The following is a 72089-nucleotide window of genomic DNA, read 5'->3' on the forward strand; positions in this document are numbered from 1 at the left end:
TGCTCTTGGTATGCTTTAAGGCTTGGGATTTAATGGGAGGGAAAAATGGTCATTTGATTGAAAAATGATAAGTGTTATATTGCTTGTTAGTTTTAGTGGATGCTGTAGAAAGTTTCAGAAGTTAAAGGAAAGAAAAGAGAAGGAAAGAAAGAAGAAAAACAGGGACTCTTTCTTCTCCATTCGGTTTGCTCTACTCCTCACCATTCTTTGTGAGTTTTGGGGCTGGAATCTCAGAGTAAGCTCAGGCTGGAACTTAGGGCTAAAGACCTTGGTGAATTTAAAAGAGTTAGCATGGATTAGCTACTCAATTGAGGTAAGTTTCAAGATTTCTGATGAGTTTTTCTGAGTTTTATTGAGGTGATTTCTAAGCTTGAGTTTTGGATGGAATTAGGGGAAATAAGCTTGAGTAGTTGAAGGGCTTAAGGCTGGAAGGATACTAGAGATAACCTAGGGTCGAAATTCTCCATGGAAGGTAACAAATTCTGGTCTTGAAGTTCTAAGTTTCTGAGTTTCTGGTTGAATTTTTGAGTTCTTGAGTTCAATGTTTGTTTTCTTAGTTTGATGATGCATGTGGTTAAGTCTTGTGTTATTGGGTTTTGTGGGGTGAGATATAGGTGATGGTAGACACAATTTGGTGTGTAGTTGAGGTTTGGAAGGGTTCCAAGGGGTTTTGGTTCGAGGAAAATCGAAGGAAGGAAAAACAGGGTGTTGCTGGTCTGTGACTAGCGCTGTAGCGCTAGCCTTTGGGCGCTACATCGCTAGGCTTGGGTTTCCTGGTGCTTATGGCTCTGCTTGTAGTGCTATAGCGCCCTCTTTGAAGTGCTGTAGCGCCCTCTTTGAAGCGCTGTAGCGCTACCCTGTTTTAAGAAGAGGGTTTTTTGGTTATTTCTTAGGGTTTTTGCCCGGGGGTTCGGGGTTTGATTCCACCACCCCGTTTGGTGGAATTAGGGATTCCCGAGGGCTTGGGATTGGTCCTGAGGTTAGGTTTTGGAATTGAAGTTTGGTGATGATTCTAATTTGTGGCTGTGACTAGGTGTATGCTAGGGCTCGGAAGGGATCGTGCTTGAGAGTTGATTTCATTGAACAAAGCTAGCGGAATCAAAGGTAAGAAACTGCACCCGGTTATGTGTTAATGATGGGACTAAGAGCTCCCTATATATGTATAATGTCATAGATGGTATTATGCCATGGGACATGTGATAATCGGCCTAAGAGTGCCAGAATCAATACTTGCGCACAGGGCGCAGCTCGGCCACTGGTAGCTGAGGACAACTTAATATTCACTGAGCTCGGTTTAAGCGGGTCGGAGTCAGTGGGATAAATAGGGGGTGCGACCTAAGGGTGTCGACCCTGATTAATATGTGATTTGATTATTAATGTTAATTGATGAGCTTGGTATGCTGAATGCCTGATTATATATCTGTTGTGGATTGTTGAGCATGTGGTTATGCTTATGAGTTGTTTGATTGTTGATTTGTAAATTGACTGCTTAATGGTTATGCTTTGTTATCTGGTTTCTTGCTGGGCCTCGGCTCACGGGTGCTACGTGGTGCATGTAAAGGCAAGGGCAAGGTGGACCAATCCTGAGTTGGAGAGCTTTAGGGTTGAATGTACATAGTCAGCTGTTTGGCTGCCACGACCGAGGAGTGATACAGGACGGGAAAAGCCTAAATGTCTGTTTTGCCCTTAGAGTGGCTAGTAGCTGTACTTTTGTTCTGAATTTTTGTAAACTGTCTTTTAAACATTATTACTTTTGGGATCCCATGTACTAAAATGTTTAAATATATGGAAAGCGATTTTTGTGACCAAAATCTTTTAACCTTAGCTCAATTATAGTTTCAGTAACACGTTTTTAACTAAATGACTTGATTAGCAAGTCTTGCACTTTTATAAACACACAGTGTAACGGTCTTGGCTATCCAGGGCGTTACAAATTGCATGATTTATATGATTTTAACCTGAGATCTGAGAAGTGAGTGATAAATATGCTATAGTCAAATGATCATAGATTTATATTGGACAAAAGTACTCGTATGATTTTTGTAGCTTAGGGATTACGTGTTTAATGTCTGCAATATATTAGTTTACCATAGAGATGTAGGAAATTGCTTATTGTAGAGAATTATAAGTCCTAGTAATAATATAATTTAAAACTGTAAATAGCTATCACAATAGAGATAGAAATTTTTAAATTCACATTAGAGAGGCATAGGTGGATAGTTGATGAAGTTAATAACCATAATTCTTATTCCATTTAATTAATATTTTAGTATTGAGTTCTCTATTGTTCTAATGTTTTAGTTTTATAAATTCGGAATTTATTATTTGTCAATCAATTAGAATCATAGATTAATTTTTTGTAGTTAATAACAGTCTTCGTGGGAACGATACTTGATTTATCACTTTATTACTTGTTTACAATTGCATATACTTGTAGTACATCATTTCCACAACAATTGTTAGCTTGGAAAACAAAACATATATCATCATGTATAAACCAAAAATAGAGAAAACCACAAATAATCACAAGAGACAAATTATATGTTCTCATCACACCGTCCACTAGATCCCTAGTTCCCAATACCCATCATAGAAAAACGACATCCTAAACCAAGTAGTCGTGTTTGATAACCACCACAAGGGGTGGCCCAGATCACTTCTTGTATAGGTCCTAGGTCTTTAAACAACAATATGCACAAATCATGATCAATATGGATCTTATCACTATAAACAAATGCAGGCAATTAGATTAGCAAAAGAACATATTCCTCTTATTTTAGAAAATTGGGCAGCATAACGGTTACATGTGAATAAAATCAAAAATCATAACCTGTATAGATAGGTATACAAAAACATATTTGGCACTCGGTGACCTCAGAACAGTCCAGAAAGGCATGGGAATATGTCTAATCCTATTCGATATATATAGAACAAGTCTGATAACCAAGTTGAGCCCTACCTCCTTAAGATCGTTATCCTCTATCTAAAGAGACACTAGCCCCATATTCTAAGTGTCCAAGTAGCTTAGTCCACTTCAAAGTTACTTTGTCCTACAATCCTCAATTGAAAAAATAATTATAATCATTGTAATGTACTCTTCAAACTGAGTTTAATGACATATAGCATGATACCAATAAAAGATTGTCCAAAATATAACATCAGCTGCGCATAGTGGCGGTTCGCGGTGGCCAGTGCGGTGCTTTGGAATCGGTGATGGAAATTGAATTTCAATATATCAAAATGATCATCTCGATGAGTACATTACGGAAGTACAACCCATTTTTCCAAACAACCACCAGTGTCGCAGGGAAATGCTTCCAAAGTGGCAGAGATCCAAAAATCTCGCTGAAGAAAAACGACGAGTTGGCTGAAATGGCTTAGTGGCCAATGTTTCCTTCACGACACTGATTCCAATGATACCAACCACTAGGGGTGGCAATTTGGGTCACGACACGATGACATGACACAACACGACACGACACGACACAAAAATAAATGGGTTTGGGTGACACGTTTAATAATCGTGTCGTGTTCGTGTTTACCTTAATCGTGTCGTGTCATAATCGTGTTGACCAGTTTAATAATCGTGTCGTGTCATAATCGTGTCAGACACGATAACACGAATAATTTTCATAGGTTTTATGATTTTTTTCATATAGTTATTATTAATCGTGTCATAATCATGTTATCGTGTCGTGTCGTGTTGATTCGTTTAATAATCGTGTCGTGTTTGTGCTTACCTTAATGGTATCATAATCGTGTCGACACAAATTTGACACGTTTACACGAATTGCCAGCCCTACTAAAATTCCATATTTTATGATTACCAACTTAATTATTCAAATTAAATAATTAATTGTTGAACTGTTACAGAAATATTTAAACAGACAGAAAGACTGTTTGAACAGAAACCTGATATGTTTAAACAGTTTGTGACCAGAAGATAAAAATGAACATAAGGTAAAGAACACACGAATTTTTACGTGGTATCAGCAATCTTTGCAGATTGCTACTAGTCCACGAGGCCACGCCCAGAGAATGAAATTTATTAGAAGAACATCTAAACGATTACAAAACCAAATTGACTTATACAAATAAAGACTCCCTCTTGAATTTGTCGCAACTGTTGTAATCTAAACTCCTAATCAAATTTCTGAAGTGCTAAGATCTTGAACTCCCTTCAAATCATAACACTTGCACTTTTCCTCCCGAAAAGTGACTCACGAACAAGACTTCTCCTGAAGCTTGATGACCAATGTCCAAGTGTGTTCAACCTGCACAATTAACACAAAGAAAACAATACAGAAGTACACTGTAATAAACCACTAAGAACTTGCTGGACTCAAGTTCTTCACATAATAAAAAGTCTCTCTAAAACTTGAAAATATTTGGAAAATAATACACCAAGAGATATAATAAAAAACCAACGACCTAAGAATGAATATATACTTTTTAGAATCCCTTTAGGTCGTGGAAAACAAATCAGAAATCAATCAGCCAATAAATGGAAAATCTTCCAAAACAGGAAAGTCAGAATATGTTCAAACAGATTCATTGAACCTGGACAGTTTTTAAACCAGTTTCCCTAAATAAATAAGGAAACTATATATACTTTATCACTGCAAGCTGTACACGATTTCTGGACAAATAAATCAGATCAAAAAATAAATACCAATAATTTCCATTAAAAGATATTCTTTTATAGGGAATTATATATTTATTTTATTAACATATGTATAATAATCTGATTATAAAAAGACACATTTCAACAAAACAGGAAACTACCCATTTTCGAAATTTACCACTCAATATTACAAAATAGAAAACTACCCATTTCGAAAATACTCATTTAATTAATTTTGTCAATATTGTCAAATATGCCAATAAAGGATTTTACAATCTCCCCATTTGGCAATTTGATAGACAAAATTAATTCAAAAACCTGCAACACAAATGTTAGTGATAATTAAAGAGAAATAACTCCCCCTGAAAACATGCATTAACTTATAACAAACATGTAAAGAGACTAGACTTAACTCCCCATCAAAATAAGAAGGTCCAGAGTTAAACAAAACAACAAACAAGCAGGTTTTGGAAAGTATATACTCTCCCCCTTTGTGTCTTTCAAAGAAGCCAAAGAACAATAAACCATAAAACAAAAGAGAGTATCAATGTTTAATTGACAAAAACTAAAATAAAACTAAACGACTGGATCTTTGGACAAAGATTGAACAGCCTCCAACACAGAACGTTGCAGTCCTTCAATTGACATCACTCGAACAACCAAAGAATCAACAGAGGCTCGAACAGCAGCTATTTCTGTTGCAACAAGTCCGAAATCTGCGGCAACAGAGGAGGACGCATGAGGAATGTCATCCGAGGCAAACTTCAAAGATTGGGGCTTGACCTTCTTGGTTGATGGAACATTAGTGGCTTCAGAAGGAGGAGCAGAGGCCTTGTAGGAAGCAGCAGTAGTGGGAGCACCAAGTCTTCTTGATCACGTTGGAGATCTTTTTTCTGCATACTTAACACTTTATAAATAACTTGAGGAAAAGGAAGATTCAAGTTTTTCCTATTACCTTTGCGAAACCCAATGATTTGATCATGAATAACCAAAGCCAAATTTATACCAAGACCGGTCCCCACCTTGTACAAAAATGAAGCCATATCAAAAGAGATAGTGGCGGTGTGAGAAGTGGGCTTCCAATTCGTTGTGGCAAACTTATGGAGGACAACATAAGTGTAGGTGAGATTAGAGACCGAGATGACTGTATTAGATGGCCATACCATTTTTTGCCCTACCAATTCAGTGGTAACCGTATCCTTGTCAAGAGAGGCAACATCATCATCATCCTCGACATCAAGGGGAAGATGCAAAGCAAGGGCAATGTCTTGAGGAGAAAAAGAGAACCAATGGCCCCTAACAAACACTTTATTATACAGAGAAGATTTAGGTTCTATAATTTCATTAGTAAGATTGGCATAGAATTCCTTGACTATTCTATCCACAAAACCAGTAAATTTAACCAAAGAACCTGTCCATTTTCGATCTTGAAGCATTGTTAGCACACCATAAGGCCGATGATTACTCAAGACATAATTTCTCTCAATGATAAATTTCCTTTGAGCATAGAGAACCATATCACGAGCATTATCATTATAACAAAAAGTTGAAGAATAAGGTTTGAAATTTACACCTGAACGTTTAGGAGAAGGCGGATGATCAGAAAATGGCCTCTTTCCTTTAGCCTTGGATGACAAAGGAGTTGCAATTGGTTCTGAGTCAGATTCGGCTTCTTGTTCAGAGGGGACAATGTCTTCTTTTTCTGGCTCATCAGACTCAGCCTCTGATTCTGCATTGTCAGGAACCGTTTCATCAGACAATGTGGTATCACGGGTTGCTTCAGATTCCGACTTTTCTTCCTCAGGGTCAGATTCGGAGGAAGACAGAGATGGGGGATGAGCCTTCAATCTTTTCTTAGCAGCAGTCAAGGGGGAAGAAGACGTGGCCAACCCCAATTTCCTTTTGGGAGTCACACAATTTTTCTTGGACTGGCTCGACTTCAAGGGCAATTTGAGCAACCCAGCAGCAGCAACTTTGGAAGAAGATGAAACAGATTTTGATTTTGCCCTAGCCGCCAGAGAAGAATCAATCAGAAGAGGAGATGGGTCTTTGGCTCGAGAGGGCACCACCACTTCAGATGGTGGTGCAACATCGACAATGTCAGCAAAGATATCTGGAAACACCATGGGGTGTTCTTGAGAGAGGGAGAATACCTTCTTGCACGCCTTGGATTTGCAAGTCTTTCCAACAGATGAGGCAGGTGTTGGAACAGATGGAGCCGCCGTTGACACAGATGGAGGTGGCGATGGAGAGGGCACCTTCTTGGATTGAGAAGCATGAGTCTTCTTAGAGGAAGCACCACAAGTTCTCACCATTTTTTCTTCTCTGAAAAACAGAAAGCACTTACAAAAAAAATGAGAGAATAAAAATAGAAGAAGAAGAAGTGACTTGGAGAGATCGTGGGTGAGAAGAAAAAGGGTAATGGCAAGCTTTTAAACACAACACTTACCCAATTTGGACACCCACGGCAAAAAGAGGTTTCCTTTTTTTTATTAAAAAATTGTTTTAATTAAACAAGAAAATAAAACAATCTTGAAGACACACGATCTACATAAAACCTTACCCTTTTTTTTATGATATAAAAGGAAATAGATATAAAATGACAATCCAAAAAAGGTAACCAAAAAAACACCCCACACGATTTTCTTATTAACCTTTTCCTTTTTTTTTTTAATTAACAATTCTAAACAAGGTACAAGACAATAAAGATACAAATCATGGTATTCCAAATTGAGAAAGATGACAAAAATAAATTCCTTGGAGACAAAGAATATATTAAATCACACAAAATAAATGCATAATTTCACATAATTACCACAATGATTCGGTCCACCATGAATTTCCTTGTCAGTTTTTTTTTATTATTATTTTCATTTTTTTATATATGCACAAAAATAAAAACTCAACCCAAAAAAAAAAAAAATCTGCTTTGATCAATGTGAGTCATCCTGATAAGAATAAAATCAAGCAAACGAAAATAAGTGTTAGTGTATACAATGGATAAGAACACTTGAGAAAACAAAAAATTAGAAAGAATATTCGAGAGAAATAAACCACAATTCAGTCACAAGCACATATTCTTAAGTGAATCAATCAACATGTATGAGACTTACACACATTTTTTTAATTTTTATAAACTGTGTACAATTTTTTTTATTGCATTGTTTCAAGCATAAGTGTGTGATAGTGTAAGCAAGGGAACATTGCCCAATGACAAATAAGTCTTTTTCGAAATTAAAAATAATTGTAACCTATGAAGACGCTGTCACACTATACCAGTGGTAGCCTTTTTCTATGGTAGCGTATCCTCTTCATAACTCTGAATTACAAAGTTCCAACTTACTCAAAAGATGGCTTTCACACACTGATGTAGGTAGCTCTATTCTTTCATAGGAGCTTGAAACAATGCTACACAAAAGGAAGCTCAAACATTAAACATTGATTAATTTACTCGAATATGCCTAGGAGGAATTGATTAAATTTCTCTCAAGAATATACAACGAAATGTTCATAAACACAAGTCATATTATCCAGCTTGACACACAACAAAATTTTCAAATTGATTGACAATTTTCTTAACCTTAAATAACACACATTTGATCAAGCGGATAACACCATAACAAGACAATTTAAAGAGAACAAACCCCCAAAGATTTTCGGAGGAAATCAAAGCGAACCGAATCAAGATCTTTAGTGAAAATATCATCAATTTGTTTATGTGTTTCAATATATTCCAAGACAAGAACTTTATTTTCAACTAATTCTCTTATGAAATGACGACGAATATCAATATGTTTAGTACGAGAATGTTGCACAGGATTTTTTGAAATATTAATTGCACTTGTATTATCACAAAAAATAGTTAAAGTGTCAAGATCAAACCCATAATCCATCATCATTTGCTTCATCCACAAAAGTTGTGCACAACAACTTCCTGCTGCAATGTATTCGGCCTCAACCGTTGAGAGAGAAATAGAATTCTATTTCTTGTTGTGCCAAGAGACTAGATTATTTCCCAAGAAGAAACATCCTCCACTAGTGCTTTTTCTGTCATCAGTGTTACCTGCCCAATCAGCATCACTAAAACACACTAGATTAGGGTTAGTTTCTTTTGAATACCAAATACCATAATTAGCAGTCCCATGAACATATCGAATGATTCTTTTGACAACTGTAACATGAGACTCCATGGGATTTCCTTGGTACCTGGCACACACACCAACACTATTACTTAAATCAGGTCGACTAGCAGTGAGATAAAGAAGACTGCCAATCATGCTCCTATACAATGTAGGATCAACTTTGACACCATTTTCATCTTTGGATAGCTTCACAATCGTTTCCATTGGTGTTTTGGCAATCTTTGAACTTTCAAGTCCAAACTTTTTGACCAGGTTCTTAGCATATTTGCTTTGAGAAACAAATGTGCCTTCATCTAACTGCTTGACTTGCAAACCTAAGAAATAAGTCAATTCTCCCACCATGCTCATTTCAAATTCCTCTTTCATTTGTTTCACAAATACCTGCACCTCATTGTCAGAAGTAGATCCAAACACAATATCATCAACATAAATTTGAGCAATGATTATGTTAGATTTAATATTTTTGATAAACAAAGTTTTATCTACTCCACCCCTTTTGTATCCATGAGAAACAAGAAATTGAGTGAGTCTCTCATACCAAGCCCGAGGGGCTTGTTTCAAACCGTAAAGAGCTTTCTCCAACTTGTACACATGATCAGGTGCATGGGGATCTTCAAACCCTTTAGGTTGTTCAACATATACTTCTTCATTCAAGATCCCATTGAGAAATGCGTATTTGACATCCATTTGGAACAACCTGAAACCAATCAAACAAGCAATAGACAATAATAAACTAATTGATTCAAGTCTTGCAACAGGTGCAAATGTTTCATCAAAGTATATTCCTTCCACTTGTGTGTACCATTGTGCCACTAATCTTGCTTTATTTCGCACAATTGTACCAAATTCATCAGATTTATTCTTGAAAATCCATTTTGTACCAATAATATTGGTATTTAAAGGTCTTGGCACAAGAATCCACACTTTGTTTCTAAAAAATTGTTCCAATTCCTCCTGCATAGCTTTAATCCAATTTTCATTAGTTAAAGCTTCTTTCACATTTTTAGGCTCAATTAGAGATAAGAAACAAACAAATTTGACAACATTACTAAACCTTCTTCGTGTTACCATACTGTCTTTTGGATTTCCAAGTATTAAATCTGCTGGATGATTTAACTTAACTCTGGTTGATAGCTCCTTTTGGACTTCATCCAAAATAATATCTGGAAATTTCTTTTCTGTCTATCCAGAATCTGTTTCATTGGATTCGTGATCTATTGGAACAGATGGACAAGACGTTGCAACAGTAGTATCACTGACACAAGCTTCTTCGTGTTTTTCAGTAGGTTCTTCAATAAACCTTTCAATTTCTTCCTCAGTAGAAAACTCAGAAAAATCCCTGGAATCATCAATAACAACGTTAGCCGACTCCATTACAGTTTGGGTTCTCATGTTATACACACGATAAGCCCTACTGTTAGTGGACTATCCAATAAAAACACCTTCATCACTCTTAGCATCAAATTTACCAAGATTTTCTCTATCTCTCAAAATGTAACAAACACATCCAAAAACATGAAAGTAAGCCACACTTGGTTTCTTACCTTTCCAAATTTCATAAGATGTTTTAGATGTACCTGGACGAAGAAAAACACGATTTATGATATAGCAAGCAGTGTTAATTGCTTCTGCCCATAACCGTTTGGTCAATTTTTTGCTGTTTAGCATCACTCTAGCCATTTCTTGAAAAGTGCGGTTTTTCCTTTCTACAACTCCATTCTGTTGAGGAGTTTTGGGAGCTGAAAACTCATGAGAGATACCTGCAGACTTACAAAAATCATCATAGACAGAATTCTCAAATTCTTTACCATGATCACTTCTTATACGAACAATTTTTCCAATGTTGCAATCTTTTTCAACTTTTAATTTTAAGCAAGAGTTTTAAAGGCATCAAAAGTGTCTGATTTTTCTTTCAAGAAATCCACCCAAGTATATCTAGAAAAATCATCCACACAAACAAAAATATACCTTTTCCCATTTAAACTCTCGATTTGAATTGGACCCATAAGATCCATGTGAAGCAATTCTAAAACTTTCGAAGTGTTTATGTCAGAAACACTTTTATGTGTAATTTTTAATTGCTTACCAAGTTGACAACTCTTGCACTTACCATCAGATTCTTTACCTAGCTTAGGTAAACCACGAACACTCCCTGCATGTGACAATTTTTTTAAGGTTTTGAAATTTATGTGACCATGTTTAGCATGCCACATATCAGTGTTATTACTCACAACAGATTGACACATAATAGATGGCAAAAGAGTGTAGCAATTTTCATTATATCTATAACCTTCAAGAACATTCTCATCATTCTTGCTTAAAACAAAACAATTCTCTTTATCAAAGTTAACAGTATAACCTTGATCACAAATTTGACTTATGCTTAGAAGATTAGCTTTAAGATCTTCCACAAGTAACACTCTTTTGATTCTAGGCAACCCTTCAAAGTTAAGAGTACCCATACCAAGAACATTACCTTCAATTCCATTGCCAAAAGTAACAGACCCACAATGCATAGGTTTTATGTCAGTAAGAATAGGCTTATCACCTGTCATATGTCTTGAACAACCACTGTCAAAATACCAAAAATATGAAGAAGCAGATCTATCATATTCACTAGTAAAACCAGCAAAACAATTATTCTTTTTGATCCATATTTTCTTTGATTCAACATTTTCCTTTTTTACTCTTTTGAAATTATCAAAATAATTGAATTTTTCAAAATATTCATTTTTGGCAAAATTCATAAGAGTAAAACACTTAGGACGAATATGGCCCTTCCTACCACAAAAATGACAAATTGGAATGAATTTTTCGAACTTACCATTAGATTTACCTGCTGACTGTGTCCTTTCTGTTGGAACAATCCGAGTACCGGATACAACAAATTTCAGTGAGGATGACACAGGAACATCAGACGATAGCATCCCACCCGAGATAAAGACAGTTTTCTTTGATTTTTGAGAACTTGAAGCACCAAGTCCCACATGACTTCTTTGACCTGAATTATGTATATTCTCAAAAACAGTTGAACCAGGGTTAAGCATTCTAACATTTTTCTCAAGAGTACCCAAATCTTTAGACAACTTATTAATTTCAACATTTTTTAAAATTATTTCTTTTTCAAAATTTTCATTTAAATCAGTAAGTTGTTTAATTTCAAAGGATAAATCTTTATTTTTGCTTACCAATGACCGATTTTTAGAACACACTTTTACCCATGATTCATACATTTTTTTGTAAGATTCACTCAAGGACTCATCATTCAATTCAGATTTATCACTACCAGAATTTTCTTCATCTTTTGAAACATTATTCAAGCAAACAATTTTTTCATTTTCAGATTTAGAAACAGGTAAAATAGAAGTGAGAGCGACATTACCTTCCTCATCTTCACTACTTTCAGAGTCATTATCACTCCAAGTAGCAATCATACCTTTTTTGTTATTTTTCAAAGTGTTTGCACACTCAGACTGGATGTGACCAAATCCCTCACATTCCCTGCACTGAATACCATTTTTATTAGTTTGAAAAGGTTTAAGAGAAGAAGGATTACATTTTGAAATCTTGCCATTGAATTTCTTGTTTCCTATCTTATTCATATATTTTCGAAAATTCTTTGCAAGCATTGCCATTTCATTATCACCATCTTCATCATCTGAGACTTCCTTTTCAGTGCTCTTGAAAGCTATGGTTTTCTCATTTTCTTTGGAAGTACTTGGCTTGTCTTTTTGACGAATCTTTTGATTTAACTCAAAGGTACGAAGTGACCCCATCAATTCTTCTACCTTCATAGTACTGAAGTTTTTTGCCTCTTTCATAGCAGTGAGCTTAACATTGAACCTGTCAGGAAGAACTCGAACGATTTTTCTAACAAGAACAGAATCATCAAGTTTCTCACCAAGTGCAAAATACTCATTAGAAATATCAGATAATCTCTCATAAAATTCAGATAGTGTTTCAGAATCAGACATTCTAAGATCATCAAACCTAGTTTGTAACATAATAAATCTAGACATTTTAACATCTATAGTTCCTTCAAACTGAGTTTGAAGAATTGTCCAAGCATCTTTAGCCGAGACACATCTGGAAAAAAGTTTTATAAAACTTTCTCCAACACCATTAAATATGGCGTGAAGAGCTTTATTATTATAGCTGGATAATTTTTCTTCTTCTGCATCCCAAATAAGTTCAGATTTTACAATTGTGCTTCCATCTTCACCTTTTTCAGTAGGAGGTGACCATCCAAACAAAATTGCTCTCCATGCTTTCTCATCTTGAGCTTTTATGAAAGCTCTCATCCTAACTTTCCAATATGGATAGTTTGAGTCATTTAGCAATGGAGGTCGAGACACCGAACTACCTTCTACAAAGAAAGACATTTCACACAAAACAAATCAAACGGAAAATAACCACAAGATCTCACTAAGAGTTTAGTGAACCGCTCTAATACCAATTAAAATTCTGTTTTTTATGATTACCAACTTAATTATTCAAATTAAATAATTAATTGTTGAACTGTTACAGAAATGTTTAAACAGACACAAAGACTGTTTGAACAGAAACCTGATATGTTTAAACAGTTTGTGACCAGAAGATAAAAACGAACATAAGGTAAAGAACACACGAATTTTTACGTGGTATCAGCAATCTTTGCAGATTGCTACTAGTCCACGAGGCCACACCCAGAGAATGAAATTTATTAGAAGAATATTTAAACGATTACAAAACCAAATTGACTTATACAAATAAAGACTCCCTCTTGAATTTGTCGCAACTGTTGTAATCTAAAATCCTAATCAAATTTCTGAAGTGCTAAGATCTTGAACTCCCTTCAAATCATAACACTTGCACTTTTCCTCCCGAAAAGTGACTCACGAACAAGACTTCTCCTGAAGCTTGATGACCAATGTCCAAGTGTGTTCAACCTGCACAATTAACACACAGAAAACAATACAGAAGTACACTGTAATAAACCACTAAGAACTTGCTGGACTCAAGTTCTTCACATAATAAAAAGTCTCTCTAAAACTTGAAAATATTTGGAAAATAATACACCAAGAGAGATAATAAAAAACCAACGACCTAAGGATGAATATATACTTTTTAGAATCCCTTTAGGTCGTGGAAAACAAATCAGAAACCAATCAGCCAATAAATGGAAAATCTTCCAAAACAGGAAAGTCAGAATCTGTTCAAACAGACTGGCAATCCGTTCAAACAGATTCATTGAACTTGGACAGTTTTTAAACCAGTTTCCCTAAATAAATAAGGAAACTATATATACTTTATCACTGCAAGCTGTACACGATTTCTAGACAAATAAATCAGATCAAAAAATAAATACCAATAATTTCCATTAAAAGATATTCTTTTATAGGAAATTATATATTTATTTTATTAACATATGTATAATAATCTGATTATAAAAAGACACATTTCAACAAAACTAGAAACTACCCATTTTCGAAATTTACCACTCAATATTACAAAACGGAAAACTACCCATTTCGAAAATACTCATTTAATTAATTTTGTCAATATTGTCAAATATGCCAATAAAGGATTTTGCACCTACCAACCACTCATCAAATGAACATCAGAGCTGGCCAGAATGTCTTCTCAAAATTTTGACGGCGAAACTTCGGAGATTTCGTTTAGGCACGTCTTAGCTCTGATTGCCACCAAACTTAGGGGTTGTTATCGTTGCCACTCAGTGGTGTTGCAGCTCCAACGAGTGTGGGAAATGGAGGTTCGGCAGTGGTCCGATCTTGTTGTGGTTATGCGTTGTCGAGGAAAGAGAAGGAGAAGAAGAAAAAAAAAGAAAAAGAAAGAGAAGGAAAAGAGTGATTTTCGAGGAGGAAGGAGAAAAATAAAATAAAATTTATTTATTTAAGTGTAGGTCCCACTACTTATTATATATTAAATATTTTTTTCTTTTGACTTTTTAACCTGAAAAGTCTTAGGTATTACACAGTAAGCCTGAATGGGATAGGTTCTTGCCCTTATAGAAATGAAGTGTAAATGTGGTTTAGGACACAAACACACACATTTTACCAACGCTCTCGATGTTTCCTTAAACACTTTTATAGATGATACTGACCGACATAAGTTGGATGGGTGATAAGAATTGTTGGTCATCCGATTATATAAAAGGTGTTGAGGTGTTTGTGGAAGTTGTTAAGAAGAACCTTGATTATCAAGGTCGAAGTCGTTGTCTGTGTAAGAAATGTGGGAGTGCTCATTTTCGAGTTCATATTCAATCAGAATGCATTTATTCAACAATGGTATCTAGTAGCCCTGCACAATGTAGTATTACCATGGATAGTCACTAAATAGTGAACCAGATGTAGTCCCAAATGATGATATAGTTGAGTTGGGAGATGAGATGGCGAATGTGCTAGAAGATATTTTAGCACAAGATAACACATATTGGGAGTCAAGTAGCACTCCAGCTGGAACCCTAAATAATCCATCCCCCACCCCAAAGATGATGATAACCATCGTGACTAGTACGATAATATGTTTAAGAAATTGTCAAGTGAGCTATAACCTGGTTGTCGAAAGTTATTGGCTTTGAAATTTTGATGAAGCTGATGAATTTGAAAGTGAATTATAAGTGGAGCAACCATTCTTTTGATGTGTTGCTCGATTTATTGGTCAATGTGATGCTTGGGGGAACAAACTTACCTAAGTCGCATTATGAGTCGAAAGCTATAAGTTGTGCAATCTTGGATTATGATATGAGTCCATTGATGTTTGCAAACATGATTGCGCACTTTTTTTTTAAATGAATTATAATTTTTTAATTTCTAATATGGTTATCATTCCATGTTTTAATAGTATAGCAAAGAAGAATAGAGAATCTCGGTCGAAAAGGTCTATACTGGGAGGACATGGCTCTAAAACCATTGTGGCACATATTCATGGTCATGTAAATTATAAAAACTAAAATCTCTTTTGTTGTATTTTATATTTATGATTATGAATAAATAATTTTTTTTGCTAGGCTGACTCATCTACTGGCCAGCTTCCAAGCATGATCGTTACATTCGAACAACTCCACCGAAAGAATGAGAAGTGGGTAAACAAAGTTGTTGGGCAAAAGCATGTAATTTTTCATTGCATTTACTTTTTCTAAACATAGTGTGAATCAATCATTTTCTCTAAATTCACTTGTGTTGTTCTTTTACTACTGTTTGGCAGCGACGAATGCAAAACCTACAATCTCACTATCTTCATTCAAATTCTCCCTTACTACTAAGTAGTCCAGTGAATCTTCCTTGAACTAGGGCCCATGTGTATGATCTGCTGAGACTAGTCACTACTACACATACTCTTAAGAGGGAATACTGCGGTTGGAATGAAGTGTATTTGTAGAAGTTAGCCTCAGCAGAATCAATGTGGTAAAAGAACAGAACTAGTGAATTTAGAGAAAATGATTGTTTCACACTATATTCAAGAAACCTTTGACTAGGTTAGTGTGTTTTCTTTAAGCAATGTAGTTTTTCAATGTTCTTCTTCTTATCTTAATTCATTAATTTTTTATAAGTTCAGGAGGAGATGAATCAGAGGGGAGCATCACAAAGTACGCCAGTTGCATCGTCTGCTACTTCTTATGTTGGTGATAATGAGACCCCAATCCCCCTAGATTTGGACATAGTGACTGATGTTCTTGGACCTTGATCTCGTTATAAGAAAGGATATGGAGTGTTGCCTAGGCTCAAGGCAGTTGGGGGAAAGCGCACATCATCTTCATTTTCATCTTCTTATATGTCTTATGATCAAGAGTCTGTTCATGTGGAGACACTTCTGAAGGAAAATCAGACTATTCGCAATGAAAATCAAACTCTTAAGAAGAATCAACATATTCAACAAGACATGTTAAGGGCTTTAGTGTGACTGATGAGCACTATCGAATTAAGATTTACAATGGTTGTGCCACCACTAGAGTTCGATAGCCGACAATGAGGAGGACGACGAAGCTATCACTGATGATGCCTAGCTTTTAGATGTATTTTCGTTAAATTGTTTGTTTCAAGACAATTATATTTATTTTATTTTGTTTCAAGACAATTATAATTATTTTACCTTAATTTAATGTTTGAAAGACAATAAAAAATATAATATTTTATATATTGTATAATTATTTATGTGTATTATTAATTTTAATATTTTCATTTAATTTTATTGCTAATTATAATTTAAATACAATTTAATTATAAAAATTAATATAATTAAAAAATGTTAAAAAAAAACTAAATTTAGTAAAAATAAAAGTTTTCCAGCACTTTTTTTCGTTGGGAAAAGCCAATGTTTTTTTACGGAACAAACTTTTACCCACGCAAAAAGTAAAGTTTTTACCGATACTTTTATTGCACTAGCAAAAGTCTAGCAATTTTGCACAAGAAAATGCCATATTTTTGTCGACTGTAAAATTGCACCAGAATAAATGTATCTTTTACCAGTGCAAAAATGCACTAGCAAAAGTTCTACCATTTCCGAAGCCAAAATGCACCAAAATAGATCATTTTCATAATCTCGACTATTGAATATTTTGCCTACTTCAATAGAAAAAGAAAAAAAAATTGTGACCGTGAATATATAAAATCTATTTCTATATATTTGAATATATTAAGATTAATTAAATGAACAATGGTTTCACCAAAAATATATTTTTTTTCAACTTATGACTTGTTGATTTTCTAAAAACAAAAAAAAGCGATGGTCCAATAATAGTCCTCTAGAATTTGTTTCCAAAAATAGCTCTCTAATATGTTTTTAACAATCGTTTTTTTTCCTTTTCCTATTTCTTTTGTTATAATTTTAGTATATCTGAAATCTATGATCGATTATTGGATGAGACCAAAATCTGTTGAAGAATTCAAAGTTTGATATTGTGAAAAAAGAAGAATAGGAAGAACAAGAAGAATAATATTATATTCATGGAGCTAAATGATAATCCAAACTCAAACAACATACCTTTTAATACTTGCATTGAATTACCTCCCCAGGTAAACTCCCAAGGCTTTTGGAAAAAGCAAAAGCCAGATTCTGATGGGTTGCTTAAAAATTCATTGCCGGAGCTGGAATTGCAGATGGTCATGGTATTCTGCTTGTCCCATACTTTCCATTTCGTCTTCAAGCGTTTTGGAATCCCCAAGCTATCTTCTGATATTCTGGTACGTAACTAATATCTATTTATACATATTTATATTTATATGTGTGTATAATATTATTCAACATATGGGGTTTTCTCAATCACGAGTTTGATTTGTTATTTTACGTCAAAACATATGCATGCATGCAGACTGGTTTGGTTCTGGGATATGCATTAATGGACGAACATGGAAACCCTAGAGACGAGACTCTATTCACTCCAACGGGTCAACAAATCCTTGCAACTTTATCAATGTGTGGTTTTGCTCTATTCCTTTTCACGACTGGTGTAAAGATGAACATTGGAATGGTTACAAAGTCAGGAACAAAGACCGTGACCATTGGTGTGGCTACACTTTTCGTCCCATTTTTGTGTGGATTAATAACCAAAGAAGTGATAGCCAGAAACCTATCCCTTTCAGATAAAAATAAACTCTCATTTGTTTTCATAACACAATGCCTTGTCCCTTTTCCTGTCATTTCTAGTCTCGTATCAGATCTCAATCTTCTCAACTCAGAAATTGGCCGGTTGTCTATGTCTTCGGCCATGGTCAGTGACGCCATCAGTTTCTTCCTCACAGCTGCTTTTCTCATAATTAGAGTTTCAATGGATTCTTTAAGAGCAGCCATTATAGATGCCGTAGCAACAACCGCATTCATTGTAGTTTCTGCTTTCGTAATTAGGCCTATAATGTTTTTCATCATTGAAAAAACACCTGAAGGAAGGCCTGTGAAAGACATCTATGTGTACACCATTATTGCCTTGGCTTTACTCTCTTGCCTTATTTCAGACGTACTTGATCAACAAATTTTCATGGGGCCTTATCTCTTGGGATTATTGGCTATACCAGATGGACCCCCATTAGGCTCTGCCATTGTTGCTAAGCTTGATTGCTTTGTCACAGGAGTATTCGTGCCTCTTTTTGTCAGCACATCGGTCTTGAGAGTGGATTTGAGAAAATTTGTGTTCGATAATCTCACGGCAACTAACGCAATCCTTGTTATGGTCACTAACATAGCCAAATTCGTTGCCTGCTATATAGCTTGCTTTATCTATGATATGCCAACGCTCGACTCTTGGGTGCTATCTTTCATTATGAGTACTCAAGGCAATGTTCAAATAGGTCTCTACACCTCATTCAGAGATATTGATGTAAGCATATACTTCACTTCTTCACTATTTACTTTCATATTTGACAAACACTTTGATATTTTTACTAACAATTGTTATCAAATGCAGGGTATATCTGAATCGGTTTACAATTTACTTGTAATAAGTATCTTATGTTTAGCAACAATAGTACCACTTTCGGTGAAATTTCTCTACGATCCATCGAGAAAATATGCAGGCTACCAGAAAAGGAACATCATGCATTTGAAATCAGATTCGGAGCTTCGAATACTAGTCTGCATCCACAGGCCTGATGACATTCCTGCCATGATTAATCTGCTTGATGCTTCATGCCCAACTAAAGAAGCTCCCATTGGTGTTTATGTTCTTCACTTAATTGAGCTTATAGGCAGAGCTTCCCCAATCTTTATCTCCCACCAAGTTCAAAAGAAGGCCCTCTCACAAGTTTCATACTCTCATAATGTAATCCTTTCTTTTAAGCTCTTTGAGAATAGCAACTGGGATGCTGTAGAAGTAAATGTGTTCACAGCAGTTTCTCCTCGGAAGTTAATGCATGAGGACATTTGCATTATGGCCTTAGACAAGCTCACCTCCCTTATGATCTTACCCTTTCATCGAAAATGGTCACCGGATGGACATGTTGAATTGGATGATGGCATGTTGAGGGCCTTGAACAACAGCGTGCTCCAAAGGGCACCATGTTCTGTTGGGATTCTCGTGACCAGGGCAAACTCAGGACGAACAGGATCCTTGCTTTCAGCACAAGATGCTTACAGGTACTCAGTTGCTATGGTGTTCTTGGGTGGCAAAGACGATAGGGAGGCGTTAACTTATGCGAAGCGCATGGTGAGAGTGTCAAGCGTTAGGCTTACGGTGATCCATCTTATTGCCCCGGATGAGGAAGAAGTTGGTGAGGAGAAGAAGTGGGGTATCGTTCTGGATGCTGAGTTGTTGAAAGATGTTAAATACAAAAATTTGAATTCAACCCAATACATTGAGTACGTGCAGGAGGTTGTGAATGATGGGACTCAAATGGCTTCTGTTGTTAGAGGTTTGGTTGATGAGTTTGATCTTGTCATAACTGGGAGATGTCACAGCAGAGGCAGCCGCCAAATTTCAGGTCTTGACATTGGCTGGACTGAGTTTCCGGAGCTAGGAATCATAGGAGACTTGCTTGCCTCCATGGATATTCATGGCAAAGCTTCTGTACTGGTGATTCAGCAACAAGAAATAGAAAATGATTAACAAGTTTATGAATCTATTCTTTTAGTTCTCATTGCTTAGACCATTTGGTCTTGCTCTGTTGCTTCTTCACATTTAGGCCTAAAGCTCTCTAGTGTCTACATCTTTCCCAATTGTAAGAGATAACACTGTAATTTAGTGCAATATGCATGTTTCTCTGTAGAACGATAAACTAGTTATTATGCTAACATACAGATTAAGATTCTCCACAATTTGTATATTTCTACATAAAACAGAATGCCCTGTACGCAAGCTACGCATATTTTATAATGCGAATGGTCTGCATTAATGTCAACAAGTGAGAATGATTTGTATTTTGTAATATCATCATTCTCTTTTCAAATGAAATTATTCAAAATTCAAATAGTGTATATACAATCAAACAACATTGATTGACCGAGCTACATTTCTTTATTTATATTTTTGAAGTAACCTTGTGTGTGTATGAAATCATAACTACCCGAATTTAACAATGTGGTACTTTGAGTTTTTAACATTAGCAGAAGTGCTTTCTGTTACATTGCAAACTGAGATCTCAGAAAAAAAATTATCTAGGGAAGAGCCAATAATAACAAAACTTCGGCTCAACTGACGCGACAAAATTGCTGAGTACCTAATTAGCATTAGGGAAAATGAGCTTGCAATCTATAACATTATTGACATTGTTGTACTCTGTATCCTACCATTTCGACAAAAACTAGCAGGCCGGCACTTGAACGTGTCTCACTGAACCCCAAGTCAACTAATTACGCTTGCACAAAAAGGTTGAGAGAATCGGATCCATCATCTCTTTAACATGAGTGTTTTTTTAATCTTTTTCTTCTCTCTTTTTTTTTTTTTTTTTTTTTGGTTATGTTTGAAAATCCTTCTGTGTTGAAGTGTTTTCTTCTCTATCACGAAGTAGCATACCGGTTATGTAGCACATATTTCACAACTTCATAGAATGAAATCACAATACCTACAGAAGGACCTGCACGTCCAACACGAGGACCCACCCCGGTAAAAAGTCCTTTCATCCCTCCAACCCTGTTCAAATTAAAAAATGCATCAGTCAATCAGGACAGACATTCACATACACCCGATTAATAGCAAGTCTATTTCAACTTTACGCCCTATCACCAATCAGTCAATCACCATTATGGATGAGAAGACCATTTGAATTTTATTGGCTAATGATTCAAAACATAACAGTAAATATGAATCTGGCTTCATCCAAATGTATTTTTTTGCAGTGAAGATAGTTGTTTATAAAGTAGGAAAATACCTCCAAACCTCCTTTAGTGTTCGTGTGGTTGTCATTTGCAATGCCCTCGCTGGATCCTTCTGTAAATTTAAAAGACGTAATAAAAACAGAGTATATGAGCAAAGGTGGCAAAGTTAAGCGGCATTTGTCAACAGAAGCCTTTAACTATCACAACGTCATACTCTAACTGAATGGGATAAAGAATAAACCTCAATCTGTTTTCGGGTTTTTGCAACATCTAGTGGACATGTAGCAGCGGCAGCAAGGCTTCCTGCCACAAACCCCGCAGAAAAATTTGCACTGAGTACACTTGCAACGCTGGTATCATCACCAACAAGGCAAAGAAGCTTTCTCCTGATCTGTACATAGAGAATGGGGTAAAAAAATGTTAACTACCAAAACAAGTAGCAAAATCAAAACCAACATAATAATTAAAAAAAATAAACTCACAGGCTCAAGGGTAGACCAACAGATAGCAGAGAAGGGGACATCACGTGCAAGCTGTGCTCCCATGCCTGTCCAAAGAACGCGGTAGCCTTTCACTGTAACAAGAGAGCCACATCAATCATAAAAGTGCTACACATCATTTGCTGCTTCCTCAAACATAAGAGATCCTAATCCTAATACTTCTGTTGTGAAAACCAGTTTACATGATGAATGTTTCCACCATAGAAAAATTGACTTACAATTTTCTTGTATATTATTTGTGGTTTTGACATGAGATAGAATCTCAAATAAAGTCTTCCAGACACCAGGAGGCTTCACACCACCATGAGTCACCTTATAAGCCTATCCATCAAACAAAGAGGTGAAGAAAATAAACAAAGAGATCCACAAAAGTTAATAATCAAAGACAATAACTGAAGAGCGATCTCTTGCACATAAAGATCAGGTTTACCTGCATGCGTGTTCTTGCAAGCTCAATAGGATAGCAAGTTGCACAAGCCAATGAGCGAGCCAAAGATCCAGCAAATAAAGGGACATAAGGAGTCACGCTTGGTGCATTCTGGATAGTATGTACCTCTAACCAATTTCGAAATATGTCATAACAAGGCAGGTAGATCCCAACCTGATTAACCAAAGATAAAAAAATCTGGTATAAATCCCACAATGCTTACAAGCATGTGCACTTACAATGGCAGGTAAAACAAGAAACGTAATTAACAGCCAGGACATATAATCACAGCAAAGATAGAACTTACTGTTGGTACAGCCAGCGCAAGACCAGCATTTGTGCCTCTCCAAAGTCTTGAAAATCCTTCCTGCAATATAAATCCAATAAAAATAAAATAAACTGAATGAGAACTCCAGTAAAAACTAAATAGAAATGAAAAACAGATAGACCATCTTCCCAAAACATATCAAACATTTTGGGTGGATGTTTTTTTAATCGATAAGCCACATGAAGTACATCATACAATCTATACCACAATGGAAATCAATATTTCTTTCCTTTCTTTCATAAGATACAATTAAATGGAGTCATGGACTTGACCCTGAACCACACACACTCCATCCAACCACTTGAGCTAGCCTCAGGTGGCAAACATCTAATGCCTCGTAAATCAGTAGAGCCAAAGATATATAATGTAGTTTAGAGTCCAGAAATATTTTAGAACTTTCAGGCTAACCCTTTTTCACATGAATATATAAGACCAATGCCAATTGGAACAGAGAGAGAGAGAGAAAATACCAACCAAGACTAAAGTTGGAACAGAGAGAAAATACCAACCTGGCGAATGATTTTGTTAAAGACATCTAGTGTTCCTTTATACCGAAAACAATGTGGGGGACATATTGATACAGTACCATGGACACCCGCATGTGCGCATGATGGTGAACACCTTAAATCTGCAAACATCTACGAACCATAAAATAAAACAAAGTTAACAGAAAAGATACCGGCAGAGGAAATAAGAAGTCACGAGCACCAACTATGAGAACCATACATAATTGCTTGAGCATATACGAGCCATAGAATCTATAAGCTAGTAACATAATAAGTAATCTCCATGGCACTGGCATAACAGAAGTTAAAAACCATACTATAAATTATAAGCTCAAATAAGTTCAACTAAAATGGTCAAAATAAGATTGCACACAACAGAAATCCATTGAGAATCACATTCATACCATGCTTGGCCCAAAAAAAGCCATTCGACTTGTGATATTACTTAATGGATGAGAGTAAGCAACCCCAGCTGCCTGAGCTTGCAACCTTGTCTGGAAAATATGACATAGGAGTTCATCAGTTGATCATAATCTACCCAAAATATAGAGTTTGTAAACTTGTCTACGATTTCAAGTACAATAAAATGAAGGTTTTTACGGTCAACTAATCCAAATCAATTCCTACCACAACTTAAGCATAACTTCAAACAAATTTCCAGAAAAGCAAAACGTGTTTACAAAAGAACCCTCATTCTGTTTTGCCAGGAAACTTAAATAAACAAAGGAACATATCACATACCTTGACAACATCAAGAGGGTTTACAATAATGGCGGAAAGGAAGGCAGCACCAGCTGCCGAGAGAACTCGCTCTGCAATACCCAGTTTCCAATCAGAGACGTTTGTGGAGTTGGAAAGCTTGGTAGCCGAAAACCCAACCCCATCATCTCTCTCCAAAAAGGTCGATTCAGAATGAATTTCCACATTAGGGATTTGCTCAGCTGCAATCCATGGATTGTTATTATGGGTCTCCTCTGGTTCGACCATCTTCTCGTTTCCTCTCTCTGAAAATGGGATCAAAAAAAGGGGTTTTTTCTTCTCCGTAAAGAGCACCAATGGAAAAAAAAAAAAAAGCTCCTTTTTTTGTACAGCAAATAAATAATTAAACAAAAACACTTTCCCGATTCCTTGGAAAAGAAGAAACAGGGAAAAAAAAACTTACCAGGAAGAAAGAAGGAGAAGACGAAGAAGAGAGTAATGAAAGCGAAAGAGCTAAAGGGTGTGTGTTGTCTGTCGTATACAACTATGAGAAAGGAGTTAATTTTTCAGAGTTAAACCTAGTTATTTTTTAGAATATAAAATTATTTATTTCGTCGCAAAATTAGTGGAGGAGATCTTTCTTGATCAAATATTGAACCCTAATTTTATTATGAGAAGAGAAAAAAACTATTTTATTTGTTTAAATTGAATTTTTTTGCCATGAGTTTTCAAAATTATTTTTCATTGCTAATTAAATTTCTTTAGCTATTTTTTAAAGAATAAATAGAATTTTTACAGCTGAACTTTTAATACTACTAGTACCCTAAAATATACTATTAATTAAAAAAAATTCTTAAGCTATTAGTTCTATCATATCGTACTTTTTTTATAATTTACATAAAATAATTAGTATTTTTGTCCTCCGAATTTCGACAACTACCAAATTATGTCCATTTTAATTATAAAAATATAAAAATTTAATTTTCTATTAATTCTTAAAAAATTATTAAAAAAAGACTAAAATTATTTAAAATTCCTTTTAAATACATTTGAGTTTGAAAATAATTTTTAAAAGAAAAACTAAATTGTTACAAATGAAAAAAAAAACATATTCTATTCTTCTTCTTTATTTTTTTAATATATTTTTCTAATTACTTTCTATTTTTTCATTGTTGTCCAATATTTTTAATTAATTAAGTTTTATATATTTCTTATAAAATTAATACATTTTAAATTTATAATATTTTATATATATTTAATTTTTAAAATGATTGTAGGACCAAAAATGATAGAATAGAGAGTAATTAGAAAAAATAATAAAAAGAATAGAGAAGAAAGGGAATATATATTTTTTTAATTATAACAATTTAGTTTTTCTTTTAAAAAAATATTTTTAAATTTAAATATATTTAAAAGGAATTGTAAATAATTTTTAGTCTGTTTTCTTAAATTTTTTTAAGAACTAATAGAAAAAAATATTTTTAAAATATGTGATATAATTTGATAGTTGTCAAAATTTGGGGATAAAAATATTAATTATTTTATGCAAATTATAATAGGAGTACAATTTGATAGTATCAATAATTCATTGAGAAATTTTAACTATATTTTAGGGTACAATTGGTAATGTTAAATTTTTTTGAGGCAAAGATGTTTATTTATTCTTTTTTAAATGATTAATGATATACTAATTGATGATAAATTAATTGTGCATTAAATATGTTCTTGTATTTACACTAGGAAGTAATTTTTGAACATCACCTAATTTAGCTAACTAGATGTGTGGTGTACAATTGCAAAGACGTATGGTCTTTTTCCTCTTGGCTTTCTAGAGTTTTCTGTACCAATCAGGAACGGGAACCTTGAATATATTCTGACATTTATTATTAATTTACTCTCTAGTATAAAAATTTCCTTAAATGTAATGAATAATTATCTTTTTATTATTTGCAATAATGAACTATTTTATTTTTCATTTATTTTTTAAATTTATAATATATTTTTTTGACAAAATTTAAAATTATATTATTGAAGTAAGAGTAATTGAGAGCAAATTTTTTGTAATATTCAAATATGTTAAAAATTTATGGCACTGTCACTATTTAGCACTAACAACTGATATGGTTCCTAGTTCCAAAAACTATTTAATTTGTTACTATGTTTTCTTAGGCTTGTTTTGTGTCATAATTTGGCTTTTTCTTGTCAATGAATCAGCTTGTCTTCGCCTTCTTAGGTTTCTTTTGTGTCATAAAAAAAATTATTTTGTGCCTTCTTTAGGCTTGTTTTATACCATGATTTGGCTTGTCTTATGTCTTCTTAGGTTTGTTTTGTGCCTCTTTTATCTGCATTTAGCGGTATTAATGATTTTGATATTCTTTACTTTTTCATTTTGCAATTTATTATTATCCTTGTGGTAATTTATTATGGCATATTTTTCTTAATAAGTTTGATAAATGAAGGGTAAATACTTATTTAGTATCTTCTGTTTTATCGAAATACATACTTGGTACCCTATGTTTTCAATAATGTTCATCTGGTACCTTGTAATTTGAAATCGTACATATTTTGTACTGTTTACCGAGTTTTTCAGAAATTATAAATATATTGAGAAATAAGAGCTAGAAAGAAAGGCTAAGAAATGAACAAGATCACAGTTTTTGCATGATTGGGGCGTTAATGAGCATCAGTCCACAAGTCACTAGTATTAGACTTTAGAGAGTTTAACAATGGAGGTTTTCTACAAGTTCAGCAGCGTTTATGCATACATGAGAAGATCGGGGATCCTCGCTACAGTTCACGAATGACCCTATTTATAAGCAATCATGTGACTTGGGCTGGACTAATCCGAGTCTAATAAGGATATAATTATAAGTGCTTGCTAACGAAGCTATAATACAAGGGTATAACATGATTATAAGTTGTTAATCTAAGTCCATTGGGTCGACCTAAGGGTAGTAGAGCCTTACAGCTGCCCTTTGTACGTTGGCACAAACTGATCCGTGTGGACTACCAAGGGGATCCCGGGGATAGGATCTGTCATAGTAGCGGCAGTACCGTTTCCTAAGAACATTGTACGTTCCGTTTGTACCCCATTCTGCAGGTTAGTTTGGAAGACCAGTTGCCAGATTTCTCGAGGACACGTCAGCTGTAGGAAGGACTGAGTTTGTTCTACTCGGATACCTAATCCGGGTTCATTTACCGATGCCCAGGTTCATTTACCAAGACCCGGGTTCATTTACTAGGGCGGACATCGCAATACGATAATAGATCGGACATCCTGATGGCGGGCCAGAGCATTGGCAATGGACCTAGAAACTTTTCCTGGATCCTACTCGATGGGATCCGTCTCCTAGAATAGATTGTCCACCACCCTAATCTAGATCCCGGAGAATAGGGATTGGGTGTGCTCAGGAAGGCGGTTCGGGCCTACATCTCAGTTTCGGCCCCCTTGCTATGCTCGTGCTACTCACTAGTTATTGGGCTCGGCATGGTCCGTGCCGATAGGGTTCGGTTGCTCATTGTTCGCTAGGCCCTGGTTGGGCCCGGACCTCTCTCGATAGCCTATGTAACTCACCTGGCCATGCCACGTGTCCAAGGTGGAAAATATGGATAACATTTACCCCCAAGTCTTCATCCGTGATCACGCGGTGGAGACTTGCCTTCTTCATCCCGGATCAAACACCTATATCCCAGTTCATTTACCTAAGTCCTAGTTCATTTACCAAAACCCAGGTTCATTCGCCTATGCACAGGTTCATTTACTTGGGGGCCAACTGGCTAAGCCTTGTCCTTTCGAATTCCCACTGTCCTAGACACGTGTCTCCAGGTAGATGGTACGTCTATGCCACCTGCGCTCAAATAATCTGGGGAAAAACCTTTGATGTCCTAGGTGACTGATGGGTGTTAGTGCATTTCCTGAAGCATCTCGTCTATACGAAAAGGTGCTTCGAGCACTCGAGTAGGATGTTTAATGCTTATGTGTTATCCAAAGTTGTCGGATGGGGATAGTCTTTGGATTTTCGATGTGGACCGTTGGATGAGGGAGGTGTGGATCATGGATTGACGAATCCACGATTTAGCGCTTGATTAGGCTAGTTAATGTCTCTGCGCTGTCCGGGACCGTCAGCTGAGGATTGCTTTGGGACTCTCATTGTGGGTCGTTAGATTGAATAGAAGCTTTTCATCCTATAAATACCTCAGTAGGCTCCCTTCCACACTTTACTGATCCCAAATTTTCAAACTAAAAAGTAGAGAGCTAAAACCCTGAATGTCCGAAGTTGCCGATGAACTTTTTTCGACGGTTAGTGCATTTCTATGCCCATCTATTTCTGACGAAGCTCTCTTTCATTATCAAGAAGACAACTTTGTCCAGGGCGACCTATCTGAAAGCGCCGACGAACTGTTGTATCGCCTCTTCAAGTTCAAGGCTGAATTTCTGATGGCATCGTCGCCTGTACCTCAACAAATTCTAGATCCATGTTTACTCAGTAAGTTTTCTGGTCATTTCTTTATTTCTTTTCGTCATTTTTGTTACCACATTATTTCTGTGACCATTAGCTGTTAGGGCCATAACCACTGTGTAGGGTGGTTCTAGGTAGTGGTAGTGGTAAAGATTACTAGTAGGGAACTTTCAAGGTGACATTCCATACCATATTAAATTGATTGATGGAGTGGGATGGATTGCTCTGAATCATTGAACCCGGACGTCTCAAAACCGTCTAGGTGAATTAGTTTCCTTTTGCACCTATATTTAGCATTTAATTCCCGAATCACGCTCCTGGGAGCTTAATTGTTCCCGGACCTGTGTCCGGAGGGGACCTCTCCAATCACTTTTAAGAGAATCCTCGTACCTTAACTAGTTTTCTTCGGCTTTGGTGCTAACTGCTTGGTTCTTGATTTTTTTGTCATCTCCAGGTCCTTGATCATGGGTCATGGCGTCACCCTCTATGTAGGAGATGTGGTGAATGCGGGCCCTGTTGTCTTGGAGGGGCACAAGCTTCCCACTAGCAACTCGTGGGAAATGGACGCAGAAGCGAACGAGTTCCAGAACTACTGGATGCTGAACGCGCTGGAAAAAGCCTTTGGGATAGAGTTGACTCCATAGCTCTTCTACAACAGGCTGGCTCGGAAAGACGAGAAGGCTCACATTGGAGTGGGCACATTCGGGGCCTGGAGCACAGGCCATATCAGTGCGGGAGTCATTCTCCCGCTTCACGACTATTTCGCGCGATTCCTCAAGTTCGTGGGGATCGCGTCATTCCAGCTCATACCCCAGGCGTACAAGTTGCTGGTGGGGTGGCGTATATTTTGCGCCTCGCAGGAGATCGCGACACCCATCCTTGCGGAGGTGTTGTACTATTATCGGTTGGAGTCGCAACTGAACTCCAAAGACAAGACGTGGGATGAATTTTATTGATTGAAAAGTCGTGGTGTCAGTCTGGCTCTGTATAGCTCCTGGAAACATCCCCCGGATGTCAAACACTACTGGTTCATAACATCCGGGTTCCTTCTAGAGAAGAACCCTACTCTGGTGCTGGACTTTCAGCGTGTGCGTAAGTTATCCTTCTTCATCCTTCGTCTCATCCTTTGTTTTGTTTATCGGATACTCACGTTCATGTGAACAGGTCTGTACGCCCAAACCCGGCTCACCAAGTCAATCCTGGACCGTAAATTTTTTTATGCCACACCCTGAGTGCCAAGGAACTGGACGTGGGGTGTAACGCCCTACTACCTTAGAGCCGTTACTAAGTGAGTTTAAAATGTGTAATTAACTCGCTAAACGAGGTTTTAAGACCAAAAGTGTGATTAAACAAAAAGTTAAGGCTGTAAACTTTGAAAGTATCCTATTTCATTGAAAATTCCAAGTGTCTAACGTTTGGGATCCCAAAATAAGGTTTATAAAATATTTACAACTCAAAATAGGTTTACAGATAGCTAACTATCAAAATCACAGTTTAATACAGCCATTTCTCAAAATGCCCCAACCAAAGCAGTCGGGCAGGCCAACACATGTACGCGCCACCCCACGCTCTCCGTACTCATGGTTGGTTGACTTTTTCCTTGCTCTTACCTGCAACACAGAGCACCCATGAGCCGAAGCCCAACAAGAAAACTCACACTGCACATTACATATGCATATTATATAACCATTATATCAGATAATCCACAGATAAACAGATAGTCCATCAGACTAAACACATACGGCCATGCCGTCCCAGAAGCATTACCAAAGCCTGGGATCTCGGTCCTCACCGTAAGGATATCCCATGTATCCATTGGGGTCTCACCCTGGTGGTATGCACTCCGCGTGCCAAATGTTACTCTCGGCCCCACTGCCGTTCTCGGCCTTCGCCGTTCTCGGCCCTTTGCCGTTCCCGGCTCCTTGCCGTTCTTGGCTCCTTTGCTGTTCATTCAACTATAACCACATATAGCTTAACTCAAACAACATTCAAACATATAACAGCTCAATCAAGGGTTATGTCCTAGCATATAGTACAATCTAGGGTCGTGCCATGCAACAACACTATGGGCTCATGCCCTGCTCTACGGGTACTACAGTTTTCTTACCTGTATCCCGAGCTTTACAATGCACCAAAGTCACGAGCACGGTCCTCTATCCCGAGCCTCTTCGAAAACCTAGTCACAACACATATAAAACACCCTTTAATACTAACCAATCCAAAACCACTTCCCGGAACCTATCCCATACTCTCGGGACTTCCAATTTCCTAAAACAATACAACGGAAACATCTCCCGAGCCGCCGGGGCAAAAGCCTTAAAATGCAAAAATTCTCTGCGCAGAAAAATAGCCTAGCGCCACGGCGCCCACCAAGGAGGGCCGCGGCGCCCAGAAACTTCCCTGCTGCCTGATGTAGCCTTGCGCCGCGGCACCAAAGAACAGGGCCGCGGCGCCCCTTCGCGAACCCAGATTTCTAGGTTTTCCCCTGCATTTTCCCCGAGCCAAAACACTTCCAATCCAACCCAAATACATACCTAAACCCCAAAATCAATTCGAAACCTCAAATAAACCATCTAGCAACCTATAAACACCAGCAACAAGGACAAACACACAATCACACCCAAAATTCACACTTTGGTTTCAAACTTCAAAAACTTAAACCAGTAGGCCAAAAACTTAAACCAAAGCTTGAAAAACTTAAACCATGCTTCCAAATTCTTAAACCACATCAGATACGAAAATTCAAAGATATTTAAAACTCTTACCTCAATCAAGAATTCAACCTTGAGCTGCTTTCCCAATCAAATTCCAAGCTTAATCGCAAACTCAAGCTGAACCTATCCTCAATTCATCCCAAGAATTCACCAAGCAAAACACACAACTCAATTCTCAATTCCATGATATTCTTAACTGAATTTTACAACATATGCACAGAATTTCCTTACCTCAATATGCTGAATACTCCTCTAAGTTTCCTAGCTTTAATCCCTTTCTTGATCCCAAGAGATTTTCCCTTCTTCCCTTCCTTCTTGCCCTTAGTTTTTTCCCTTTTCTCCTCTAGGTTTTCTTCCAATTTCAACAAGATCAAAATATGGCTAAGTATAAAATGTGAATCACCTTTTCCCTCAGCTGAAGGTATCTAAACCCCTGCCAAAAGACTATTTTACCCATCCAAATAATTTCTTTCCTAACTAAACCTCAAGGGCACTTTTGCCTTTTCACCTTTCCTACAAATGTACCATCTTTCTCATCTAAAATATGTTACTCTTAATGGTTACTAATGGTCACTCAAGTTACTCAATCACCACTAACCATTAGCTCACAAACTCAAAGTATAAAATTCTCAAAATACCCCTAGGCTCCTCCTGAGCCGGGTATTTAATCCCGTTGTGACTTTTATACTAATTATCTCCCTAGGACCATCTTGGCACGTGCATCACAATAACATCACCACTCACACGTGATACTAAACATATAATACAATTATCACATTTATGCCCTCATCAGGCTAAAATTACTATTTTACCCCTAACATACAAACGGGGCCCACATGCATATTTATTCCACCTAAACATGCATTCTAATCACATATTCATTTAAATTCATATATTAACATGTTAATTCACTTATTGCCCTCCAGGCACGCTAATCAAGGTCCTAAACCTTATTAGCAAATTGGGGTGTTACATAGGGGGGGGGGGGAAGGGGGGGTTCGTGACTATAGAGAACCTTCGATTGGTTAGGTTGATTGTCGGGCATCAATCGATAGATGCCCCTAGCCTCCGAGGACTGCAATGTGAGAGGGACCCTACTCTGAGAGAGGAGTTGGCCCTCATTCACATCGAGGTGGTGGAGGTCGTGGTCAAGGCAGACGCAGAGAGACTGAAAACGGAGTAGGTGCACCGTGCAGAGCGGATCGAGTCTGAGGAGCTGGATGCCTTACTCGAGGGGAGGCAGCCCAACGCTGGAGCTCCCGGGGCCAACATCTCGGGGCAAGGTAAAACGCCTTTGATTTTAACTTACAGTCCTCATATGATGGGCGCCTTGTTAGAATTAGGCAACGATACCGGGATTGTTAGCAACGTGGGGCTTCCTTGCCCCATTTCCGTGGACACGCCGACCCTCATTCATTCGTCCTAGTTCCTTTAGTATGGTAGGTTTTTGGACCCGGATGACATGGGAGATCAAATTCATGCTTTTGCCCTAAGAGAGTTAAGTCAGGCTGATTCCGTAGATAAGGGTCTGTCGCGGAGGACTTAGACTTGCATTATTCCTTTGTATTTGTTTGTCATTCCCGTTTTGTTAAGTTATTAATCCATTTTTATTCCTTTATCGGGTGAACTGAACATGTCTAATCTCGTGTCCAAGATGAAGGAAATGATTGAGGCGAGGGCTGCTACGGCCAAGGCCTCGCCAAAGAAAGCCGCCAGGAGCCTGGCCAAGAAGAAGATCATTGATATGATACTCGGGGACTCAGAACCGAACCTGGGGGATTCTGAGGGAGTTCAAATTGCAACCTCAGCCCCGACGACGCTTGTTGAGCAGCATCTGTCTTGCTCTGCTCCTCTCCAAATCATTAACTTGGAGCAGGAGCCTCAGAAGGAGGTGGGACGAATAAAAGGAAGACGGACTCTGCTGCCGCAGAGTCTGCAGAGCGGGCCAAGAAAGCCAAGACAAAGGATTTCCCTGTGACCGAGGAACATTCCTCTGGCGAAAGTCTTATTGTTACGCCGAATCTCTCGGATGCTCCTGAGCTTCCCATCAACCCGACCCTTTTTGGGGAAAGGGAATCAATCATCTTGGAGGAGAGGATGAAAATGGTGTCCCGGGCCTGGGATGAGGGGCGCGATAAATGGGACGAGGTAGCCCGAGCCTTGATCACCCCATCTTCTTTTGATCTCTCAGTATGATTCCATAACATGTCATTAGCTATATGTCTTGGATTGTACATTAGCTTTAATCTGGGAGTCAACAGAAAGTAACACATCACCTTATGTGGAATCTTTTTCTCCTTCTTCTTTTCATTGACCCATCGAATACTCCCACACGTAGGACATGAATCTTTGCTTGCATGCTCATTATAAAATAAGCAACAATCATATTTACATACATGTATTGATTGATATCCCAACCCTAACTTACTGAGCTTCTTTTTGGCCTCGTAGTGTGTTGGAGGAATTTTATTATCCTTTGAAAATGCAAACTTTAGTAACTTCACCACTTCCCCCTAACTTTCAAATGCATCAACTTTGCCAAAAAGTTTAATGATGATATCCAATCACAACCCGGATACAACTCAGCCTCGATCTCGTCGAACAACTTGTCATAATACTGTCTCATTCGAATGCCAGACACACCAACTGCTTCATCTGCATTTGTTGGTAAGATGAAATCGTCAACGGCGTCAACCATCTCTTCTACATCTTCATTCTCCTCAACCACCTCATTGGCCACACTAGCTTCCACCTCACTGTGGTAAACCCACTGTTGATAATTATGTTGAAAACCCTTGTTAAAGACATGAGCCTCCACTATATCTATAGTTTGTAGTTTAACATTAAGACACCTCACGCACGGACACAAAATTCCCATGTCGTAATCTATGTGTTCTTTTTCCATTTTCAAGAAGGCTTGGAGACCGTTCCAATAAGCATCACAGTTACGATTCCTTAATGTCGTCCAACTCTTATCGATTAGCATCTACGATAAAAGAATAAACAGCAATTAAACATTATTGACTATGTGTGTGTGCCCTAATCCACTTTTTTCACTCCACTTCTAATAGAGTAAATAACCTATCCCATTCAGATTTGTAGTATACATATAATTTAATCTACACTTTTAACATTATTTCGTTTATGTAAAAATTTCGGCAGCACCTCCCTATGGTTCTCATAAGTACGCAGACTAAAATTAAGTCTGCCCACTTACGATAACAATTAAGGAGACACATACTGAAATATCTACTAACGAAACAATAAAATGAGTAATAGATCAAATTATAAGTACACAACAAATCCAAACTATCAATATCGTCCTGAATAATTCGAAGAAGCATATTTAAGAGTATTTAAACACTAGTTGTTTCATAATGTTTTATAAAATCTTATGATACCATATAAAATTATGATGTTCTATAATCTCTTATTTTATATTGTTTAAAATTATTAATAATTCTAATTTTAATTATTATTTAATTAATTTAACCAATAATAATTTGTTTTATTGTTTGTTTTTTATTTTCTTTATTAGTTTTTTTAACCATCAAACTTACTTTTTCATCTTAATTAATTAATGATTTATTTTTAAATTATTAAATTTTTTAATATTAAATTATATCATTTATTTAGTCCCCTAACTCTACCCAAATTTCGGTAGCATAACATCTACATTCTAAGCTATCCCAAAAATTTAAAAGTATGCAAATGACATTAAGAAAATTCCCAGAACATTGACAATATATTATACATTTTTCTACACATATTTCGTCGTAAATTTTTTATTCCGAACTCCAACCTACCCTATTCCGACCTAGTGGATCCCTTAGAGATAGTAAGCAAACATCTAGTACTACCCATTTTTTCAAGATATTTGAATAAATATCTTGAAAAAATGGGTAATACTAGATGAATACAATGACTCAGATTACTATCCCCAAGGCATCCACTAGATGTATGTCTATGACTTTTTGTTATTATTATTTAATTAATTAATAATGTAATTATTAAATTAATTGATAATTTTTTAATTATCTTATTAATTACTAAATTAATATTTTATTATTTAATTATCTTAATTATTCTGAACTCCAACCTACTCTTTTCCGACCAAGTGGTTCCCTTGGAGATAGTAAGCAGACATTTACACTACTACAAAAAAGGATTTTTAGGACTTTTTTAGGACTCGCGGGGTGCGAGTCCTCTATTTGAAAGCCTTAAAAACTGAGGTTTTTTAGGACTCGCAAAGTTTTTACTACTACAAAAAATGCTTTTTAGGACTCGCAATGTGTGCCCTAAAAAATTTCTTTGAGTACCTTTTAATTAATTATAATTTTATTTTATAAATCAATATTTGGGTAAAATGCCCAATTTTTTTTTAAATCCCATTATTGCTGAATGAATAATAAATATATACTTATATATTTAAAATAAATAAATTATATAAAATATTAGAAATATTACTATGATTAGTTGAATGAATATATTAAAGATACACAAAAACAAAATCAAAGCAAACATTGTTGAGATAACTACAAGCATATGCAAACATTAATCTACACCAATAATATTATATGATTATATACAATCAACCTGAATAACATATCTGAAAATTTTCCATTGACATAAAGATCCAAACAAAACTTTTCCATTGACATAAAGATCAAAACAAATACAACACCTGAAAATCCAAACAAACACAACCTGCCAGCCACCACCTGAAAATGAAGACCCGCCTGCGAGCCACCGCCTCTGTGAGCCAGCGTTGCAGCGAGCCCCTCTGCGAGCCACCGTTGCAGCGAGCCCCACCGCGAGCCACCGCCTCATCTACTTGAGTAGGCCACGGATCTCGTCGATGGCATTGCAGCGAGCCCCTCTGCGAGCCACCGTTGCAGCGAGCCCCACCGCGAGCCACCGCCTCATCTGCTTGAGCAAGCTACGGATCTCATCGACGGCGTCCATGTGCGGCCATGTGCTTGGTCTTGGAAAGGCTAAGAGAGACAAGGAGATGCATGGGTCGGCAGGGGAGAAGAGGTTTGGGAGGGAGACAAGGAGATGCATGGTCGGCAGGGGAGAAGAGGGTTAGGAGGGAGGCTGGAACTTTTAGGGTTAGGATTTAGTTTATTAGGTCAGATTTTTTTTAAATACAATATTCGGGTATAACCCTAAATAAATAAAATAAAATTTTCTTTTCTTTTTTTAAAAAATAAAAATAAAAGAAATCTGTTTTTTTTTTTTAATTTAGTTATTAAAATAAAGCTTTAATTTATTCATTTATTTATCATTTTTTACTTAAAAGTTTTTAGGACACCCAAAGTGAGCCCTTAAAAGTCACCACTAATATTACACTTAAATTTTCTATTAAGGTATTTTAGGACCCACATATTTTTTTAGGAAACTCATTGCGAGTCCTAAAAATAGTTTTTAAGGAAAATTGGAGGGAATTTGATTTTTTTTAAAATTTAAACTTTTAGGATACACATAAGTTTTTAGGACTCGCAATGTAAGTCCTAAAAAGTCCAGGAACTGTTTGTTTAAAAAAAAAACTCAAACATTTAGGACACACATAGTTTTTAGGACTCGCGAACAAATTCTTTAAGGACTCGCAATGTGAGTCCTAAAAAGTCCAGGAGGCTTTTTTAGGACTCGCATTTAGGTGAGTGTCCTAAAAATGTGTTTTTGTAGTAGTGTTAGTACTACCCACTTTTTCAATATATTTGAATAAATATCTTGAAAAATGAGTAATACTAGATGAATACAATGACTCAGATTACCATCCCAAGGCAGCCACTAGATTTATGTCTATGACTTTTTGTTATTTAAATAATAACAATTATCACTATGTGATAATAACCATCCTATCCTATATATGATTGTTTAAAAGGTCTTATTTTATAATTTTTAAGGTTAAATGTTCTTTAAAAACTAAAAATGCACTTATTAAGAATGTTATTATAGTTTATTATTGTTATTAATTTTTATTTTAATTACTATTTAATTAAATATAATTGAAATTAATTATAAGTAATTATTTCCATTCTTGGTTTTCAAATTTGTCAAGATTTTTCATAATTAGTTATTTTTATAATTGTCAAACTTATTTTTTCTTCTTTCAAATTAATGTTAAATTTATGAATAATCATTTTTTAATTATTTAAAAAAATTATTTATTACATGTTAAGTTTATATTAATTTTTGTTATATTAATAATTAAATATAAATATGAGTATCAAATTAAATATTTTTAATATCACCAAATTTAATTTAATTTTAATTAAGTATTATTTATCCAGAATTTTATATTTTTTATATTTTAATTTAATTCTAAATATATTTCTCAATTTAATTAATTAATAATGATAAACTCAAAATTAAATAATTATTTATTATGAATTAATTTTATAATGATTTATCCTAACACTACTAAAATTTGGCGGCAGAACAGCTATATTCTTACCTATCCTAAAAATTTAAAACCTTGCAAATATCACTCAGAAAATTCTCAGAACATTCACAATGTACATATTATTAATTAAATTCAAACACTAACACTTCTTACAATTTTATTCACACATTCACAGTATGTTATTCTACACACACATATAAATATCAATAAACACATCTCGCTTTCTACACACATTCACATATTAATTAAAATAACATAATCAAAAAAATAAATACATTGATGCCACAAAATTAGAAATACCCTAGTCACCAAGTTTCCAAGAGACACTCCTTCAATTTCTACACAAACATAATATACATTGTTATAAATAAAAATTTAAATAAATAAAAAACTAAAAAATATATAAATTTGTATATATACACTCGGCACATATGATATATATTTATATAAATAAAATTATATATACATATAAATATATATATATATTCTTGCCACACACATATTGTAAAACCCAAGACTTTTTCAGGTTGAAAAGTCAATTATAGGAGGAAAAAAAAAAAAAAATTTAAAATCATATATTTGATTGTTTTCCTTTTCTTCTCCCTCCCTCCCGGACCTTTCTCTTTCTTCTTCTTCTCTCTTTTTTTTTCTTTTTCTTTTCCTTCCTTTGTTTTCTCTCCAAACCAGCCACGGCAAGCTTCAGAGCAGCCACCGTCGGAGCTCCATTTCTGACACGCGCTGGAGCTGCAGCTTCCCTGACCGGCGATGACGGAAACCCCAAAGTTTGGTGACCATCGGAGCAAGGACGCGCCTGTACGGCCACTCCGAAGTTTCGCCGTCGAAACTTTGAGGTGACTTTCCGGCGAACTCCGACCACCGTTCGGCGAATGGGTGGTACCATTGGAATCAGCATCGTGAAAGGATCGTCGCCCACTAAGTCATCCCGGTCAACTCGCCATTTTTCTCCGGCGACACCGGAGGTCATTTGGGCGAAGGAGCTGTACTTTCGTGATGTACTCATCGAGAGGATCGTTTTGATATATGCTATGCATATATTCGTTGACGTTTCCGGTACTGCCACCAACCGCTATAGTGCACCGCTTGGGTGAGGTTCCAGAACTTGAAATTTTAAATATGATCATATTATATGTCATTGGACACGATTTTGAATATTGAATGCTATGATGATAATCGTTTGCTCATTTGGTGCACGTAGGAAAAGCGTGATATTAAAATCAGACTAAATCATTCTAAGATCATCGATAAGCTTAGGAGCGTTGCTTTGGGCTCGGATTAAATTCTAAAGAGGTAGGGACTCAACTAGACTATTGGACTTATTTTACTCGTATTAAATTGCATTCAACATATTCCAATTTTGATATTTATAAAATGTTTGAAAAATTGAAAACTTAACCTGCATGTTTTCTGATCTGTTCTGAGGGCACCGAGTGCCAAATATATATTTTTGTTCACTTATTTATGCAGGTTATGATTTTTGGGTTTATTCAAATGTAGCTGTTATACTGCCCAATTTTCTAAAATGTAAAGGGAATATGTTTGTTTCTTTTAATGTTTACCTGCATTTGGTTATACTGATGAGAGCCATAGTGGTCATGATTGGTGCACGTTGTTGTTTCACGACCTAGTCTCTGTGTCATCATAGGTAGATCAGGTGTCCACTCACCTGTAGGTGTAAAGACCTAGTATCTGTATACAGGAAGTGTTCTGAGCCTCCCCCTTGTGGTGGTTATCAGGTCCGGCTACCCGATTTAGGATGTCGGATTTTCTATGGTGGGTAACGGGAACTAGGGATGTAGTGGACGGTGTGATGTGCACTTGTAGCTATGCTTTTATGATTATTTGTGGTCTCTCTATTTTGGTTTATACATGATGATGTGTGTTTTGTTTTAAAAAGCTAACCAAGCAGGGGTTTTTATTGAACTTTTGAGTCCGATGTTGTTAGTTGCTTTCCTACTGGGCTTTATAAGCTCACCCCTATCTCTCCCATTCCAGGAGCCTAGTGAAGCGAACGTGGAAAAGTATGAATTGTTGCTGAAGCCAAGGTGTTTAGAGCCACAATCCTATCTTTTGAACATTGTATGTATTTAATTTGGAACCTATCGGTCTGTACATCTAAATTAGCTATGTCTTAGTTAGGAATGAGGAATGGTGGATGCTAAGTATTATTTTGGATATTTTATGACTTATTAAATTTAACTGTTTGGTGACTACATAACTGTGGGGATATTATTATTCTATGTATTAAGATAAATGATCCTACTTTTATCCGTAATATTTTCATATATAATTATAGGAGTTATTCCATTGTTTCGACTTATAATTATAGTAATATTTAATATAAATTAAATGATCATTTATAAAGACTATTTTCCACCGAGGGTCAAAGTTTGACCTTTGACCACCCAAGTTATGGATATTACAAATCTGCCACGGCCTAGGGCTCGGGTCGTGACACATATATACATATATAAACAAAAAAATTAAACATAAACATATAACATAAACACACACACAATAATACATATATCTATCTAAAATAACTAAATATATATATATATATAAATATGTACATATAAACTACACATATAATCATATACATATAAATATAAATAAAAATTAATATAAATATATACATATACATATATAAACAAAAAAAACTAAATATATATAAACTATGCATAATATATATATATAAAAACTATACATTATATATATATAATCAGTTAAAAAAAAACTTACACAGGCCGGGTGGTGGTGCTCTTGGCGTGGTGGTCCTCTCGGCGTGGAGTCGTACTGTCGTCAGCAGGTGCGGAGGTGTGACGTCGTCGGGTGGTGGAGCTCCTCCCGTCGTGGCATGGTGGGGCGGCGTGGTGAGGGAGATAGAGAAAGAGGGAGGGGAAGGGTAAGGAGAATGAGAGAGAGGGGCTTCGGGTAAGGAGAATGAGAGAGGGAGCTTCTAATTTGTGAGGGTGTGTGAGTGTCGGCGCAGAGAGAAGAAAATGAGGGAGTTGGTAGGGTTTTGTTATGTTACATTTTCAGGGGCGACACGTGTAATTGTCGCCCCTAATATTAAAACGCACAATTTTATCAATTTTTCCCCAAAAGAAAATTGCGTATATTTTCTTTTTGAATTTTTCTTAAAATTCTTCAACTATCAATGATGACGATGTCTCATATGAGGGGTGACTAACAACATGTGGCCTCTAATAACAATCTCAATATTAGGGGCGATATGGAGTCACCTTGATATTGTTGCCTCTAATAATTGTTTTTCTTGTAGTGATATTTTGCAACATTGAAATTTGAATGCTTCAAAATAGTGAAAATACCTCGAGCTGATGATAGTTCAGTAAGATGAGATGATGGTGTGGTTCAGTGCGAGAAGAAAATGAAAAATCTGAAGCTGGAGTTGATGAAAGCACCTCACCGACAAAGGCACCTGTATGCAACACATTATTGGTGACAAAAACCAAAATATAATGAGTAGCTGGCATTGCTATCACCACATAACCAGAACAAGATTATATTAATAAGGGTGTGAAAATAAAATTTCAATTTTTTTTATTTGTGTGGTTTTGTTAGAAATATGTGAAGAGAATCAATAGAGAAGCACCCTTATAATTATACCTTACTTCAATATAAATTTATTTATTTGTAACAATTTGTAAAAATATGTAATATTTTTATTTCGAGTAATGCTACACACTCTCAATTTGAGACGCAATTGCTTTTATAGAATCTATACGGTAATAAACAAGTCTATAAGATCCAAACGAATAACACAAACTGGAGCTGTTATGTTTGATAAAAGGTCAATTAATAATTTGATTATGCCAACAATATTTTTTTTTCTTTTGTTTTTTTCTAGAACGCCAAACAAGAATAAATGTTGATTATTAACCTGGACCTAAAGTTACAAATCGTTATTCACTTTTGACCCAAAACTATACTAGGAGGTTTTAATTACTTCAGCTAATAATATATACATATACATTTATGGAATTTTGGGAGACAACAATATGTATTGCATGGGCTACCTAGCTAACCAGCTCTTGACGCAATTACCTAAGATCTCAGTTTTGTTTACAATAATAGAAAAATGAATTATTATATTAAATAAACGTAATTAATCAAGCAAATGAGGACTTTATTGTCTTATGCTGTACTCTAGTTAACAATAATTTTCCAAAACTATTGCCAGCCTTTATCATTATTCTTAATCATAAAGCTTAATTAATTAATGAAATAGCCCATGCATGGCGTTGTACTAATATACTATATATATATATATATATAGATATCTCCTCATGCTCCTCCTCAATCAGTATATCCTCTACATTTACTAGGCTAATTATATATATATATCTATGTATATATTGAAGCTAGGAATATCCTTATATATTCCTATGTTTTTCTTGTAGTAATCAAACCTAGTTATTAACGTCTCTAGTTTTGTAGATTAGTATACAACGAATGGTTTCGTTACTTCATATACACATGTATTTATACGGCGTTCATTATAAACTACACGAAATATGTACCAGTAATCATCTCAGTATAGCCACAAGCAAGAAAAGATGGCCATAGCGGTCCTTGATGCCCTAGACAACGCCCGGACACAATGGTACCACGTCACAGCCATAGTGATCGCCGGAATGGGATTCTTTACCGACGCATACGACCTCTTCTGCATCTCAGCCGTCTCAAAACTCCTGGGCCGTCTTTACTATTTCGACCCCGTATCATTAAAGCCCGGAAAGCTCCCCCCTAGAGTTAATAACTCCGTGACTGGAGTAGCTCTGGTCGGAACCCTCGCCGGCCAACTCTTCTTCGGTTGGCTCGGCGATAAACTAGGCCGCAAGAAAGTTTACGGAATCACCCTCATCATGATGGTCATTTGCGCAATTTGCTCCGGCCTTTCTTTTGGCGCCAGCCCACACGCCGTCATGGGAACCCTATGTTTCTTTAGGTTTTGGCTAGGGTTCGGTATAGGAGGTGACTACCCGCTCTCCGCCACCATCATGTCGGAGTACGCCAACAAAAAGACCCGTGGTGCCTTCATCGCTGCCGTGTTCGCCATGCAAGGCGTGGGGATCATCTTTGCGGGGCTAGTTTCCATGATTCTTTCCCATATTTTTCTCCTCAGCAATGCGGCTCCTCCGTTCAACAAGGATAAGTTGTTCTCTCCAGTTTTTTCAACTCAACCGAACGCTGATTACTTGTGGCGAATGGTATTAATGATCGGAGCTTTACCGGCGATCTTGACTTACTACTGGCGTATGAAGATGCCCGAAACAGGTCGATACACGGCGATGATCGAAGGGAACGCCAAGCAAGCCGCAGCTGACATGGGACGTGTTTTGGAGATAGAGATACATGAAGAACAAGATAAGTTGGCTCAGTACAAGGCTGCGAATAGCTACTCTTTACTGTCTATGGAGTTCTTACGTCGTCATGGGCTTCATCTGGTGGGGACTTCCACCACTTGGTTCTTATTAGACATAGCTTTCTACAGCCAAAACCTAACCCAGAAAGACATTTTCCCAGCCATAAATCTGGTCAAAAAAGACGTCGAAGTCAACGCTCTTAGAGAAGTCTTCGAAACAGCTCGTGCCATGTTCGTAATCGCCTTGTGTGGAACCTTTCCCGGATACTGGGTCACCGTCTTCTTAATCGAAAAACTTGGTCGTTTCAAAATCCAACTTATGGGTTTCTTCATGATGGCCGTATTCATGTTGATCATAGGTATCAAGTACGACTATCTTAAAACTCACGGATCTCTGTTTGCAGTACTCTATGGTTTGACCTTCTTCTTCGCCAACTTCGGTCCCAACAGCACAACGTTCGTGTTGCCGGCCGAGCTGTTTCCGACACGTGTGAGGTCCACGTGCCACGCTATCAGCGCAGCCTCCGGTAAGGCCGGTGCGATTATTGGCGCATTTGGGGTTCAGAACTACACTTTGGATGGTACCCCGAGGAAAATTAAAAAAGCCATGTTCATTTTGGCCGCAACCAACATTTTGGGCTTTCTCTTCACTTTCTTACTTGTAGAGACCAAAGGACGGTCTCTGGAGGAGATTTCTGGTGAAGATGGCGGCGCCGAGCAAGCTGCCAGAAATAATAATACCGGCGCCGGAACAGTTTCCATGACAATGCAGGAAAGTGAAAGCAGGGTAAGGGAAGAGTCTGCTTAAGATGTTAATGAACATAAGGATTGCCAATGTATGCGACAATATGTACTTATCACATTTTCCTGTCAAGATGTTGAGACAGCAATTATATTGTCGTCTGACTCTGTTATATTTTCCACATGTATTCTATTTTAATTTGGTGATTGTAGCTGTATGTGATATCCTATATATTGTAGTTGACGAAGAGTGTGTGATGTTTGAAATGTATGCAATAATTAATAATTCAGTAACCAATAATAGGTTACTTTTAATATATATATACTACAGTATACATTTTGCTTAATTTTATTTATAAAGTTATTAATTATTTTTATTAAATTTATATTAATGTCATATAAATTTTGAAATAAATATCCTATTTTAATTAAATAATTTATTTATTTTTATTCAAGTTTATGTTTATTCTAATTTTTGAATATAGGAGTAACAACAAGAGATTATATATTATATGTTTAATGTAATTTTAGACATTATATGTGGATTTTAAATTTAAGTTTCTTGCTAGTTTTAAAAAAAAAAGTAATTTGTTGCTAATTTACAATAAATTATATTATATGTTTAATATGATATTATTAAGTGAGTTTAAGTTTAATTAAATTTTATTTAAGTTATAAAAAGTATGATTTTATTATTTTTAAATAATTATTATGGTAAAATATCATATTTTAATTTGTTTAATTATTTATTATTTTTATATAATTATCATCGTAAAATATCTAAAAATTATGCTATTTTAATTTTTTTTAAGTTTAAGTATTTACAAACTACTGTTAAATATAAAAATATTCTGTTAAAATTAACATTAAAATATAAAAAACCGTTAAAATCAAGAATTTTCGTTATCTACACACTTATTATATAAAAGAGATATATGCATATAAATATTTATAAATACATATTTATTCAGATGAAACAGTCAATTTGATTTGGAGTACTAACCAAACAAACACATGACGCTTCTTTTTTTTATATAGTATTCGTGTACAAATTCTATTTCATGTTCATGTATAAATATTCTAATTATATATATTTATATTCAACTTTTTTAATGTTTTGTTTGTCATATTTACACATACAAAATTTTTATTTTATATATATAAACGAAAATAACCGATTTCCAAACAAAATAACACTCGTTTCCCAAAATATATGTCCTACATATTTAAAAGTAATTCGTGAAAACAAATTATAATTAAGTACAAAATGTAAAAATATATATGTTCTAATTATAAGTACTAAAAAATATTTGGTAGCAAAAATCTTGGTAGCTAAAAGTTTGTTTTCTCTATCCTCTACGATCCCTTGCATTGTCTCATTAGTAATACTTTATGAATCAATATAGAGACGATGAAATCTATTCTTGATGAATCGATCCATAAATTTTTTAAAAATATTTTTATTTTTGTGTTTAAAAAATTTAAAAATAAAAATTTTACCAAACACAGAATTCGCGTGTCTCGTAACAAAATATACATAAGTTAATTTATTAAAGAAAACACATAAAAGCTGGAAGCATACGCTGAGCAATTTAAATATCATTCATGATACACCCGATTTTTGAGCAAAATGCACGGACAACCTTGATTGTCTTAAATTATGATCAGTGATGATTAGCAGAACAAGTCAGAATTAGTGAGATTATGTGTGTGCTGCTCCACACAAAGTTTCTCGAAGTGCCCAAAAAGGATTTGCTCAAAGAGAGCCCACTCACATGAGGAATATTGCCAAGAACTGCTCTACTTGGAAGGTTTATTCTATTTTATAATTGAAATAAGTTAATTTTATTTATTTAAATTAAAATACCTAATTTCAATACTCCGGTGACTATCGATTCCTATCACTCATCCAACTTCTATCGCTTGACATCTTCAACCAAAATAATTAACGATCCATTAATAATTGTCTTAAATTGAGGAAAATGAGTCATAATTTCATGACTCTCTGTCGCCATAATTGTCACTATTTGATAATATTATCTTATATTTGGCAAAAGTAAATATTCATAATTACCATAGAAAATGTAGTTAATTGTGATCTCTTATTTTCAATTATGATGTATTACACTACAAGAAATGTTAATATTAGGAGTGGACCCATTAGAGGCAGACCTGAATCCGCCTCTAATAAGAGGGATATTAGCGGCTGACACAGGAGTCCGCCGCTAATAAATTTTTTATTTAAAAAAAAACATTAGCAGCGGAACCTCCGCCGCTAATTGATTAGAGGTAAAAAGTGCAACTTTATTGATCTTAAATGTCAAAATATATTAAGTTTTGATTATTATTTTCATTTAATTAATATGATATATTTTATGAATGAAAATATTTGATTATAATTTAATTTATTGTTATTTTGTAGAAATTAAAGTTGCATTTTGGCATAAATAAAATGAAAGAAGAAATAAAGAGATGAATCTAAAAATCAATTGAAAAATGGCATTTTTGAAGCCGAAAAATAGGCCAGAATTCGGCCCAGCCAGCCCAGGCCCATTTCCTTCCCACCCGAGCCGAGCCACTGAGCTGCCGAGCCGCTAACGCTTGCCACCTGCCACCTGCCTCTCATCTCCTTGCGCCACCTGTCCCCAGCAAGCCAGCCTCCTTAATATGCTGAAGCTTCCCCAACGCCAAAGCCAGACCTCCTCAACAGCCTTGCTCCTTTCAACGCCCCAACAGACCAAGCAAGGCCCAATTTAGCTGAAGCATATATGAAGCTCCTCCCAGCCAGCGCCTACGTGGCGCACTCCCATTGGCTGGGGGAGGGTCAATGGACCAGTTGCACCAGCCACTTTCTAGCTCAACTTTTGATGCACTTTGGGCCTTGCAAATTACCATTTTGAGCTTTAAAGCTCATCTTTTTTGGTATTTTAGAAAAAGAGCAAAATGACCATACACCAAAATAGCTAGGATAATATTAATAATAATATTTGATTTTTTTAAAATCATATTTTATTATTAATATTTCAGATTTATTTTGTAAACCCCAAATTGTTGTTTAATTTCTTTTTAGTCATTTTCTCCATCTATAAATAGGGACACTCTCTTTACATTTTGTATGTAATTTTTAGGTAGCAAAACTCTACCAAATTTTAGTCTCATTTCTCATATTTTCTCTCTAGAATTTCATGAGAATGTCTAGCATAATAGGCTAACCTTCTTAGGAAGGTTAGGATGATCCTATATGCACTATGACTTTGTTTGGTATTTTTGATTCACCATGTGCTTAAAGTTTATATATTTTAGTGATTTATTTTCTTTCATCTCTACTTCTTCATCTTATTATCTATATTTATGTTTACTAATAGTATATAGATTTTGTCATGCACTTTCTATGTATTATCAAATTAGTGAAAATAATATAGATAATATCTTTATCATTTTCTCCATCTCACTCATATATATGTACTTTTGCTAAAATATATATAAAATTAGTCATGCTCTTTCTATGTATTTTATAAATAGTAAAAGTAATATTTGTGTTAGGTTTTATGTCTAATCTTTTATTGCATTATTGCCAATGGTATAATGTCCTTTTTAGATTTCTCATAAGATTTATCTCATCTTTCCATGGTAAAGAATAATAATCACTTGAATACATTTTTGTAAAACATATTTGTGCTTCAATGTTAAATCTTCCAAATGAATAGTTGAGATGTGAACTTCTCATTTGTGTAACTTTTGTGAATCAAATATCCAAATAAATAAGTATGCATATTGGTGACTCTTGATCCTTCAAACTTGTTACCTATTGTTACATCACACTTTATTCTATCTTTATTTCTAATCTTTAAATTTAAAAAACAACAAAAATATCACTTGTTCTATTTTCCTCACATTATTTATCTCTAACATTTATTTATTGATTAACTTGTTTCTTTACCTCCTTGTGGAATCGACCGTCCATCTATACTACAACTACCGCTAAGTGGAAGTCACGTTTGGGCGTTAAAACACTAATATAGAAGAAGGAAAGTGAGAGAATTTTCCCGGGCTCCAATTTGAATTGGTATTAGTGGCAGACCCCTGTTGCTAACAAAAAAATGGTCAGAATTACCCATTATTAGCAGCGGGCAGTCTGCCGCTAATAATGTGTGGTACTCGCCGCTAATAATATCCAAATATATGTCCATCACACCCCTTCCTTCAGTTTTCCCATTTCTACTTCTTCTTCTTCTTCCCATTTCTTCCAGCCGCAGTTCTCACTACAAGAAAAACCACTTTCAGGGGCAACAATATCAGGGGCGACACATTATCTGTAATGCCCCAAAATCCCTAATGAGGTTTAATGGTTAGAATAGTAGGCCGGGAGGGCCATAATTGATTTATTATGCCATTAAATGATTATGTGCATGTTTATGTGAATTATATTATTATACGATGATAAATGCATGCATGTGAGTTCACATTTCGTTATAAGGGCATTTTGGTAGCTTGGCCCGTTGAGGGCATATTTGTATATTTTCATGCATGTTGGTGAATTATGAATAAGGCCACATTATAATGTAGATTTGTTTGAGCTTTTCGGCATGAGACGATCCTTTAATACAAGTTACCAGTTTGGTCATAACGTGGTTGATTTCGGGGCTCGGGGTGAGTCTCGGGGTAATTTGAAGATTAGTTCATTACCGGGAATTAAAGGGTAATGGGATATGATTTATTAGTATTTGAGAATAATGGGAATTGGAAGGCGTTAGTTATGATTAACGAGATAGACGGGAAATGACGACTTTGCCCTTGGGGGCTGTTAAGAGGAGAGTTAGGCATGGGGGGTATTTTGGTCATTTGACCTTAGGTTGTATTTAAACCAAAGAAAACCGTGGAAGCTTAAGAAAAACAAAGACTCCCTTCTTCTTCTCACGATCATCATTCTCCTTCTCATTCCTTTGAAATTTTGAAGCAAGTTTTGGGATTCAAACTTGGAGATTGAAGCTTGAGGTCTTAGGCTAGTGTTCAGCCATTGAAGATGATTCAATTCAAGTTTAAGGTAAGGTTTTAGTTCAATTTTATGGTTCCTATTGCTCTATTTTGTGTTAGTTTTGAGATTTGATTTTTGATCATAAGAATGAGAATTTGATGAAGTTTTGAATGGTTTAAGGCTTAGGTTTTGTTGGATATATGGTGGATAAGTTGTGGTAATAATTAGGAGCTTTGCTTTGAGGTATTGGAAGTGTTTTAATAGGTTTTTGAAATGAGTTCGAAGAGGAAAAACATGAGATTTTGGCTGAATTTCAGGTGGGGCCGCAGCTCTGTTCTAGAGCGCCGCGGCCCAAGCTTGTTGAAGATGAAGGGTAGTGCTAAAGAGCCATTGGGCCGCAACATGGGGATGTAGGGCCGCGGCGCGTGTTGATGGCTGGAAGGTGGCCGCTTCTGTTTGGGGAGGCGGGCCGCAGCATGGGGGAAGGCTAGACGCGACCCTTAGTGGCATTTTGGCCAGAAATGTGCTTTTGTCGTGGAGATTCAAACCTTAGGCCTCAGGATTGTTCCTACTACCCAGTTTAGTAGGATTTGACGTCCCGGAAGCTAGGTCTTGGTCCAGGAACCTTTTATTATTCATTTTATTGATCGAATCCCATAATTGGTTATGACTAGGTGACCGCTAAGGAACTAAAAGGCTGATCGTTCTCAAGGGTCGTTCTTTTACTAATTCTTGCTCGAACCAGAGGTAAGAAAACTGCACCCCATATGTGACATGCATGGTTATTCATGAGGCATGTTGAGTGTTTAAATGTGGACATTGATTGCATATCAAAATGCTTAGTAAATCTTGCTTACTTGTGAATGGCACTGACTTATTAGTTAGAATCGACAATGGTGTCAGTATTAACTGTAAAGATGTGACTTATTAGTCATGTTCGACAGCAGTATTGAGCACTGGTCGTATGGTATTGACTTATGAGTCAAGAATGGTATTAGCGTGTTTAATGCAAGCCGAAAAGATTAGATCTAATTGACATAAGCATTGAATGACTCATCATGAACATTAATGCCTGACCGACCCCAAGTTCGATGAAAAACAAAAGCGCTTGTCTAGTCTAATTGCTAGTTACTTAGAGCCATGGCCAGAAGGCCCAGGTGACTGCGTCGTCACATGGCTAAGGGTGCGGAACCCACACTAGTGACTCATTCATTAGTCACTCATCTGGTTTAAGCTAGTGACTCCATGGTCACTCATTTGGTTTACATTAGTGACTCACTCGTCAGTCACTCATCTGGTTTAAGCTAGTGACTCCATGATCACTCATTTGGTTTACATTAGTGACTCGCTCGTCAGTCACTCACCTGGTTTAAGCTAGTGACTCCATGGTCACTCATTTGGTTTACATTAGTGACTCACTCATTAGTCACTCATCTAGTTTAAGCTAGTGACTCCATGGTCACTCATTTGGTTTAAGTTAGTAACTTACACATCAGTTACTCATCTGTTTAGGGCTATAAGCTCTGTATTATTATCATAATCATCATATGATATTGTATACATGCAGTAATGAGTTTTCTTGCTGAACCTTGGCTCACGGGTGCTATGTGGTGCAGGTAAAGGGAAAGAAAAGCTCACCCAACCTTGAGTGGAGAGCTTAGGTGACGATGTGTACATATGCGGCCGCTTGACCAGCACGACCAAGGTGTTTCTCAGAGGAACTAGGGGTTAACCCTATTTTTGTCGCTTAGGTCGGCGGGTTGTAATTTTACACTATAATGACCATTTTGTATTGTAAATAACTTGTAAACGCTTTTATAGGCCCATGTATAGTTTTATGTTTTAAATAAAATATATCATTTCCTTTTGATCAAGTTTTTCACCTTAGCCTATTAATAACACCTAGATGCACGTTTATAACCAAATGACTCGATTAGTGAGTTAAGCATGATTCAAGGCTCACAGTAACGGTCTTGGAGTAACCAGGGCGTTACAACTTGGTATCAGAGCGTGCCAAGGTTTAGGGTTCATGTAGACTGGCTGGGCATGTACACTCGTCGCTGAAGTCAAGCTCGACTCATGGTTTGGTAACTATTTATGTAGTTATATATTTAACTGCTTAAATAAAGTATAAATGCTTTACCTGTATACATGAAATACTATGATAAGGCTGGGCCTTGACTACTGCATCATCAGTAAGAACGTGCTTATTAGTACTGATATTGCTAGAACATGCTTATTAGTATTGTTCATTGTGAATTATCAACTGATACATGTTAAATCCTAAATGTTATGATCATGTATCCATTTGTATATTTGTATAACTGTGGAATATGGGTGATTATCTGTTGATCTTGGACCGTGAGGCGACAAGAGGATTAGTTATTACTGCTTAATTGGCCACATTGATTGTTTCAACACAGTATAACTTGTAAGAATGATTGCAGGCCACAGTATTGAGGCAGGAAGAAGAAATTCACCTCCTGAGACAACATAAGGTCCTTGTAGGAACCAGTGTACCAGAGGCACCACCTGTATCAGTGCCAGTAGTTGAGCACCTGTAATCAAATTTTATTTTCCTATTCTTGCTAATAATGATATTTTCCTATTATTATGTTGATTATTATACTGGTAGGCATCTTTCTCTTGCTACACTTTACATGCTGGAATTTTATATGATATCTGTTTTTCATTTCTATATTTTCATTTTCCATGTTCAATTATGTACAAATTGGGTAAGTGAATTATGTACAAATTGGGTAAGTGAAGTAAAACTTATAAAGTGACAGTGACAGTGTGTTAATTTGTGTAATTTACTTTTCTTTTTTTCAGATGAAATAACAAATATACTGGTAGAAATGAATGTTATAGCACCACATGCTTTTGTTTCATAAGTTTGGTTTACCCACATTGTGAAAATATTGTGGGTAATCAACCAACTTATGAAGAGTTAGTTGAACGACTTAATGATACAACTTCCCGCCTTAATGCTACTAACGAACAACTTAGTGTAGTTGTGGATATACTTCGTCATAACAATTTGATGGCACCGCCTCCACCACCTCCAACAGACCAAGCTTCAGATGCAAATTTAAGAGAGTCGCCATCTATTTCAGTTCGGGAGTCACAAGATGATTCTTAGTTTATTTACATTAATTTACTAAGGAATGAACTTTATGAAGTTTTTTTTTATTTTGATAGGGGTAACCTTAAAATGATAACTTTATGACTTATTTTAGTATTGAACATTATAAAGAATTTTAGCATTAAACATTTTATTATTGAATGGTTTTTTTCTAGTTTATTTCTAATATATAACATTTATAAATAACTGTTATTATCTTTTACCTACACATAACCATTAAATTTGAACAAAATATAAATTGTGTAACAAACCAATAAAATAATGCTATGTGGGCTAATAAAATGACACCACGTAGGATGCCACATATGATGCCACGCAGAATGCCACATAGGATGCCACATCATCAGACACGAAAAACTACAAAAACCATGTCAGCATACACGTAGGATGCCATGTCATCAAACACGTCATCTGATGACTCATCAATTGATTTATAACTTAGTGGGGTCCACTGATTCTTTTACCTACCAGTGTTAATAAGTGTAGGTAAAGACTCTTTCCCCACTAACTTTTACCTACCAATCTCTACCAATTCAATATTGGTAGGTAAACCATATTACCTACCATTAGGCTAGTTTTACCTACACTTACAATTGGTAGGTAAGGACCCCATTTTCTTGTATTGTGTTTAATGACTTGCATGCCAGAGTATTGAGGCAGGAAGAAGAAATCCGCCTCCTGAGACAACATAAGGTCCTTGTAGGAACCCGTGTACCAGAGGCACCACCTGTATCAGTGCCAGCAGTTGAGCAGCTGCTTGAGGTTGGAAACAAATGAGAGCCTCTTTATGAAAAGTTTAGGAAACAACAACCTCCAGTATTTGAGGGCAGTGCAGATCCTACTAAAGCTGAGCAGTGGATGAGCATGATTACCACCATCCTTAACTTTATGAGGGTGTCTGGTAATGAGAGGGTGGCCTGTGCCACATATATGTTTCGGGAGGATGCTCGAATTTGGTGGGAAGTTATATCCCAGACCAGAAACAAACTTCAATGCCCTGAGTTGGGAAGAGTTTCAGACTCTGTTCAATGAGAAGTACTACAGCGATGCCATTAGGGCTGCTAAAGCTGAAGAATTTATCAGATTACTTCAGGGAAGTTTATCAGTGACTGAGTATGCTCTGGAGTTTGATAGATTGGAAAAGTTTGCCATAGAGCTGGTGCCCACTGATGGGACCAGAAGGGAGAGGTTTCTCCAGGGGCTACAACCTAGATTAGCCCAGGACGTTCGTATCACCACTGTGGTAGGAGTTACTACTTATGCACAGGTGGTGGAGAAGGTGCTCACAGCTGAGAGCGCAGAGAACAAGATCTGGCGGGACAATGCAGCCAAAAGAGATTTTAGGAGGACAGGTCCTCCATTTGTGGGTTCTGGTAGGGGTGGAGGCCCCAGTGATCAGAAGAGGAAGGTTCCTGACAGCTTCCTAGCTCTAGGTCCTGATAGGCGACCCCGTGCTATTGAAATGGGTCGTTAGGGTGGCAGTGAGGCGTGGAAGACTTATCCTAAGTGCCCTAGGTGCAAGAGGTGTCATTTGGGAGAGTGTAGGGCAAAGGCCTGCTTTTTATGTGGAGCAGTGGGTCATCTCAAGAAAGATTACTCTAAAGCAAGAACCCAGAAAAGCGGACAGCTCGGCCCCAACTTGAGTGTTCGCATTGACTCAAGCAGAGGCTGGGGCTTCACCCTCAGTAGTTACAGGCCAGCTTCTTAGTGCTGGAACCCCTTATACTTTTTTGATTGATTGTAGCATCCCCCAATTTTACTTAGCTAGGCAGTAGCAGTAGTAGTAGTAGTAGCTGTAGAATTTTAGTTTTCGTGGATATTGGTCAAAGCTGGGATTTAGTTCGAAACTCGTAGAAATAGTTATGGATTTTATAAGTTTAACCTATGGTTTAGAAATATTAATTTTATCATAAGGTTTGATTAATGAATATAGTTGGTCCTAAGAATATTATTTATTATAACCTAAGGTTCAGATAGATTAAATAAGGATGTGACACTTGTCACAAGCATGTTTATTAAGGATTTAAGTATTTTTGATGAATAGTTTAATTAAAAGAAACATCTAGAAGCTCTAGAACCTTCCATTATCTGTTAGGATCACGTTTTACTCAGTCAGAGTAGTTTTAATCAATTTCAAATTATCCTGAAATGTGCAAAAACGTGTTTGAAATATCAGCGTATGCCAATATATCACAGCTATAAGAGCCGATATATCGCCTATGATTGATACGGAAAACACGTCGACTTCGCACGAACGAAACCACGACCCTCAGAATCATGGTAGGGGCGATATATCGCTTACCCTAGGCGATATATCGGCTCCAATGACCAATTTTTGAATTTTCGTAGAATTCTGAACTAGAAACCACCCTCAACAACCTTGACTCGTTCCTGAACGTTTTTGACCGAGTTCTGGGCATCTGTTGAACATATAATTAAAATTTATTCATTTTTAATCATTTATTTATTCATTTTAAAGGAGTTAGTTTCACTCCTTGAACTCTATAAATAGGACCCAATACTCAGCCATTTTTCTTCATCTTCAAGCACAGTTCAGAGCCTCCAAGCTGCTAAGATTATTCTAGAGAGAAACAGTAGGGTTTTGGGGTTAAAGCTTTCAAATATAAAGCTTTTATTAACACTTGGGAAGTAAGTTTTTCTGTGATTTTGGTGTTCGAGGTATAGATCGAGGTTCTAAGCTATCCAAGGTATTCATTATCTTCAAGTTTAGTTTACTATAGTTTCTATTATTCTTTCATTTTTCTTCAAATCCTAACTTGTGATAGTGACTTTTGGTTAGGTGTCAATTCCTTTGAAACATAAGGTTTTCGGTAAGTTCTTATCTCGATGGTTTAGATCGTCTCTTCATCTTATTTTCTTTAAGAAACTTATGGTTTCTTTATGTTTGGTTTTAGGAGTTTCAATCCCGCTCTTGTCTCTAATATTCCAGTTTTTGGTAAGGAAAATTAGGTAGTTTAGTATTATGATCTAGTTTATGTAGTTTATGATATAGTTTATATTTGTATGACCTAACATTTCAGGTACAATAAAGGGGTAAGTGTGTCTAGACCTAAGGTGTCCAATGATGTATGATGGACTATGTCTGGTAGGCTCGGTTGCCAAAACTTTATGACGGATCTAAGTGATGTTTCGTGTATGACGGACTATTGTCCGAGGCTTAATTGCCACCCCTGTATAAGCACTTATCTTTTTATTATATCTAACTTGTTATTATGACCCATAGTTATGCATATGATTTATGACCTATAACCTATAACCTATAGTTATGATTATGATTTATGACCTATGAATTATGATCTATGACCTATGATGCATGACTTATGATTTATGACCTATGACTTATGACTTAGAGTATGATTTATGACTTAGATTATGATGTAGAATTATGACTTAAGCTATGATATGACCTAGAGTTTTGTGTTTGTATGACTTTTGTGAATTTATGATCTGTTTGATTGTATGATTATATGACTAACTCTTGTTTGTATTTTCCGTATTGGGCTTAGAAGCTCACTCCTTATGATGTTGTTATTTCAAGAAATTAAGGACAGGCCGGTGGCGAGAGGGGACCTAAGAGCTTTGTAATGTACTTGTGGGGACCATATAGTCGAGGAAGATCAAGCGGGCCTATGTTTATAAAAGCATGTTATTTTAAAGTTTTATTTAAATGTTGCTCATTTTTGTGTTAAAGGCAATTATTTTATTTTTGTAAAACCATGGATCCATGCATTTATTTTCAAGTTTTTATTCAATAAAGGAGCAATATTTATGAATTATGATCCAATGCTGTGTTCTCAGTAATCTATGAGAAATTAGGGCATTACATTGATTCTGGGGCTACACATTCTTTTGTTGCTAGTAGAATTATTGATAGACTGTCTAGACCATGTGATTATTATGCTGTGGGATTCGGAACCTTATTACCTACTGGGGAGTTAATAGTATCCAGGAGATGGGTCAGATCTTTGCCAGTGACAGTGGAGGGCAGAGAGTTGTCAATGGATTTGATAGAGTTAGTAATGAATGACTTTGACATGATTCTTGGTATGGATTGGTTAGTGAAGTACGGGGCAACCATATATTGCAGAAGGAAGATGGTCACCTTTAAGCCTAAGGGTGAGGATCCTTTTGTATTTGTTGGCACTGTGCATGGACCCCGCATACCTATGATCACTATTTTGAGGGCTAGAGATCTATTGCAAGGAGGTTGCATAGGGTTCTTAGCCAGTGTGGTTGACACCACTCAAGTCATGCCAGTAAGACCAGAAGAGACCAGACTAGTCTATGAATTTCTGGATGTGTTTCCAGAAGATTTACCAGGGTTGCTACCACACAGAGAGATCGAGTTTGTGATAGAACTGGCACCAGGGACGGAGCCAGTGTCTAGAGCACCTTATTGAATGACCCCAATTGAGTTGAAGGAATTGAAAGTAAAATTGTAAGAATTGTTAGATTTGGGTTTTATCAAACCTAGTTTCTCACCTTGGGGTGCGCCAGTTCTGTTTGTGAAAAAGAAAGATGGTTCTCTGAGGATGTGTATTGATTACAGAGAACTTAACAAGTTAACAATTAAGAACAAGTATCCTCTGCCAAGGATAGGTGATTGGTTTGATCAGTTGCAAGGTAAAAGAGTATTCTCAAAGATAGATCTCTGTTATAGTTATCATCAGTTGAGGGTCAAGGAGGGATACATACCAAAGACTGCTTTTCGTACTAGATATGGGCATTATGAGTTCTTAGTCATGTCCTTTGGATTGATTAATGCCCCAACTGCTTTCATGGATCTGATGAACAAGGTGTTCAAGGATTATCTGGACCAGTTTGTGATCATCTTCATCGATGATATCCTGGTTTATTCTCAGTCAGAGTCAGAACATGAGAAACATTTAAGATTGGTTCTATAGAGACTGAGGGAACACAGACTGTTTGCAAATTTCAAGAAATGTAAGTTTTGGTTATCTCAGGTATCTTTTCTTGGGCACATTGTCAGTAAGGAGGGGATTAAAGTAGATCCAGCCAAGATTGAGGCAGTCAGAGATTGGCCAAGGCCAAAGAATGCTTTTGAGGTTAAAAGTTTCCTCGAATTGGCAGGTTATTATAGACGTTTCGTGGAAGGGTTCTCTAAGATTGCTACTTCATTGACTGAGCTGACACACAAGAATCAGAAGTTTGTATGGTCAGACTGGTGTGAGAACAACTTTTAGGAACTGAAGCAGAGGTTGATTACAGCTCCAGTTCTGAGTCTTCCAGCAGATCAGGAGAAGTTTACGATTTACTGCGATGCTTCGCATTAGGGTTTGGGCTGTGTTCTGATGCAGGTAGGAAAGGTGATTGCTTATGCCTCACGTCAGCTGAAGGAGTATGAATAGAGATATCCCATTCCTAATCTAGAGTTGGCGGCTGTGGCCTTTGCTTTAAAGGTATGGAGGCATTACCTTTATGGGGAGAAGTGTGAGATCTACACTGACCACAAGAGCCTGAAGTACTTCTTCACGTAGAAAGACTTGAATATGAGACAAAGGCATTGGCTGGAGTTAGTAAAGGATTACGACTGTGAGATTTTGTATCATATAGGAAAGACCAATGTAGTAGCTGATGCTTTAAGCCGGAAGGGTCCGGGACAGATTTATAGTGCGAGGTTGATAACCAGAGAGTTAGCAGATGATATGACCAGAGCTGGTATAGAGTTGCTGGTGGGCCAGTTGGCCAATATTATGTTGCAGTCTACACTGTTGGAAAGAAATAAGGAGGGTCAATTGGGTGATCCACAGCCGATCAAGATCAGAGATGATGTTTTAGCTGGAGTATCCAGAGATTATACAGTGTCTGATTTGGGCTTTCTGAGATACAAGGGTCGGATATGTGTTCCGTTAGACACTGCATTGAGATGAGAGATTCTGGATGAATCTCATACTACTCCTTAATCTTTGCATCCAGGCACCACGAAGATGTATCAGGATGTGAGATCGTTGTATTGGTGGCCTGGGATGAAAATGGATGTAGTGGAATATGTGGCTAAGTGCATGACATGTCAACAGATCAAGGCTGAGCATCATAGGCCGGCAGGGCTATTGCAGCCTCTGGATATCCTGGAGTAGAAATGGGAGGACATCATGGTGGATTTCGTGGTGAGGGTTACCTAGGACTGTTGGTCAACATGATTCTATTTGGATTATTATGGATCGCTACATCAAGTCAGCTCACTTCTTACTAGTGAGGACTACTTATATAGTTGACCAGTTTGCAGATCTCTTAGTGAAAGAGATCATGCGCCTCCATGGAGCACCGAGGACGATCGTGTCAGATTGAGGCCTCACTTTTACTTCCAAGTTCTGGGGGAGTTTACAGAAGGCCATGGGAACACAGTTGAAGTTCAGTACTGCTTATCATCCTCAGAAAGATGGACAATCTAAGAGGACAATCCATATATTAGAAGACATGCTGCGAGTGTAGTGCCCCATTATATTTACTTAGCTAGTTAGATACTAGTAATAATTAGTAGTATTTTGTAGTATGTTAGAGTCTGTGGATTTTGGTTCAAGTCGAGAATTAGTTGGACACTCATAGCAACAGTTATGGATTTTATAAGCTTAACCTATAGTTTAAGAATATTAATTATAACATAAGGTTTGATTAATATTGTTGGTCTTAGATATATTGTTATTATAACCTATGGTTTAGATAGAGAGCTAATAAGAGTGTGACACTTGTCATAATTATGATTCTTAAGGAATTAAGTATTTTTGATGGATAGTTTTAATAAAAGAAAGATCTAAAAGCTCTAGAACCTTCCAGAAACTGTCAGGATCGTATTATGACTCAGTCAAAGTTGTTTATCCAATTCAAAATATGCTGAAAAAGTGAAAATACGTGTTTGATATATCAACATAAGCCAATGCATCAGCGCTTAGGGGCCGATATATCGCCTACAGAAGATACGGAAAACACGTCGACTTTGCACGAATGATTGAACGGGGCTCGGGAATATAGGGGGAGGCGATATGACGCCTATGGGGGGATATATCGGCTCCAAGTGTGATTTTTGATAAGTTTGTGATTTTGATTTTAAAAATAGCCTTAACAACTTAGACTTGCATTTGAACGATTTTGACCGAGTTCTGGGCATCAGTTGAACGAAATTCAAATATTTTCATTTATTTATTCAAATTAAAAAAGGTTAGTTTCACTCCTTGAACTCTATAAATAGGACCTAATACTCAACCATTTTATTCTTTCTTGAAGCATTTGATCAGACCCTTCAAGGTGCTAGTGTTACTATAAAGAGATACACTTGGGTTTTGGGTTAAAAGCTTTATCATTCTAAGCTTTTCTAAACACTTGGGGAGTGAGATATAGTGTGATTTCGATATTGAGATTTAGATCAATCCATAAGATCATTCAAGGTATTCTTATCCCTAAGTTCAATTCTTTATGATTCTATAGTTTTCTTTTATTCAAAACCTAACTCTTGTTATGATTCTTGATTAGGTTTTAAGTTTCTTGAGACTTAAGGTTCTTCTTGGTAAGTTTCTTCTTGATGGTTTAGTTCTCATTTCATCTTTATTCTTTAGAGATACTCACCATTTTTACTGTTGGTTTATAGGAGTGTTCTAATCCCATTCTTATTCCCAAATATCCTGGCTTTTGGTAAGGAAAATAGGCTAGATATACGTGTTTATATGTTATGATATGTTTTATGCTATGATATGATATATGTTATGTTATATGTTTTATAGTCCTTGGGTATATGACTTGTTTAGCTAGCAAGCCCCAAGAATTTATGGGCATATGACTTGATTAGCTAGCAAGCCCCACAAATTTATGGGCATATGACTTGCTTAACTAAACAAGCCCCAAGAAGTATGATGGCCATTGTAGTCCTATATGATATATGTTTTTTTATAGTCATATGTTTTCTAGTATATGTTTATGATATAGTTTTATGCTTATGATTTATGTGTTAGTAGATTTTCCTTGCTGGGCATTAGGCTCACTCCTTTATTTTTAGTGTGATGTAGGAAAATGATTATGGAAGGCGGAAGGATTCTTGGCAGCTTGACTTGTGTGTTAAGGATGAATGGACTGCATGTCGATTAAGGATAACGTTATTTAGTCTTTTGAATTATGTTCTTTTGTAATTCCGCACTTAGTTTTTAAACAATTGAATTAAAGTTTATGTTTTATGTTGCTTGAATTACCAGGGAAGACTTTTCTGCTTGAATGCTTGGTGCGAAAAAATGCTCAATTGGTACTATGTTTAAGGTGTCAGCATCTTTCGCGCTTGCTAACATGGCCAAAGCATTGGTATTTGAGTTCTGGTCGCGAGGTACTTGCTAGAGAGTATATTTTTTGAATTGTGCCAGCAAGTCCTATGCTTTATTCAAATAAGCAACCATCTTAAGACCTTGGGCTTGATATTCTCCAATAATTTGATTAACCATTAACTGGGAGTCATTGTAGATCTCAAGCGACTTTATATCCATGTCCTTGGCTAATCTTAATCCTGTGAGCAGAGCTTCGTATTCAGCTTCGTTATTGGAAGCTGCGAAGTCAAATCTGATTGCGCAATGGAATCTATGTCCTTCAGGTGTGACTAAGATCAAATCTGCCCCGTCATTGTGCTCGTTGGAAGAGCCATCTACGAACAACTTCCAGGAAGGAATTTGGCTTTGGAGTTCAGGCTCTTCTATCGGCTCGGTATCTTGGATCCCAGTAAATTCTGCAAAAAATTCTGCCAGAGCCTGTCCTTTTACAGTTGCTCACGGTGAGTAAGAAATATCGGACTGTCCAAGTTCAACTGCCCATTTCAAGAATCGACCGGCGGCTTCTGGTTTTTGCAGGACTTGCCGTAGTGGCTGGTCGGTGAGAACTACGATGGGGTGAGCTTGGAAGTATGGTCGTAGCTTTCTGGAGGCTAAAATCAAGCAATAGGCTAATTTCTCAATGGGCGGATACCGTAACTCTACTCCTACTAGCTTTTTGCTTTTATAATACACAGCTTTTTGAACATGTTCCTCCTCTCTAATCAGGACAACGCTAGTAGCATTCTCGGTGACTGCCAAATAGATGAACAAAGTTTCTTTCTCAACCGGCTTGGAAAAAATCGGTGGTTGCGACATATGAGACTTTAGCGCCTGAAAAGCATGTTCGCGCTCTTCCGTCCACTCGAACTTCTTGTTTCCCCTGAGTAGATTAAAAAATGGAACGCACTTGTCCATTGATTTGGAAATGAATCTACTCAAAGTGGCAATCCTCTCGGTTAGGCTTTGAACATCTTTAATTTTGGCAGGTGACTTCATCTTGATCAGGGCCTTGATCTTTTTGGGATTAACTTCGATACCTCGCGAGTTTACTATGAATCCCAAAAATTTTCCCGATCCAACTCCAAATGAACACTTGAGGAGATTTAGCTTCATCTGATATATGTTCAAGACATTGAAGCATTCTCGCAGGTCCCTGATGTGTTCTTCTGCCTTCTTCGACTTAACCAGCATGTCATCGACATATACCTCAATGTTAATGTTAGGAAAAATAGTTTTGCCTCAATGGAAATAGGTAAGAATATTACAACTCTATGAAAAATATTACAAATAAATAATGATTGATTAAATAAAGTTACAACTCTATAGCTGAAAATACAAATAAACAAAGAAAAGAAGAAGAAGAAGAAGAAGAAGAAGAAGAAGAAGAAGAAGAAGAAGAAGAAGAAGAAGAAGATGATGATGATGATGATGATGATGATGAAGAGAATAGTAAAAGTATAGTAAAAGGTGTTTGAAACAAAAGAAAAGAAGATTACAATCTAAACAAAAGTTACAAGTAAATAGAATAAGAAAATAAGAAAAAAAGCAATAGAGAAAATGTAAGAACAAAACAAAAGGAAACTCTCACTTACACAACTTAAGTAAAGAGTGTTGGGGATCACCAACTTGAATAAGGTTTAAAACCTTTGTCCAAAAGTTTATTTCCCCCTAACTCAAGCACTAATGGATCTCTCTTAGATATTGGAAAAGCTTTCTGGAATTATCAAGCCTTAAGGTGTTTCTAGCCAAGTGCTCTAATGGATATAAAAGTTGTGTCTTACAAGCGAGCATTAGGCTCCTATTTATAGAGTTTTGAGACACCCTTTGAATTTCAAATTCCACCAACCCCCATGGCTATTACCATTGATTAATGGGATGTTTATGGAATTAAAATAGAGATTTGAGAGTTATTTGGCTGTTGGAAACGTTCAAAATTGGATAAAACCGAAAATTGGAATATGTTGTCAAACACTTGGGTCGCGGCCTAATAAACAAGCGCCGCGGCCCATAGAGTGTTTTTGCCTCTTGGGTCGCAGCCTGAAAAACTCAGGCCGCGGCCCAAGACCTTTTCCAGCAACCAATTTTTCCAAATTTTCCAAAACGTTCCAAATTCATTCCCACTTGATTTTGTAAATTCCATACACATTATGGGAGTTAAAATCACATCTCTATCAGCCATTTCACATATGGATTTAATAAATTCATCTCAATATTGTGTAACAACAAATCTACACAATAATGGGTAATATTTGGAAGTTACAAATTTGTAACACCAAATATGTTACATATTTGGATATATCTCATATATCTAAATATTGTAACTCTCTATTATATGTTACAATATGTGACACTCTTTGTCACATTTATTTAATCTAAAACATTATATTATAATATAATATTACATTATATTATAAAATAATATAACAGTTAACACCGATCAGCTCTTTGAACATGTGGTTGACCAGTCGCTGGTAAGTTGCACCAGCGTTTTTCAAACCAAAAGGCATTACTTTATAACAGTAAAGCCCTGTATCAGTTCAAAAGCTAGTGTGATCCTCATCAGTTAGGTGCATACTAATCTGATTGTATCCAGAGTATGCATCCATGAATGATAAGATCTCATGCCCTGATGTAGCATCGACCATCTGGTCGATCCTTGGGAGTGGGAAACAATCCTTCGGGCAAGCTTTATTTAGGTCTGTGAAATCCACGCACGTCCTCTACTTTCCATTCGACTTGGGAACCAGTACAGGTTCTCGACTTCCTGATGAATCTGTTCTCCTTTAGCTTCTCGACTTCCTCTTTTAACGCCTTTGATCTATCTTTGTCAAGTAGCCTCCTCTTTTGTTGTACTTGTGGAAAATTTTTATCTATATTCAAGACATGACTGATAACTACTCGGTCAATCCCAACCATATTCTTATACGACCAGGAAAACACCTCCTGGTTCTTCTTTGAAAATTCCACCAGTTTTTGCTTTGTTGTTGTCTCTAAGTTTTTACCGACTTTCACAACCCTGGTTGGATCTGCCTCATCAAGTTGGACCTCCTCGAGGTCCTCCACCGGTCCTACATCTTCTTCAAAATCCCCAAAGTGAGGATCTAAATCCCTCTCCTCAATTTGGGTGACACCCTATTTGGTGACCTGTTCACCTGATTGGGCATCTAATTCATTTGCCAACCGCAACCTTTTCTCGGCCTTTTCCCCCGATCTACCCCTTTTTTCCTTGGTAATTGAGGAATTATAACATTCCCGCGCTTCTCGTTGGTTTCACAACACACATCCTACCCCTGCGTCGGTTTGAAACTTCATGGGTACGTGCCAAACTGAGGTCACAACCCGCAGGATGACTAGAATAGGCCTTCCAATCGCAACATTATATGCAAAAGGACAATCAACTACTATAAAAGTAGTGAGTAATGTCCTGTTCGCAGGTGTAGTCCCAGCTGTGACTGGAAGCCTGATTAACCCGGTTGGCGCGAGTCCTTCTCCGGAAAAACCATAAATGGTTTGGTTGCATGGCTCCAAATCCTGCACTGATAACTTCATCCTCTCTAGCAAAGATTTGTACAGAATGTTCATTGAGCTCCCTGTATCTACTAACACCCACTTAACCATCATATTAGCGATCTGGACGTCCACGACCAGAGGATTCGAATGGGGAAACTGGACATGTTGAGCGTCAAGCTCAGAGAAAGTTATCAGTTCTTCCTTTGTTCGAGCTTTTTTGGGAGTTCGCTCCTCTATGTTCAGCATTTTAATATCCTGGTCGTGACGTACGGTTCATGCGTATTGCTCCCTTTCCTTCCTACTATCACCTGCCAGGTGTGGGCCGCTCAACAATGTACCCGCCACTGGAGCTGGCTATAAAAGGGGCGAGTGTTGGCGTACAAATGCTTGCTCGTTGCCTCCTTGAGCCTCTCGCTGGGAACCTCCAGGGGCTCATACATATTTTCTCATATGTCCTTGTTTGATAAGGAACTCAATCTCAACTTTAAGCTGGTTGCACTCGTTGGTGTCATGACCATAGTCGTTGTGAAAACGACAAAACTTGGTTGTATCTCTCTTGGAGATATCTTTCCTGATCGGGGCTGGTCGCTTGAAAGGAATAATGGTGTTAGTAGCCTGGTACACTTCTGCTCTGCTTTTGACTAGGGCCATGTAATTGGTGAACCTCGGCTCGTATCTGTTACTTTTAGGGCGCTTGTTCTCAGACGTTGACGGCTCGTGATTCACCCTTTTTCCTCTGTTTTTCTCGTTATTTTTGTCGTTGCCATTGGGTTTCCCAGACCCACTGGCGGCTTTGGTGGGATCTTCTTTTGGACCCTGGTCATCTGCGGGCGCCTTCCCTTCGTTGGCAATTGCCTATTCCATTCTTCCTTAAACTGTTCTAGGGGGATGAATGGTGTCGTACTCCAGCAGTAAGTGTCATCATCCCCCTCATCACCAACTGTCTTAGCCCCAGCAGCGGCTCACATAAAATGCTAGACATACTCCTTCAAGGTTTCACCCTCCTTCTGGCGTATCTCGACTAGTTGGTTGGCTTCGGTCGGATGTGTTCGACCAGCGTAAAACTCTTTCACGAACATTTCCCAAGACACTACGCTAGCAGGAGGGAATTTGAAAAACCACTCCTGAGCAGTATCGGATAAGGTGGCCGAAAATATTCTACATCGAGCGTCATCTAACACCTTCTGGATATCCATTTGTATCTCAAGTTTATTCATGCGAGATACTGGGTCTCCAAATCCATTGAAGTTGGGTAATACTGGCATCTTAAATTTGCTTAGGGTCTCGGCCATCACTATTCTTTGTATGAACGGAGTGCGTCTTCTCCATTCATACTCAATGTGGGATGTCCGGCTCCTCACTAGTTGTTGGACGACCTGATTCAATGCATCAAACTGGGCCTGTACAACGTCTGGTATTATTGGGGCGACCGATGCTGGAGGGGCATACTCATCGTGCCTTTCCCGCCTGTCATTGAGTACGTCCCTTAAATCCTCATCCCTATGCCTTTGCTTATTAACGCCCAGTCGATCGAAGGCGCTAGGTTGCCTAGGCTGCCCCCCAGCATTCTGGCTCGTCGACCGATTCTCCCTTGGTGGGGGATTCCGTTCTCCACCCCTATCTCCTTGCCTTCGACCATCATTTCCTCTGTCGGAATTAGCCTCATTATAGTCATGGCCATCCCTAAAGTGTGACCGACTATGGTGCGACCTGCTGATCGCACTGTTTCCTCCTCCCCTCGCAGGCATGTTCCGAGCATCAGGTGGAGGCCTGCGCTAGTCGGTGAGTCCCCGGGCATTATTATGTCGTGGGGGACCCCTAACCGCATAGCCTGATTCAACTTGCCTTCTGCCAACAGAAGGACGTTGTCCCCTGCTCGGTGGATTTGGGTCTTCAGTAGTCTGGCGTCTAGGGCTTCTGGGAGGTTGCCCGACACTATTCTGCCTTTGTTGCTGGGGATTATCTCGACCAGCGCAAGAAGGAGGATGCTGCTCAGGATCTTGAAACAGAATATCCTGTCGAGCAGCAGGAGGTTGCTCCCGCCTCTGAGGGCTTGTCGGTTGAGGCGGAGTGTGGTCATGTTGTGGATGATTTGAATGTGGACCTTGTTGTGGTGGTACACTGGGTGGCTGATTCGGTTGAGAAGCTGGCGTAGGCTGTCCTCGGGCCAACTGAATGGCTACCTCTAGAGCGGTAGTGGCGTCCCTCTGTTGGCGGTCCATGTTGGCCTGCCTCTCATTCAGTTCTTGGTGGTGCCTATCAATTTCTCTCTGCTACAACGCCATCATTTCAGCCACATTTTCCTGATTAGCCCTCGGATTGGCTAACTTTTCCTGCGACACAATCAGCGTCGTCCTCAAGGTCTCAGAATCCATTTCCTCCTCTTTGAATTCCAATTGTGGTTCATCTTCAGCCACATTTTGCGGAGGAGGCTGGGTTGGTGCGGCACCAGAGGTTTGCCTAGTCTTTCTAGATGTTTTCAACATTTGATCTTTTTGGAGGTCTTGAGTTTCGCTCTCAATAAAAGCACCAAAATGTTGATCCTCGAATTGGTCAACGACACGGAGTCAAGTAAAACGATAGAAATGAGATGAAATTAAGACGAAAAGATAAATGGCACAAAAGATTTATAGTGGTTCGGCCCCAATAAATGGTAACAACCTACGTCCACTTAGTGTTCCTAATGATGTAGAATTCCAAGAACTGTGATCAATGAACTAGGGTTCACGAATTTCACAAGCTTTCAGATGAATACAATTATGGGGGATAAAAACACTATATTTCTCTCTTAGAATTCTGAAGTTCAAAAAGTCCCTTCTTTTGAGCCCTTTGATTCTTATTTATAGGCTCAAGAAGTTCTACATGGGCCAATGAGCCTTAATTACATAGGCGTATCCAAATAATAATGAAAATTACAAGTAATACGTAATTATAAGATTACATATTTGAAAGAAAAATATGAAAATATACGACCAGACTTGTCGCCCATAATTATGATGTCTGATGAGCCAATTCTCTTCTGGCCGATGGTCGAACAGATCATACTCACTTAAATTGTCACGTGTATCCCACATGCAGGCTAATTCTGCCACATCATCAGGTAGTCCTTTATTGGGTAAACACCCTTCCTTTTGTCATTATTGCCCGCTTGGTTATTATGGGTAGCTGGCTAAGCTGTAGCTGCAGCATTCGCTACCACTACTGCGAGCTAAATGGGAACACAACTAGTTCCTACCATTATGGATTTAGCCTCCTCGAGGTTTATCCCTTCTTGAGCTCGGGCCAGGAACTCATCGATATTCCTAACTCCTTCCTTTGGAGTTCCCTACACAATTCACCTCATACGGTGATCCCTGATCGCATTGTCATAAGTTTGGCACTATCGTCAGCATCCCTTACCCGAGCTGCTATATTGGTGAATCGATTTATGTAGGCTTTGAGAGACTCACCCAATTGTTGTTTGATATTGGCCAAGAATTTGGCCTCTACCCGCACTTCTTTGGCAGCTCGATTTTTTTTTTGAATTATGGTGACAACTGCTGCTAGGAGATGATTGTCTGCCTTTTAAGTTTGTTAAACCACAACTTGGCCACCCTTGTCAAGGTGGCTGGGAGCAGAAAACTACACAGGTCGACATTAACATTATTGGCCATGATCAATGTATTAAAGGCCTCAATGTGATTAAATGGGTCAGTAGTTCTCTCATAGGTGGCCATATGTGGCACTTTGAAACCTGGTGGATACGGAGGTGTTGCGATATGAGGAGCAAAAGGCTCAAGTTCCTCATTAGAATTGCAGTCACCTTAGTTTCTCTTTGACAGAAGACGCCTCATCTATCCCTCCATCATGGCATGTCGCTCAAGGGTTGGATCCTTCACTACCAGGTTATTTGGGAGTTGATTATTAGCTCTCATCCTGGGTTGCGCGTTAATTGGGTTATCGTCCCATCATCACGCTTTACTGAAGGGTTTTCCCTTGTCTGAGTATAACTGATTAGCTCGTTGTCGCGACCTTCCTACCTCCATTGGGCATTTAGGAGATCGCGCAGGTCGGATTGATGGTTGGAACGGAAACTCTGGGCAGAGTTCAGATGATCTCTCAGGTCGGGCTCCTGCCTTCGATAGTGCGCATTGTGAACACTCTTCGACCTCCTTTCACGACGGCTCTTCATCCAATAACTATCTTCAACAAAGCTCACCATCCGTTTGTGAGGTTGCTGAACCTGGTTATTCACATGAACTCGAATTCTAGTATCTCGAGATCACGTAACATGCATGACCTCTCTATTGACAGAATTTATTTGTTCATTCCCATGAGGAGGTGTGTTTCCTCGTGCTCGTGGAGGTGTTTGGTGATGAATCAGTGATGGTGGGTGCCTTATTGTCGAGGCCACTCGTCGTTCGTCAGGGCACACCAGCCTAGGTCACCCATCATCCACCCTAATATCTCTTACTGGTGGTAAAAATTCCTTGTTTCTTTGACCTTGATTGTTTGGAGTGGCCTGAGCTTGTGGATTAAGGGGAATCCTTGTTAGCTTGGACATGGTCCCTGCTCGCCTAGTTTGATCAGGTTGCACTCTAGTAAGATGTGCTTCCTGCAATTTCATATGAATATGAATAGTCCGGTCATTCCTGGGAATTCTTTCTGAAGGCATGGAGCTTGGAGTTAAGGTCTGGAAAAAAATACTTACATTAGCATGATTACGTCTGTGGGACCTACTCCTCTGGGACCCACTGGCGCTCCTTCTGGTGTTCTGATCAATTACAGGAGGGGTAATTAAGACATTTTCTCGTCAATGTGCTTATTGGCATAGGCGAGATATCTCCTCAGCTAAGCATTCTCCTATTCAACCGCTCCCACGTAACCTGGACTGCTACGGTGGTGCTACGAAGATGAATTGCCAATGTCATGACGATCTGTTTAATGCCCAAAACGTGCATTCACTAAGCGGTGGTTGTAGTATAGATCGGGCGGTCGATTCCACAAGGAGGCAAGGAATTAAAGTTAATCAATAAATAAAGTTTAGAGATAAATAATATGAGGAAAATAGAACAAGTGATATTTTTGTTGATTTTGAGATTTAAAGATTAGAAATAGAGATAGATTAAAGTGTGATGTAATAATATGTAACAAGTAGGAAGGATCAAGAGTCACCAATATGCATACTTATTTATTTGGATCTTTGACTCACAAAAATTACACAAATGGATAGTTCACATCCCAACTATTCATTTGGAAGATTTAACATTGAAGCACAAATATATTTTACAAAAATGTATTCAAGTGATTACTATTCTTTACCATGGAAGGATGAGATAAATCTGATGAGAAATCTAAAATTGACATTATACCATTGACAATAATGTAATAAAAGGTTGGATATAAAACCTAACACAAATATTACTTTTACTATTTATAAAATACATAGAAAGAGCATGACTAATTCTATATAGATTTAGCAAAAGTAAATATATATGAATGAGATGGAGAAAATGATAAAGATAATATCTATATTATTTTCACTAATTTGATAATACATAGAAAGTGCTTGACAAAATCTATATACTAATAGTAAACATAAATAAAGATAACAAGATGAAGAAATAGAGATGAAAGAAAATAAATCACTCAAATATATAAACTTTAAGCACATGGTGTATCAAAAATACCAAACAAAGTCATAGTGCATATAGGATCATCCTAACCTTCCTAAGAAGGTTAGCCTATTATGCTAGACATTCTCATGAAATTCTAGAGAGAAAATATGAGAAATGAGACTAAAATTTGATAGAGTTTTGCTACCTAAAAATTACATGGTAAATGTGAAAGGAGAGTCCTTATTTATAGAGGGAGAAAATGACTAAAAATAAATTAAACAACAAAATGAGATTTATAAAATAAATCTAAAATATTAATAGTAAAATATTATTTTGAAAAATCAAATCTTATTATAAATATTAACCTAGTTATTTTGGTGCATGGTCAATATGCCTTTTTTCTAAAACACCAAAAAAAGGTGAGCCTTAAAGCTCAAAATGGGAAGTTCAAGGCCCAAAGTGCTTAAAAGATTGGGCTCATGGGTGGCTGTGGCAGGCTGGAATTTTGACCAAGCCCAGCCAATGGGAGCATGCCACGTGGATGCATAAAGCTGAGGGGAATTGCTTGGTTGACTGGGTCAACGCAAGAGGAGAAGGGAGACATGCGGGTCGGGGTGCTAGGCGGGTCGCGCGGGTCGCTCGCTGGGTGGCTAGGACGCGTGGCGTGAGGGAGAGGCGCCACTTGGTGCGTTGGGCTGAAAGGAAGCCAGTTGGGCCTCGGGTGCTATTGGGCTTCCTTCTTGGGCTTGGATCTCAAAAATACCATTTTTTCCAATTCTTTTTCAGCTTAAAATCTTTATTTCTTCTTTCTTTTTTTCTTTGTTTCCAAGTGCCAAAAATACCACTTAAATCCTACAAAATAAAACAAATTAAATTAAGATTGAATATTTTTAGTTATAAATTAAATCATATTAATTCCATGAAAATATTAATTAAAACTTAATTTATTTTGACTATTAAAATCAATAAATGTGTATTTTTGGGCACTAATCACAACCCCCAACTAGCTTATTGCTAGTCCCTAGCAATTCAAGCAGATAAAAATTATTACCAAGATGAATTAGTGAACTAAATAATGCAAAATTATTTAACAAAATGTTTAGTGAGAATTTAGAAAATGCTATTTAAAACTATCAAAGTTGTAATTCAAGAGACTTGTGTGTGTGTGTGCACTAAACCATATTCATCTTTCCATAATTTATAACACAAACAATATTAAAAAATCACTAAAGAATATAGTCTCAACTCCAAATCCTCACAAAGGTATTGAAAGTATTTTTATGGAAGATGGTTGACACTATTGGAGTTGGAAATTTATCAATTAACACTAAAAAATGAATGTTGTCATTTTAGGACAAACAATGTTAACCAATATTGATCAAAAGATAGGCTAATCAATTAATTGGAATCTAAATGACATAAGAACCTTTGAGATTTTACAAAATGATATTAAGAGCCAAAATAAAGAACAAAGCAAAAATAAAATACAATTTTTTTTCTTTTTCTGTTTTTATGACATAAATTGAAAACAAATGTAGTAATGTTGATTTTTTTTTATTTGACAAATTTTTCCTTCAACAAAACTACAAAAGAAGAAGATGAAAAATGTTGCTCTTGTTCTTTTTTTTTTTCATTCATTTTTTTATATATAATTTTTTCTTTCTTTTTTTATATATAATTTTTTTTTGACAAAAGACAACATAATAATAAAAAAAATTACAAGAAATTAAAAGGAAAATTATAATAAAATGCAACAAAGGCTCTTTAAAACAAAAATTATCCCTCAAGTAAATGTTATATTTTAAATTCCCAAAAATTAATTTTACCAACTCAAATGATCAATAAAAGTTTTCAAAGTTGTTTTCTCATTCTCACAACTCACAAAATTAAAAGCTTTAAACTTTAAGATTTTTCTCAATTGAATGTGTTTACAAAATTTTTATTTTTTCAATGTTTGGTTGTGCATAAAATTACTCTAAAAAAATTACTTCCTAATAGTAAAAATAACAAAAACTATCTCACAAAAATTTTGTTGTCATGAATTTTGCAAAAAATTAACTCAAAATTTCAAAATGGTAATCAAAATATATTTCAACACATGGATATCCCACTACTCCCAACTTTAAATGAGACATTGTCCTCAATCTGATAATAAAAAACAACAAAACCCCAAAAAGTAAAATTCGCAACATAAAATAAAGACACAAATTAAAATAAAGCACACTAAAAAGAAAGATAAAACCTGATCAGTCTTTGGTAGACAAAAATATCGCTCTCAGGTAAGTCTACCAACTACGTGTTTCCGTACTATCCTGTATCAAAAATGATTTTTCTTTTATCCTGCGTCTCAAAAATCAAAGTGTTAGTAACATTTTCAAGATAAAGAAAATGTTTGGTTTCAAAATCGTGGAGGAAATGGGGTGAATGTTTCATTGCAAATATGTTTATGATTTCCTTAACGATTAAGTCTATCACATCAGTATGATAGTTCTCATTTTTCTTTGGAGTAGTTGGAAGAATTTCTGTATGGGAAAGAGTGTCACTCCAAATAGTAATAACATCATCATCATCGGGTTTAGAACTGGGAGTAGGGGATGGTGTTATGGCCTTAGGTTGGGACGAGAATTGACTTAAATTATGTGAAATAATACCATTGGTCAATTCTGAAAGTTGAGTACTAGTTTCCCTAAAATCAACCACAAATTGTTTATTGGATTCTCTTTGCTCCTCTATAAATGTGTGTAAAGTGTCCTCTAAGGAATGCGTATTAGTGCCGACATTAGATGGAGGTTCATGGGGGAAGTTAGGAAAATGTTGCTCAAAATTCATGTGAGGCG

General features: G+C 36.8%; 4 protein-coding genes and 1 long non-coding RNA gene across 7 annotated transcripts; 3 read left to right on the top strand and 2 right to left on the bottom strand.

Moving 5' to 3' along the window:
- Positions 1-5200: 5200 nt before the first annotated feature.
- On the bottom strand, positions 5201-6939 carry LOC133778932 (uncharacterized). The gene is made up of 2 exons (XM_062218943.1): positions 5545-6939; positions 5201-5455 (listed from the first exon to the last, which is right to left on the bottom strand). The coding sequence occupies exons 1-2, from the start codon at positions 6937-6939 to the stop codon at positions 5201-5203; spliced, it is 1650 nt and encodes a 549-aa protein (XP_062074927.1).
- Positions 6940-17711: 10772 nt separating this feature from the next.
- Positions 17712-20604, top strand: LOC133778933 (cation/H(+) antiporter 4-like). Its single transcript, XM_062218944.1, has 2 exons — positions 17712-17948; positions 18077-20604. Exons 1-2 carry the CDS (start codon positions 17712-17714, stop codon positions 20300-20302), a joined length of 2463 nt encoding a protein of 820 aa, XP_062074928.1. The 3' UTR covers positions 20303-20604.
- An 87-nt stretch (positions 20605-20691) lies between these two features.
- Positions 20692-24579, bottom strand: LOC133834592 (mitochondrial carrier protein MTM1). Of its 2 annotated transcripts, XM_062264257.1 has the most exons (11): positions 24434-24579; positions 24013-24275; positions 23676-23765; positions 23275-23403; positions 22745-22804; positions 22441-22611; positions 22229-22331; positions 21993-22084; positions 21752-21901; positions 21564-21622; positions 20692-21325 (listed from the first exon to the last, which is right to left on the bottom strand). In XM_062264257.1, the coding sequence occupies exons 2-11, from the start codon at positions 24256-24258 to the stop codon at positions 21193-21195; spliced, it is 1233 nt and encodes a 410-aa protein (XP_062120241.1). In that variant the 5' UTR covers positions 24259-24275; positions 24434-24579; the 3' UTR covers positions 20692-21192. The 2 variants fall into 2 exon arrangements, with proteins under 2 accessions (XP_062120241.1, XP_062120242.1); XM_062264258.1 differs by lacking the exon at positions 24434-24579 and having other exon boundaries at positions 24013-24352.
- Positions 24580-38181: 13602 nt separating this feature from the next.
- LOC133834593 (uncharacterized) lies at positions 38182-41019 on the top strand. 2 transcript variants are annotated; one of them, XR_009893382.1, is made up of 3 exons: positions 38182-38658; positions 38770-39650; positions 40318-41019. It is a non-coding gene; the product is annotated as an uncharacterized LOC133834593 (long non-coding RNA). The 2 variants fall into 2 exon arrangements; XR_009893381.1 differs by lacking the exon at positions 40318-41019 and having other exon boundaries at positions 38770-39846.
- A 1132-nt stretch (positions 41020-42151) lies between these two features.
- LOC133780313 (low affinity inorganic phosphate transporter 4-like) lies at positions 42152-43847 on the top strand. Its single transcript, XM_062220127.1, has one exon. The coding sequence runs from the start codon at positions 42152-42154 to the stop codon at positions 43766-43768; it is 1617 nt and encodes a 538-aa protein (XP_062076111.1). The 3' UTR covers positions 43769-43847.
- Positions 43848-72089: the final 28242 nt, after the last annotated feature.

This window comes from Humulus lupulus, chromosome 5 (genome assembly GCF_963169125.1).
Source record: "Humulus lupulus chromosome 5, drHumLupu1.1, whole genome shotgun sequence".
NCBI lineage: Eukaryota > Viridiplantae > Streptophyta > Magnoliopsida > Rosales > Cannabaceae > Humulus > Humulus lupulus.

Bases quoted from the DNA above. Each gene is read 5' to 3' on its own strand.
- LOC133778932 (XM_062218943.1), bottom strand. From the start codon at position 6,939: ATGGTGAGAACTTGTGGTGCTTCCTCTAAGAAGACTCATGCTTCTCAA. The intron at 5,456-5,544 runs GTTATTTATAAA...GCTTCCTACAAG, and splicing joins TGAATCTTCCTTTTCCTCAA to GCCTCTGCTCCTCCTTCTGA.
- LOC133778933 (XM_062218944.1), top strand. From the start codon at position 17,712: ATGGAGCTAAATGATAATCCAAACTCAAACAACATACCTTTTAATACT. The intron at 17,949-18,076 runs GTACGTAACTAA...GCATGCATGCAG, and splicing joins AGCTATCTTCTGATATTCTG to ACTGGTTTGGTTCTGGGATA.
- LOC133834592 (XM_062264257.1), bottom strand. From the start codon at position 24,258: ATGGTCGAACCAGAGGAGACCCATAATAACAATCCATGGATTGCAGCT. The intron at 22,805-23,274 runs GTTGGTATTTTC...TTTATATTGCAG, and splicing joins TTAACAAAATCATTCGCCAG to GAAGGATTTTCAAGACTTTG. The intron at 21,623-21,751 runs GTTTATTCTTTA...TTAAATTTACAG, and splicing joins AAACCCGAAAACAGATTGAG to AAGGATCCAGCGAGGGCATT.
- LOC133780313 (XM_062220127.1), top strand. From the start codon at position 42,152: ATGGCCATAGCGGTCCTTGATGCCCTAGACAACGCCCGGACACAATGG.